This window comes from Cupressus sempervirens, chromosome 10 (genome assembly GCF_028749045.1).
Source record: "Cupressus sempervirens isolate cs-2001-9-10 chromosome 10, ASM2874904v1, whole genome shotgun sequence".
Taxonomy (NCBI): domain Eukaryota; kingdom Viridiplantae; phylum Streptophyta; class Pinopsida; order Cupressales; family Cupressaceae; genus Cupressus; species Cupressus sempervirens.
This window is the reverse complement of record NC_143127.1, coordinates 82,256,083-82,328,171: the sequence shown is the minus strand read 5'-3', so window position 1 is coordinate 82,328,171 and position 72,089 is coordinate 82,256,083. Positions and strand designations below refer to the sequence as shown.

Genomic DNA, 72,089 nt, shown 5'->3' with positions numbered 1-72,089 from the left:
CAAGCAAAAAAGTGATAACTACAAGATCAATGCTGAGACATTCTAATAGGTGAATTAGTTAAATCTCTTAATAGTGTAGTCCTAACAGGTTGTATTGAAATCCTCTAACAAGGTGCTTACTTTATTGTGAGTTAAAGTCCTTTAGAAAGGTACATTTTTAACAAGGTGTTGAAATCCTTTAATAGGTTAAGACCTAACTATCTTTGTAAGCCTTTAATAAGGCATACCTTTCACAGGTGAGATCATGTCTCATGATCAAACATTATAGCCTTAATTGGATGCACTTTATTACTATAGTAGTGAAGATTTGTGAGTGTCATCCCCACCCTAGTTTTACCTTCTCATTGGAGGTTTTCTCGGTAATCATATCTAGTGTCATATATGTGTGAATGCTTACTTATTTACATGATTTAAATGTACATGCTTTACATGGTATTTTAGTTTACTTATTGAATGTATGAGATGGATGTGTGGTGAATGTTTTATGGGTCAAAGTTTAAACTACTAATTCACATCCCCCCACCCTAGAAGTTTACCTTTCCTACTATAATTCTAATAGAAGTCTACATAGAGAAACCAAAAGGATTTATTGACCCCAACAAGAAGAATATGGTATGTAAGCTATACATGGATTTATATGGTTTGAAAAAAGCCCATAGAGCATGGTATGAAAGACTACATGATTATTTGGTGAAGATTGGTTTTGCTAGAACTAATTATAACAACAATCTATACTTGAAAACTGGTAATAACAATGAGGTATTGCTATCTAAAATATTTGTTGATGATATTATATTTGGAGGCAAGGAAGAATTATGCAAATCATTTGTAAATGAGATGGGGAAGGAATTTGAAATGTCTATGTTTGGTGAAATCAAATTCTTTTTTGATTTACAAGTTTATCAAATGAAGCAAAGCATCTTCATTACTCAATCTAAATACATCAAGAAGATACTGATTTTTTTTGGAATGGAATATTTAAAACCAATTAGTATACCTATGACCATAGGACATAAATTATCAAAGAATGATGATTCCACTGATGTGAACCAGACATTATATAGATCAATGATTGGAAAAGCATAGTATGTTGTTCACAATAGACTTGATATTGCATTAGTAGTTGGGATAGTCACAAGTTTTTTTGCAAGTCCTAAGGAAAATCATATGATGGTAGTAAAAAGGATACTGAGATATCTGAAAGGAATATAAGACTATGGACTATATTACAAAAAGAATGATAAGTTTGAACTAAAGGTGTTCACTAATTCAGATTGGGCAGGAAATGTTGATGAAAAAAAAAGTACAAGTAGAGGAGCATTCTTTCTAAGAAAGAGACTAGTTTCATGGATAAGGAAGAAGTAGAACTATATTTCTCAATCAAAAACTTAAGTTGAGTATGTGGCAACAAGAATGAATTGTTCAAATATCATATGGATCAAGTAATTAATGAAAGGTATGAAGGAGGAGATCACTAATCCAATTGTTATCTATTGTGATAACACTAGTGTTGAAGTTGATGAATGATCAACCCACAACTCCCAAGAATCACCTTCATGCAAATACCTCTCACAAAAAGAGAGAAGCAAAAGCTACAGAGGTTGGAATTCCTAGATCCATAGATGAGACATTCTTGATGAGAAAAAAAATATTTCTATAATCAAAACTGAATGAATAAATTACAATGAGATCAATTCATATAAAAGGAGATCAAAACCCTAACAGGTAAAACCTAGGTTGCAAGATAATAATTAATAATAGAATTAATTATTATATGCCTAAAGGTTAGCTTAAGTAAACTGGAGATAATAAATGACTAAATAATTAAATCAATTTGATTTAATTAATAAGAAAATACTTTATTACTCTAACACCCCCTCAAGATAAACTTAGGGAGTAGCTAAAAACCTAGAAACAACTACTAAAGGTAAATTTGGGTCTTGACAATAAAGCCTAATGAGGCACCCAAGCACAACCAAATCTCTAAAAAGAGGAGGAATGGAGAAAACCACATGGGAAAACCTCTTCTCCAAAAGAGATGGAAATAATGCTAAAAAGAACTAGTGGAGGACTGAAGAAGCCTCTAAACTAGGGAATGTCCCAAGAAGGTAGGAACAAAGATAATCATGAATAACACCACTGAAGCATGAAGCTACAAACACTGTCAAACAGTTGATCTGAAGAACCTCCACTATATAGAACATGACCAAGTAGAGAAGACTAAGTATGAAGATATGATCAATAGAAGATGAAAGGTATCTTCATGACCTCCAAAAATAGGAATGAAAGAATGTCTATATGGTAAATGATCCATCTCACCGAAATGAATAGGTATCTAGCCACTACAATTTCTTAGTACATATAGGATCAAATACTGAATATATAGCTCACTCCATCAAACCAAGAAAGAAATAGGACCAACATAACCCCCTTATAATGCTAAGAGGTAAGACATGAACACTAAAACTGAATGCAACATCTCCTACAAAAAGAAGAACTAGGAACATCGAGAGTGCAAAAGAAGTACAAACAACTATAATGGAACATGTCATCGTCACATCATGAGGCTAATGTTGTAGAAGGAACTCTCACTTGACAAAGGAAGATGGTGAATATGGCCAACATGAAACCTCCAAAGGACAACAAAACACAAAGATGTGCAAGATTCTGAAATGCAAGAGTGACACTTTATCTCAGTGCATTTGCAAAAATACTACAAAAGGATGTCAAAAAAGATGAAAAGAGACATAAGGATGATATAAGAGATAGTACAACCTATGAAAAATCATTTGAAGAAACAAAATTAATCCTTGGACCTAAAACAACCAAGATATCTAGTAGAATGCAAAAAAGAGAAAAACTGAATGAGATGTCCTTGGAACAAAATTTGGAAAATAGAATATCTCAAGATATGTCTCTTGGAGTGCAAAATAGAACCTATGAATTTTACTACATAAACTAGAAACCAAACATCATCAAAATTCCAAATAAATTAAACCATCACAATGGGCTTGGAATTAGCTTTTTGGTGATATCTTGTTTGCAAAAAATGGAGTCTGAATGAGCAAGTTACGCCCAAAAAAACCATAGGTAGGTCAAAAAAGAGCTAGAAGGGTAAAATAAAAAATCACTACCTTAGGATCCATGCCATGCCACATGGGCTTGTGTATCAAAGTGCCTAGATTTGATATCTAAATTTCTACACCAAAAATTATCAATTTGTGTATCGAAAATTCTTGATTTGTGAGAAAATGTGCCAAAAATCACAAAAGTGTTACCTCGAGAAATTTGCCCAATCTAGGAATAATATTTTTCTGCATGAAATTTCAACTGTCAAAATTGGACAAATTTTATATGAAAATAAGTTTTTTGGGTGCTCTAAGCTCAACAGTGATGTCTAAGTGTGCTCCAAGTGACCCAAAAATCAGTGACCCCTCAGATCCAAAAAAATGTTCTGAAAAACTAAAACCCTCTGAAAAAAAAAGCACAAATCTCAAAGCCAAGCCAACCCTCTCATAAAATAGAATAGGGTCATGAAGATCTAGAGCTCTAATACCATGTTGAATTTGATGAATTACCAACCCACAATTCTCAAGAATCACCTGCATGCAAACACCTGTCACAGAAAGAGAGAAGCAAAATCTATGGAGGCTGGAATTCCTAGATCCATAGATGAGACATTATTGATGAGCAAAAAAAAGATTGTTATAATCAAAAGTGAATGAATAAATTATAAAGAGATCAATTCTTATAAAAAGAGATCAAAACCCTAACAAGTAAAACCTAGGTTGCATGATAATAATTAATAAAAGAATTAATTATTATATGCCCAAAGTTTAGCTTAAGTAAACTAGAGATAATAAGTGACTTAATAATTAAAGAAAGATGATTTAATTAATAAGAAAATACTTTATTATTCTAACAAATAGTGTTATAAACATATCAAAGAATCATTTAATACACACAAAGAATAAGCATATTGTTATCAAGTATCATTACTTAAGGGAGCTAGTTCAAGATGAGAATGGAGTATGTGAACACAAAGGATAAAATATTTGATATATTTACTAAAGCTTTAGCTAAGGATTCTCATGAATACCTAAGAGCTTAATTAGGGGTGATTCCCCTGGACAAGGCTACTTAAGTTGAAATGGTGCTCTACATCAAATTGGTTGATTAGGATATCTTACAAATTTATGCAGATAGTCCTACTTTAGGAGCTATCTAAAGTAGTATTAAAGAAAGGAATCACATTTTATTAGTCATACACATATGAAAAAGGATTTTTAGAGTAAATAATTAATTTATTAATTATTTATTCTATTTTCTTAAGCTTACTTAGGTAAATGCATTTTATTTATTAGTTGTAGTCTAGGAGTTTTTTATAAGTTGTTGACAATACAAGAGTTTGTTCTCTCCTAAGTCATACTTATCCTCTTGCCGTGTTCAAGGAATTTCCACCTCATGTGGATGTATGCTTAGTTGTCACACTTATCTCCTAGCATCTTCTAGCTTGTTCTAGGAGATTCCTTAAGGCCTTTATAAGTGGTCTCTCCCTCATTGTAACAACAACACTCATTTATATTGTAAATACATATTTTCTTGTGTTTGCATATCTGGTTGTCTCTCATGTCCATTTAGGGTTTTTCCTTTGCTCCATGCTCTTCCTTCCTTGGCTTCCCTTTGACAATTTTTTGCATGCAGGTGATCTTGGGCATCTTCAAAGTTGGATTTCATCAACTCCAATATGGTATCAGAGCCTTCCTGCTGCTGCTTCGTTAAAGATTTTTGAAGCCATGATTTTAAGTCACAAACCCTAGTTTGTTTGTGCATTTTTTCTTTAGATCAGGGAAACAACAATTTTTTGGAGCACTTTGGGCCCAAATGGATGCTAGCATTGGATTCAAGAGGCATTTTTCAGCCAGGATCCATATAAAATTTGTCAATTTTGGAGACAGGGCTCTGAGAGGCAAAAAAAAATTTCATTAAAAGCCCCTACCATATGATCGTACAGATGATTTTAGCAAAAAAATTTTAAAAAATATAATTTTGGGTGCGCTGCCACCACCCCACCACTGCACCACCAGTGCTTAGCCCACAGGCCACTGTAGCCAGCTGCGCGGTTGTCGAACCACTACAGCAACACTGCAGCTAGTGTGCCCCTCCCTCAGGCGGTGCCTCCTCCTTTGTGCCACCCAACACCGGTGGTGCCACCTTCAATCTCTACTCTATTCCTATGCACCACCAGAGTCTGCTCTACCCACCACCTCAGTGCCACCCTCCACACCGTTTGTAGCACAGTCAACTTCACCTGTCAGCGAGGGACAAGTGGCAGGTCTGCCACATGGCACTTTTCCACATGGCTTCTTTTTTGCTGTGATGGGCCACAAGCCACCAAATTTAGGACAATGAATTGCTGATATTAGCATGACATCAGCATTGCATCTTCAAACCTCCTCCTTGCACCTCTCCAAGGTCAGTTTCATACCTACTTGCAGTTTTTTGGACATAACTTGAGCATATAGAGGTATTTTTCTAATCCAAAAGAAGCATCGAAAAGCTAGTTCTGAGACAGAGACATTGGTGTAGTTATTTTTAGGTTTTGATGCATTTTTATTACCCATTTTTGTAGTTAAAGTCCAAAGTTTTTTTTAAAACTCTGACATGCATATCTTTTGCATCCCATGTCAATTTTTTGAAAACATTATATCTTGGGTGTTTTAGGTCCGAGGATCATTTTTCTGGCATGGTTTCTTTTGTTTTGGGCTATACTATGTTTTATTGTAGCCTATTTTTAGTTTTGATTATTATAGCTATCATTTTGAAGCACTTTTATGTATTGCACTGAGATAAAGTGCCACTCTTGCATTCTGAGGGTCATGAACGTTGTTTCGAGTCAATTGTACATGCACTATTTTTATAAAGCACCATGGGGGGATAGTTGTTTTCTATTCTAGGAATTCTCCCTTTGTCAAGTGACTGTTCTTTCCATGACATTAGCCCCATGCAGTGTTAGTTTGACCGTGTCTTTATGGGTGTTTGTACCTCTTTCCCTCTCTCATCATTCTTAGTTCGTCTACAAGAGACTTTGGCCCACCTTCTCAGTTGCATATCATCCCACCCTATCTGCATTAAGGGGGGGTTATGTTGTTGTTCTAATGCATCCATGGTTCGATGGTTTGATGGTTCGATAGTGTGAACTATGTATTTAGTGGTTGATCCTATATACAAGGCAATTGTAGTGGTTGGCTACCTATGCATTTCAGTGAGATGGATCATCTACCATATAGACATGCTTAGTTTGTGCCTTCTTCTTCCATGGAGGTCCTTCAAATCAGTAGTTTTCTTCTTGATGATAGAGTTGTTGTATGCTTCAGTGATGCTCTTCATGATCACTCTTTGTTCCTATTTTAGGGGACATTCCCCTAGTTGGAGGCTTCTTCAGTTCTTCACTAGGTTCTTACCTCTTTTTTGGGGAGGGTTTTTCCCATGTGGTTTTCTCTCTTTCCCCATTTATAGAGGTTGCATCTTTTGCATTATTCATGGGTACCTAACATGGCCTCGTTGCTGGGACCCATTCTGCATTTCATCTTAGTTTTGTGAGCTTAATGCATTTCCCTAAGTTTCACTTAAGGGGGGTGTTAGAGTAAATAATTAATTTATTAATTATTTATTCTATTTACTTAAGGTTACTTAGGAAAATGCATTTTATTTATTAGTTGTAGTCTAGGAGTTTGTTATAAGTTGTTGACAATACAGAAGTTTGTTCTCTCCTAAGTCATACTTATCTTCTCACCTTGTTTGAGGAATTTCCACCTCATGTGGATGTATGCTTAGTTGTCACACTTATCTCCTAGCATCTTCTAGCTTGTTCTAGGATATTCCTTGAGGCCTTTATAAGTGGTCTCTCCCTCATTGTAACAACAACACTCATTCATATTGTAAATACATATTTTCTTGTGTTTGCATATCTGGTTGTCTCTCATGTCCATTTAGGGTTTTTCCCTTGCTCCATACTCTTCCTTCCTTGGTTTCCCTTTGATAGGTATTCACATGCAGGTGATCTTGGGCATCTTCGGAGTTGGATTTCATCAACTCCAGCAAGGATGAATTTAGTACTGACATAAGGATATCTACATGAAAAGTTGCATGAGATAGATAAAGTATCTTTGGAATTATTTTCAAAGAGGGAGAAGATGTAAGGAGAAGATGTAGTTTAGTTAGCTATGCAGTGTTCAGTAAGAGGGGAGAGATTGAATAAGCAAGGAGATCATACAACTAGATGTGTTGTCAGTAATAAAGAAGTATCTGACTGATTTCATGATCTAATATGATAGAGGTATCTTATGAGTTTTATATCAAAGCTACATGGATGAGAATCATAATTAAACTAAGGATATTAATGAAGATCTGATACTATACATAAAGGGAGTTTTCTTGATGCAACACATATTTCTGATTGCATGGTAACTAGAGGTGTTACCATCAATGCCAAAGAGGAAGATTATTGGAAACTACAATTAAAACAATTGTTATGTTGTCATTAATGTCAAACCTTATTAGCCAAATAGATTTCTATCTGATTTGAGTGTCATATCTAGATGATTAATGAAGAGGATTTGAGAAGTTGGTCATAACTAAAGCACCTAGAGGAAATGTTGAGTTATGAGAAGAAAATGCAAATGGGAACTTGATTAGTTATACTTTGACAAGAAAAAATATTTTTTCAATCATGACTACAAGTGAAGAAGAAAGTTGTGTTGAAGCCTTGAAGAAGTGATCAAATATTGACCAAAAGCATAGACTTGACCGAGAAATAGAGAAAAAGATTAAGGAACTTGAAATATATATCAAGTGATGCTAGTGTCAACTGAGCCACAATATATGCCGTATAGAAGTAGTTTTGGTTGAGCATTAGTAGTGATCGAGTGTCAATATATGTGTAGAAGAGAAAGTTAGTAGCAACTGACTAATCCGGTGATGACTGGGTGTCAAATCACAATTTTGGCCAAGGGACAACATTTTTACAATTTATGAAGAAATCATGATTTCCACCTGACAGAGTTGGTTTCTTGGAATATGTAGGCTTGTTGAAGATAAGGATTGATGACTTGGAACATTTAAATCAAGGGAAATCATATTTTCACATTTTTATGCAAGGATTCAAGGAGAAATTTGGAGAAATTTCTAGAAGAGAAAAGAAGATGAATAAGAAGGTGGACAGATTCATTGGATGTGTTGAATCTAATTGTAACCTAAGATCTGCAGTGATGTTTAAGTGAAAAAAGATTAGAATTGCCTATTTAAGGAGCTACAAGGGCTAACCTAGCAAGGTTTGAGTAGTTGTTAATGTTATTGATTAATGAACTTAAATATAAGGCTAAGAATAATTGAGAAGATGTGAAGAATGATTGCTCGAAGGGTTTCCAAGTGAATCTGAGATTGAGATCACAATGAAGGCCAATCAATGGATCAACATTTGAGTCAAAATGTGATATAAAATTGCAAAGTGAGTTGTATTTTTTAGATCAAAACTTGTTGTTACTTTCTAACCATTGTATTCATATTGGAATCCTTCAATCAAGCTTGACCTAATATCATTGTTGGAATTAACAATGGGAAAGTAAAATTTGAGGGGGCGAGGGGGGGGGTTGGGTGAATCAAAACTTCAAAATTTTAACCATAAAACATTCACCACATATCCATCTCATAATTCACCATGTAAATTTAAATAGCTAGCTACACATGTTCATCCATAGCATGAAATAAATAAAACATAACACAATAAATTTGTTACCCAAAAACCTTCCAATGAGAAGGTAAAATTGGAGTGGGCATGACACCCACAAATCTTCACTACCGCAGTTTTAAAGTGTTTCCAAGTGAATCAGAGATTGAGATGACAATGGAAGCTAGTCAGTGGATCAACATTTGAGTCAAACTGTGAATTGAAATTGCAAAGTGAGTTGTATTTTCTAGATCAAAACTTGATGTTACTTTCTAACCATTGTATCCATATTAGAATCCTTTAATTAAGTTTGACTTAATAGTCATTGTTGGAATTAACAATGAGAAAGTAAAATTTGAGAGGGGGGGGGAGTGTGAATCAACACTTAAAAAATTTAATCATAAAGCATTCACTACACATCCATCTCACAATTTACCATGTAAATTGAAATACCTAGCTACATAGGTTCATCCATAGCATGAAATAAATAACACAACACAATAAATTTGTGACCCAGAAACCCTCCAATGAGAAGTTAAAATTGGAGTGGGGATGACACCTGAAAATCTTCACTACTACATTTTTAAAGTGTATCCAATGAAGGTTATAATTATTTGATCATAAACTATGATCTACCCTATGAAAGGTCTTCCCTATTAAAGGCTTATAAAGATTGTTAAATATTACCCTATTAAAGGATTTCAACGCATTGCTAAAGTGTGCCTGGTTAGAGGGCTTCAACTTACAATAAAGTAAGCACCATGTTAAAGGATTTACAAAAGCTTGCTAGGACTACTCAGCTAAGGGATTTTGACTAATTCACCTATTGGAATTATTTAGCCTTGATCCTTTGATTAGGACATCTCTAATAGATATCAGATCTCCTCTTTCCTAATGTGTACTTGATCCTCTTGATCAGATGTATCTCTAATGTCCTTTAACTGCTCTACTCTATTCTTTCTAACTAATTCTGTAATTCATTCTTCTCTCACAACCTCCTTAGTCACCATGAATTCTCTCTCTTTGTACTTAGCATTCACCCTTCTCTTCTCATCTACACATACAAACTATTTTGGGCTTTCCCTCTTTAAGAAGACTTAGGTGAGCTAGGGTTAGGTAGGAATCAATGATTGTGATTCACCCATTTTATCACTTAGAACATCCCTTAATCTAAATGGTTGCATAGGGATTATCAATATACCTTCATATATATCTTCTAGAATTGTAAAACAATCCTTAAGTTGGCCCAAAAATGGTTTACATAGGATTTTGTGACATTACAAACAACTATACCCAAAATTGTTTACTCAGCACTTGAAAGCTTTATTGCTCAACATTCACTATATTCTTAATGTTGTAACTTAGTTCCTAAATGACTCAACATCCACTATTTTACTCGACATATATGTCTTGCTTAGCACTTAAGTGACTCAACACATACCATCTTCTCAACACATACTGGTGCTTGAGACTAATTATGTATATTTCTCAGCATACACTACTTATTCGACACATACAAAGTTCTATTAATTAACAATCTCCCCCTTTGACATGAGTGACAAAATCACTTTTTCATGCATATACAACCTAACTTATGTGCATAATTTAGATAATATGTATCTCATACAAATTTTTAAATTTTTAAAATTTTACATGTAACTGATGACTTAACCTATCATACCTCTCCAAAATTTTATAACTCCCCCTGAGTTGCGTGTTCCTTGTTGTTGCTGAATTTTGCATAACTCCTACTGAGTAAATATGATGTATTGTTGTTATCCCCTATTTCAATCTCAAAATTGTATTCTCCTTGTAAAAACCTTATAATCCCCCTTTTTTGACACTTATTTCATTTGGGTAGTACACTGATAGTGTGTTTATCCATAAATGTTTTGTGGACCTCCATAATTATTTTTAATGTTGCATCCCAGTTATTGCATGCTACCTCTAGAGATTTATATTCAACATCTAGCTAGGCAACAAGATTAACTAAGCCATCATGTGTAGAAAGTTGATTATCTTTCTTCAACAATGTTTTAGTGAAGGCTAGTTTCTTATGTAGTACTTCCATGTGTGGGGTCAACATGGACTAGATACTAATCAAGGTAGCCCTTATGTTTGCATCTTTTGAATGTAATATTAAAAGCTGACATTGAGTAGAAAGTAATCTCTGAAAATGAGTCTAGCTTTGGTCAGGAGATAGTTTCAATGTTGTACCTATGGATTTAAATCTCCTTTTAGCTAGTCAATAGCCCTCTATATTTCTTATATGAATAAATTCACATCACAAATCCTTGTGTATAGAGAAAAGATATTCTCCAAAACTTTTTTCACATCCTCCATCTTGGTTGCTAAGTCAACTTGTCTTAGTGCAATAGCACTAGAAATCTGTTCAACAACTTTAGAGTAAAACTTTCTCTTAGACCATTCCAATAGTTTGGTGTTTGCATCCAGGTCTTCATCACTAATCTTCTCAACAATATTTACCAGTTTCTCAAGAATAGTTTTCTCTTCATTAGGGGTTGGGAGGATAAAAGCATCAAGAAATATGACTTTTATTTCATGAAGAACTTGCCTTTTCTTGTGCTCCCTTCTTAGCAACTCTTGTTGTTTCTTCCTATGTAGAGCTTCCTGTAGAATGCTCATCTACTCAATGGTGATTGTGAATAGATCAAAATTGGGTAATTCAATCACCTCATCAAGACTTACAGCTCCATAAGATATCTCTTCTGAACTCCTTGATGTTTCTAGACTTGGCCTAGATATCTGCAATGGTGTGGTTTGAGTGCTCGGCCTCTGAAGAACTTGACTACAAGTAGGAGTCATAGAAACTAGTAAGGTAACAAAATTTTGGATAGAAATTTGTTCCGTTGGATCAATAGTCACCTTCAATTCTTTTGGCCTATCCATATAACTATCCTCTTTCTTCTCTTCACCTTGTGTCTATGGTGTAGGTGCAAGACATGCTTCCTGAACTAATCTAATTTTAGTTCCATCTTTCTCAATTGTAAGTAAGGCTTGCTTGTGAGAAATGAATGGCACTAGAGGTAATAAAACTGGTTTTTTAGTAACACATTATTTTTCAATACTTGCACTCTATATTTCTATAACGTTTTCCTCTGGGGGCACACTAGATGTGTTTATTTGTTTCTCCCCTCCTACTATCATATTTGCCTTTTCAATTTCGTCAGTTCTCACCAATATAGGATTTGTGCATAATTGTGCTACCATTGTGGAACTCTTCAATATCTTCTTTAAATCATTCTCAGTTAAAGGATTTCTATTATGAGTATAATTGTTATGAACATCCTTGATTTTTATTGAGTCTTGCTGACTCACTTGGTCTACATGTTGAGGCTTGTTGCTCAATAGTTGTACCTCATGTACACTTTGATCATATTTCTTCTCTTTTTTAGTTGTAACCTCTTCCTCTATTGCTTCTTTCTCAATGCATCCCACACTACCATCTTTAATTAACTCATCTACTTGTTTAGTTGTCTCTTTATCTACTTGTTTAGTTGTCTCTTTATCTACTTGTTTAGTTGTCTCTGCTACTTGTTTAGTTGTCTCTTTATCTACTTGTTTAATCTCTGCTACTTGTTTAGTTGTCTCTTTATCTACTTGCTTAGGGTCTTGCAATGCTTGTTCACCTTTCTCTATTATTGTAGGAGTGAATGATCCAAAGATTGTTTTCCATATTTGTGTACTCTTGGTCACCACATCCTCAATCTACTTACTTAGTATATGGAAATCTCTATATTTGTAGGGAAAATTTTGTTTTGTGCTTTTCCATAGCCTTGGTAATCTATCTTCTATCCAATTCTAGCATTACTTAGGCTAAAGTTGATTCCCTAATTTGTCTTTGTGTTTGTAGATTGTATTGTCATTTCTACTCAACTCAATCATATAGACTCTTAGGTAATGAGTTGGTGATCTCAATAGGAGTTGATATGAATGTAGCCATCATCACATATATGGCTTCCTCTATAGTATTTTGTTCAAATTTTCCTATCTTATCAAAATCTATGTGTGCAAAACCAGACAAATCTGTATTTGATTTTATATTTTTACACAAATTATCTAAATCAAAGTAGGGACTATGGATTACCACCTTGAATTGACTCATGTCATCAAATTCAATCTTCTCATATGACTCAGCTAGAGCTACATATTTTCTCCTTTCATATGCCTTCTTGAGTAGTTGGCTCAACTCTACTAAAGTAATAGTCCTCTTACCTTTAGGTTTCTCAGCAACCATGACTTTCTTAGCGGTTTCCCTTGTGCTAGCCTTGGTAACAGGAGCTGCTAGCTTTTATTGTGATAGTTTAACAATCTTCTTCATGGGTTTCTCCACTTCAGGCTCCTTAGCAGCTTAGGTTCTTCCTCAACTTCTTCTTCCTTGACACCTTCTTCATGAGCTCCATCATATTCTCCTCATCCTTGAGTAATTGCCAAGGGGGCTTGGACTTGTTCTTCCTCTTCTTCATCTTCATCTTGTTCTTTATTTCCCCCTTTGCCAAATCTCTCCTTTAGCTTCTTCACAATTTTATTCTTCTTTCTTACCACAAAAGATGTCTTCAACTCAATTATAATTTTGGACTTGGCTCCCTCATAATTTAAAGAGAACAAATTTCCACAATCCATTATATTGTACTAGTATGTTTCTGGATTCGATTGTGTTAAGATTTTTACCATAATTACCAAATGAGGTGGCACCTTTATATTTCCTTTGCTAGTAAATTTGTGATAGTTGCAAATGCCTCATCAATATTTATCTCATATGGAAAAGGCTTAACCCATCTAACCCTGGGTAGGACTACCTACACATATGTATAACCAACATCAACTAGAAAGTAAAAATCATCATAACGTTTCTCAACTAGTGAAACTGGAATCCTTAGTATTTTCTTTATAGACTTCTTAAAGTCTTAAATATAATTTGGCATTACTAACTTAAAGTTATTTCCAAGTTTCTCTATGAATTCTCCAATCTAAATTACAATAGACTTGTTGGTCTTCCAAGCAACTTTATCAAATGAGAGAAATGTGTTATACACATAAAATAATATACAAACTAATAAAGAGCCAAATTTGCAAGGTGCACTCTTGGTTTTCCTTATGGCCTATAAGTTTTTAGATAGTTGTTGAAGTTATAACTTGACAAGGTCATAGGTGTGGTCTCTCTCTACTATTTTGTATCCCAAACCTATAGCCATGTAAGACACATTGTTCAATCTGCTAGATTGAAAGAACTTGTGAGCTATCACTCTCACAGCAAAAGCAATTAGGAGGTCTGAGATAGAATCTATAGGCATTCCCTTGTTATTCCATACTGTTGGAAATACAATAGGGAAGTAAACTTTGTGGGGGGGGGGGAGGGGGGGGGGGGGGGGGGGGTGAATCAACACTTAAATCTTTCAACTTCTAAAACTATTCACCACACATCCATCTCACAATCTATGCATATAAACTGAAATACCAAATTAAGCATATACATCCATAGCATGAAAGCAAAATATTCAACACATGTATGACATCTTGGTGTTTTGAAACACTACAAGTTTCAAATTACCCCAATGAGAACAAGATACATCTAGGGGTAGCTAACTCCCATCTTCAACATACCATTTCAGACACCAAGCCAACTATAAGGCTAGACCCTTCTTCTACTTCAAGCTCTGCTAAACCTAGGTGGGTGAACCTTAGATTCAATTTATATGGTACCAGTGCTAAACATATTCTTGAATCTATTAATAGCAGATGAAACCCTTATTTCTCCTATTGACTCATGCAATGACATAGATCTCTAATAGCTAAATGCAAGACAATGCTATTTATAAGCTTTGTGAGGGTAACACTTTTTAGCTCTTCAACATGAAAGGGAAAAATATTCGATTAATGATGTTGATTTTCAGCAAAACATGATACAAAAAACATAACACTCTAATCCTTCAAAATAATCAATGCCTTATCTATTGGGAAATCTTACAAAACCATTAGTACACATCCCTGAAAGTCATTGATATATCCCATATATCAGGACTTCCTGATCTATCTATTAACCTTGTGAACTAGACATCTGCATCTTTCTAAACCTCATACTCAGCCTATCCCTTCATGAGATCTGCAATCCTATGATGATAAATGAAGCATTTACATAACTCCTTGAGTCATAAGCAAAATAGATTAGCATGTACAACCAACAAATTACAACTGAGTTTCATATTCTTTGTTTACAAAATACTAAAGACCACAAACAACATGAATGGGAGACAAGATATCAAAATGAAGACTAACTTGCTGCTGTATTTTCATTCATTTCTTTGAAACAAATACAATAAGATGCATGAAATTGAAATGTAAAACCACCTAATAGATTAGAACTATCTGTATTCTCATTCTTTGTTGTTCATTACAGGAGAAATTGCTGAAGGAAATGGTATCATAGTCATGAAAACATATCAAGAACTGGAACCAACTAGTTTCATAGTGAAAAACTAGAACCCTTATGAAGAATGAGAAAAAGAAAGATATAGATGAGAATCAATTCCCAAATCTATTGTACATCTGACATGTGTCCACTTGGAAAACATCTCCTAGAAGTGATAAAACATCTCTCTAATCTTTGTCTGCAATTGGTAACTCAAATCCTCTATCATTTTGCCTCCCAAAAGCATAAAGTAACTCAGATATTTGATGGAAAAGATAACTGATTTTGAAGCCAGATTTGAAACCAAGGTAAAAGAAAAAAATCAGTTAAATGATCTCTAGAAGCAAAATAAACTTATCAAAATCATTTTTCTCCACATTCAAGCTTCTACAAGCTTTAATATCTGCCCCCTAACCAATTTTGATGCTCAATGGTGAATTTTGCCTGTTCTACTGAGAATGCCCCAAAAACTACAAATTTTCTTATAGAGTGGATCACTAAACATCTATGCAAAATCTGACTTCATATTTGGAAAATTCATCTCGTCCCAATTTCAATGGTATATTGGAGTGCATATTTCAAACGAAAATTTCCCCTCTGGTAGCCATTCAAAGTCTTAGGCTCCAACTATGGCCTTGCACATTAAAATGCAAAAAAAAGAAAATTTAAAAACCCACTATAGTATAAACTATAATTTTTTTTAAAATTATAACTTTAAAATTCTTTTATGAACAACCATTTCATTTTTCTACTTTTCTGAACAAAATATTAAAATTTTATATTTTGTTGAGCTCTTATCCATCTAGGTGATAGACCTGTGCCATGTGACATGCTTTTATTGGCTAAACATGACACCTCTTCACCACATCATCATCTGCCAGGTCCCACAACCTTCACCGAATTTCAAGTTTTCCAGGAAGTCATCATGTCGCTTGTCGAAAAACCTCTCATTTTCCAGTAGTGACATGGTGACCACTAGATTTCAGCAAGTTTTTTGACATCTCCTTCCTTAACCATTCATACAATGCCACTTGTCATTCTATTACTTTTCAATTCTTCACCAAATTTTTCTTAGCTTTCTAAGAGGTCACCATGTCGCTACTGGCAAGATCCTCTTGTTTTTTGGTGGCAACACGGTGACCACTATAAAATTAGCCTTTTCTAGCGAGTCAAAATCTTATTGACCTTGCAATCAACCACAGTGGGCTCCACCTCACAGGCTGCATCTTACAAAAGCACGTGCCTCAAAGACATCTTCTTAAGAATGTGTTTCTTTATTTAAACACATTAAGCATCTGACCTACAATGAATGTGGGATAAATATTTTTATAAGAAAATCCACGTCCACTCATCATCGTGAAAGATTTGGGCTCAATTCTACCTCAGCTGTCTCTGATTTCCTTTCTTTGGCGAAGAAGGGCTCACTAATACATTAGACCTCAATTTGCGATGGCAAGAAAAGGTAATGTGTTTTTGGCTTTTTTTTTTTCAATTTTAGCCCGATTCCGTCGCAATTGCAATGCCAGCGGGATATAAGAGAAAAAAAAAGCGAAAAACCCTCATTTGCATGAAATTGCACGACACAGGGTTCTTGTGAAAGGAAAGGCGTGCGCGTGGGAGATCACTTCGGCATCATTAAGAGGGTCAGGGCATTGAAAATTCATGCATATACATGGAAAATGTAAGTAGCATTGAAAATGGAAACCTCACAAGTATACTGCAGTTGTACAGAGTATTCTCATTTGTAGAGAATCTAATTGCATAGTGATTAATAGCTTCTTCTTGCCATGAGAAAACATATTTAAACTAATTCATTATGCACTGGAATGGCTCACATTTACTACAAAATTTTGGGTATAGAGGATTTTGTTTTTAACATTTGGCAACATCTGTAAATTATAGACAAATAAGGTTATTTTTGGGAAAAATAAGGATGTATGTAGTAATAAATGTGCAATCTGATGTTATAAATGTATCAAATAATTTTTTAGTTTTTTCCTACAGTCATGTTTACAATATACGGTGAATCTTGGATTATTGCTTCTACAATTTCATGTAAGCATGACACGAGGCAGAATTAATATACGACTATTGGAGACAACATAATCTTCCACTCATGCAATTTTGTAGCTAACAATATTGCTAAGAAAAGAACTCAATAGATTACAAGATCAATTAGCTCACAAAGAGAAAAGATCTGAAGCATGTTGCACTTTCTTCTTATATTTCAACAAATATAAACACATAAAACTTATATGTCCTTGGAAAAATCTCATGTGTTCCTTTAAGTCAAAAGGCCAAAGTGTTTTGTCTAAACCTATTGTCCATAGCTACTAATTATGAAAGTAACGAAAATAGGAATAAGTTAAGTCACAATTAAATACTTATCCAAACCTATTGGGAGAGTTTGGGAGCCTCAAAAAGCAGACGAGAAAAAAGGCTTGGTTACAAAGACTGTTGGTTTTAATGTCCCAAAATATTCGAAACCCATCAAATTTGTATCAAGGGGAGATATAAGTGTATCTCATGTTGAGATTACAAATGTTGATAATAGAAAGTTCAAACATCTAACCAACCCAAAAGCAACATGTACTAAATCTAATAATATTCAAATTTGCTCCTACTATGTACATCAAAGTCATCTTCAAGCTCTATAAGGCATATGAAGTTTGGTTGGATAAACCATTCGTAGTGGAGATCCAAGGTTGATTTACCACCCAGATCTTGCAAGAGTTAAATCTACTTTGGATGGTGAAAAATGTGCCTACTACAATGGTGATGATGTTACTCAATATTCTTCTAATGCCGGTAGATCTCATTTAGCCTAGATTAACTAGGGTTAATATTGATACTTATAAGATGTCACTGACAACATTTGATACACATTCAATTGTTACAATATGATGATGTTGGTTCTTGTTAATTTACTCCAATTATTTAAGGCTATTTAGATAACTTGTGTGGCAAATTTAACTGGAGACATGTCCCTCCATAACATACTGATTGTACCCAATTTGTGATTTTTGATATTTTCTTCACTGATAATACAAAGTTACTCTAGAATCATGTTGGCTACTCATACTGGATAATGATGTTTGATCATTTTTTCAAATTGCAGCAATGGGTAAAACTAGTCCCTGATTGAGATTTATCAAAATAACAAGCTCATTATGAAAAGTTGAGATCTGTCAGAACTAGTCTCATATCAAGTTTGAGACTTTTCAATGTCACGAGCTTATTATCAAAATTTGGATCAAGTTTGAGACTTTTTAATGTCACGAGCTTATTATCAAAATTTGCAATATGCGAAAACAATAAGATCAATATCTAAGTTTGAACCCTATCAAGACAACTGAATTAGTTCATGCAAGTTTAAGCTGCCATACTAATAGACCTATTAGCCTTCAAATCAGTAAGTAAATGTTTGCACCAAAATACCAGGCCACCAAAATACTAGGCCAAGAGAAGTTTAAGTAATTCAAAAATATTGCTTAATGTCATTATAGCTGATGTTAATGTGTCAATAACCAAGGTTAGCTCATATACAAGCCTTGTAAACAATTTTTCAGTTATTAATGAATATAGTAGTTAAACCATCCTGTTGCCTAAAAATGTAATCACTTTTTCTATTAGGAATGATTTTGACATTTGATCAAATCTATTTTTACTATTCCCCTATTGGTCCTAGCATAAAGTGTGATATAGCTTCACTGATGGTATTTCTTATATGAAATGAGGATCATGTCTGGAAAAATAGAAGTCCTTACAAAACAAGAAAGAGAAAATTTAATGACATACGAAAAACTAAAACTCACTCCTCGTATCTTTTCTTGAAATGAGTAATTGACATCGTTTCCAGGTATGTATCAGCCACCAAACCTGCTCGCATGGCTTGAAAGCCTATGTAAGGCATAGGAAGAAATATTCCAAAGATCTCCACAAGATCACCTGGCCCAACCTGGTCAAAATAAAATCTAGATATGGCAAAATTATATATATGTTATCAACTTGACTTTTCTATTAAAGGCTCTCATGCTGAATTGAAAGCCAGGTAAAGAAAAAGATATTATACACTATTTTTTTGGTACCCTGTGTAGCACAACAAACTTGTTCTTACTATAAGAAAATTTTCTTTTCTTTTGTTTCATTGCAGATCTTCTGCTTGCACGGAGGTCTCTCCCCATCATTGGACACACTTGATAACATTCAAGCTTTGGATCGCATACAGGAAGTGCGTCTGTACACATAAGTATAAAATTCTTCTTTTCCCGCAACACATATAACAACAATTTTAAGTGCTTGCAAGGTATATACTTATGAATAAATATTACATCCTGATTTAAATGTATGAAAACAATTTTCATTCCTTTTAAGCTTCATTCATCTCGAGGTGCAATTCACAAACTCAAGAATAGTGGCTTTTGTTCTTCAGGATACCTTTAGGGGAAGAGTATGTGAATGCCCCCTTGTGTTTGGAGTCCAGTTTAGAGGAGATGGCTATTTACACTGCTAAGGTTTGTTGAATCTAATTCTGAATAACATTGCTTGCTATTGTTGAATCTAATCTAATGTATATTTTAACTAGACTTGTAGCTTATATGTTTTGAAATTTTTGTTAGGCCTTGTAGTTTGTATAATTTGATTGCTGGAGAGATTCTACAGCTAAGCAAGAAGGCCATTGCACGAGTTATAGCCACGCGCTCGAGTATGAAAATTGTTTTTTTTTTATTCTAATGTATATTTTAACTAGACTTTTAGCTTATATGTTTTGAAATTGCTTTTAGTGGCTTAATGTTGTAAGGTCTCTTGAAATAAGACCTTCAGGTGGTTGGTCAAAGTTTTACAAATAATCTTAGGAATAAAGTCAAAGAAAGTATTTTTAAAATATTAAAGTATTTAGCTAGGTCTAAGAAGATTTGTGTACTTTCGACAGTTTTGCTTAGTTTTTGAAAGTTGCAGTAGACCGAAGTTTTCATAGCTCGATTTTTGCTTCCTGCAAAGAACGATCATGTCAGATAATATAAGTGAAGAACAAAATAGGGAGACAATCGCTAGATTGTGGTCTAACTTGAAAAGAAAAGGTGATGGAAAATGTTATTGTCCTTGCAATATTTGTAAGGGCTTAAACCATAGAAGACTGCTAATCAAAACAGTTAAGAGACATTGTAGGGAGAATGGTCACATTGAAGGGGGGCATGACTATCATCCACTGGTAAGTCATTCATTATATCATTTTTAACAATTTATATACATATGAAATCACTTGATGATGAGTTGATGATCATGGTTTATTTATGTTAATCAATTTTATATAGGTTGATCTTCCCAGGGAAGTACATGATATGAACCACAACAATTCGAAGAATATGGTTTTCGAAGTGGAGGAACATGGAGGTGCAAATATCCAAGGTGAAGATAATGATCCCATGGAAGATGACGATCATGTGCCAGAAAACACAGTTGAAGAGGATGGTATAAATACATTGATCCACGACACATCTAGTCCCAGCGTATCTGATCATGATGATTATGATAGCCTCGATGTACCTCTACTTCAGAAGGCATACGAGCCCCTATACAAAGACTCCCAAACAACTCTTCTCTCTGCTGTATTGTTGTTGTTGAACTTGAAGGTTATGAATGGTTTATCAAACATAACAATGTCACGTATGTTAAGGTATGTCATATATGTCTTTATAGTTAACAAAGGGTGAATATTGTACCACTAATATTGTTTATATTAACAACTTATATTTTTTGTTGTAGATTGATAGGCAATTTTTTGTTACCATCATCAAATATTCTACCTCGCTCATATCGAGAATTAACTGTTGTTATGAAAGATATTGGAATGGAGTATGAAGCAATACATGCTTGTCCCAATGATCATATTATATATTATAAAGAACATGAATTTGTAACACAATGCCCTGTATGTCATACGAGTAGATATTGAACAGATCGACTAACAAAAAAGGTGCCTCAAAAGGTTCTTTGTTACATCCCCATTATTCCACGGATGCGACAATTATTCAGGTGTAGTAGCTTGGCTCAATTTATGGATTATCATGCATGCAATAGAAGTCGAGATGACATTATTCGAATCCCTGCGGATGGTTCGACATTTATGCACATAGAGGAAAAGTGGCAACACTTCAAAGAAGAACCTCATAATCTCAGGCTTTCATTGGCAGCGGACAGTGTCAATCCATTTGGAGAGATGAGATCTATTTACTCGGTGTGGCCTGTTTTTGTTATCAACAATAACATTCCTCCGTGGATGTCAATAAAGAGGGAGCACATTATGTTGGCAATGATTGTTCCAGGTATCTTATCATTTGATAGTTATTAATTTACACGTACTTACAAATCTTGCAGTAAAACGATCACAATAACTATGTAATGTTACTATTCATTCAAGTAGGTAAATATCAAGTAAAAGATATGAATGTATATATTGAGCCTCTTATCGACGAGTTGGTGGAGTTATGGAACGGTGTCACTATGTATGACATGTCTAGACCAATACGACAAAGGCAATTTCAATTCCATGCAATACTTGCATGGACAATACATGATGCCCCAGGGCTAACACATTTTTGTGGTATGTTATAGTGAATTCAAGTTGCGCACAATAATTCTAATTATAAAAATCAACATATTTAATAATCCAATTACATCATTATCTTGTAGGTCTTCAAACAAAGGGAAAATTTGCATGTCCAGTTTGTGGTCCAAAGATGAAATCTCGTCATTCAAAAAGTTTAGGAAAGCAGGTGTTTGATGAGTGTAGACACTTCCTCCACAGGAATCATAAGTATCAAAGTATGGAAAAACATCTTTTCAATGGGAAAGAAGAGACTACATCAAAGCCACGAAGAATGACACCTCGCCTATGGAAGTTAGAATATAATAGAATTAATCGTCGAGGTAATGTCGTTCCACCTAATGGTTTGTGTTTGTAATTTATATATTTCTATTGTGATTTTTGTTGACTAATTGTGTAATTGATGATCGTGAAGGTCATCAAGGCAATACTGACAACCTTCCAAAGGGACTAAAAATCTATCCCATACAATTTAGTAGGTTGCCCTACTATGAGCACTTACAAATTGTGCATTTGTTTGATACTATGCATATTGGAAAGAATATAATAGAGACATTGTGGAAAATATTGGATGGAAGGCGTGACAAAGAAAAAATTGTCAAAATTTGTAATGACATATATGAATCCAATCATGCATTGAAAAATTTCATTCACTCAAATAGCAACAGAGATCAGATTAATATAAGTGCCCTTCCATGGTTTTTAACAGAGCAGCAAAGTGATGCCATAAAAGAAGTCATACGAAAAATTCAATTTCCCACAGGATTTGCTGCGAACATAAACAATCTCATATAAAAAAAAAGTGAATTTGGGCCAGGGCTCAAAACACATGATTGGCATACTTTCATCAAGGTAAGTTATGTTCTTCTGTATTTACAATATATTCAAAAACTACGTGAATTGTTCGTTATGTTATGTTAGAAAACAATGAAATGATTGGTTTATAATTACTGCAGAACGTGCTTCCTCTATCTCTCCCAGAGCACTTCAACAATAACATCAAACAAGTGATATACGATCTTGGAAAATATATGAGGTAAGCAGTAATATCTGTTCAATTTGTTGTATATATTTATTATATTCATGATTTGTTTTTCTTGCTATGTAATCTATTGTATATTATTTTGTAAAGTCTCATATCTATATTTTTTTGTGACTTGAATCTCTTAATGTAGGTGGTTGTCATCTAAAGAAATCCATAAAGAAGATATAAAATATTGGAAGAGAAGAATTCCTCATTTACTATGTGAAATGCAAAAGTGTCTACCTCCAACTTTTTTCAATGCACAGGAACACTACCTCATACACCTAGTTGAGGAGATTGAATTGTGTGGACCTATACACACTAGGTCAATGTGGATGGTTGAGAGGCATTTGAAATCTTTGAAGGCTTTGGTTTGACAAAGAGCACATCCTGAGGGTTCTATGGTAGAGGGATATATGGTATACTAGACTATGGTGTACATTACTGAATATCTTCCTAAGTTTGCATCAAATATCCATGTAGATCGCATTTGGGATCTCGAGCTTTTTAAAAAAATTAGAAGGGGAGTACTTGATGGGGAAAGGTACATTGAGGAAAGTGAGAGGTAATAAATTATAAGATGTTATTGTAATAAATTATTTCTTAATCTTCAAAATAAATCGGTTGTAAGTTGTCTATTTTTTTTTTTGTACAGGTGCTCGAGAGTGGGATGCACTACATTTGTATATTGCAAACAATCTTGATTGGATGACGGTATGGATTGAACGATGTCAACATTCTAGTCGCACATTAACATGGGAAGGTGTATCTTCATTGGTTAAAGAAGCTCATCGTAATGGAGATTCCAATGTTACGCAAAGGGAAATAGATTTAGCACGTGGTTCAAGAGATTTCTAGGTACGTACAAATTTATTAATCACCCGTATGTTTATCAACTCATGATACAATAATTTTGATATGTTTCACATATTATTGCAGGTTAAACAACACAAGGCTATGTTCTATAATGGTCAGAAATTTCGCGTCAAAGTGTTGGATGACACGAAGAAAACTTGTGATTCAGGAATAACTACAGTTTTTCAAGTGACTAATATTTCATCTAGAAAGGACTTACATCCTCAAGAGTCTGAAAATCGATACTATGGCATTTTGGATGAGATAATTGAGTGTGACTTTAGTTCCTTCAAATTAGTACTCTTCGTTGTCAAATGGTACAGGCTACAACTTAATCCAAATGATCCTGATAGAACTGTTATTGAACATGATAATGGATTTACAATGGTTAATACAAGGTTGTTTGAGCCAGTTGGGGATGAGCCTTATGTTCTTCCAAGCCAATGTGAGCAGGTATTTTACTCATAGGTTCCACATAAACCGGGTTGGTCATTTGTTGTTAGACATGAACCGAGAGGAAGGCCAATAAAGTATAATGCGATGGAAGAAGAAGATACCGAAGAAGTAGAAGATGATGTAGATGGTGATCACGATCGATAATTATTGGATGATGTTCCTGACACAAATTTTCATGAAGAAGAAGAAGAAGATGATGAAGATGATGCTGCTACTGATGATGAAGATGAAGATGATGTTGATGTTGATGATGATGTTGATGATGATGACAACGACGACGACGATGATGGCGAGGAGGATGATGATGACGACGATGACGATGATGACGAGGATGATGATGATGATGATGATGATGATGATGATGACAATGAGGATGATGATGATGGAATTTAGAGGTATGCCATCAATCCTTAATCTATTTAATATTCATTTCTTGATAGAAATATATTTGTCTTATATATATGGTTACATAGTTTATTCATTATCTATTTAAAAGCTACAAGTTTCAATTACAAATAGAATATTGCTAATCTAAATTAATTATTAATCTAAATTAATTAAATAAATCTATTTAAAACACATATTGATGTGTGAATGTATTGAGCCTTATTTTCTTTCAGGTCAAAAGCATTTGTAAGTGTTTAGTTTAGAAAAGGAAATTCATTAAATATCTATAAAAGGTAGTTGTACCTAGAATAAAATTCATAGGGAAAACATAATATAAGTGCTTACCCAATTTTTTGGTTAATAATTCAAGTATCTCTAACATTTCATTTTAGAATAGGAATAACATTGTATCAGTATGTTGATTTACAGACTAAAACTAGAAAACTTATTTCAGTACATGTATTTGGATCTATGGGATTTACACAGTAAGTAAAAAGAAACCAGTAATCCATTTTAAAATTATTATAATGGGTTTTGGAAGAAATTACAGTTATCTTAATTAATATAAAATATCTAACTAAATTTCAAAATGTTATGCAAGTGGCTTTAGTCTAGGTGTTTCCTCCACCTCCACACATATCAAACAACTTCAAATAGCATGTCCCCAAGGTGACTAAGCCCTCAACTCATCAGCTGATACAAAAACCCAGTTTTAGCCCTTCACTAGGCCTACTTCCCTAGTAGGCTTATAATGTGAGCCTAATTTAAGTGTTTTATTGTGTACCTTTAAATGTTTTTAATTTTTATGTGATGCTAATGATGGATGTGATTATGATTATGATGTGATTATGCTCACGATAATTGAATTACATTTGCAGGAAATTGAACCCCTTTCAGGAGCATCCTGCACAGTCTCATGGATCAACAGGTATAAGTCAATACTCCTTATAGATAGTCTATTTAATACACTTATCAATAGTAAGATTGATGTCTTCTAAGATCTCTCCCATTTGCAGGTACCAGCGAATAGGTATTTGTTAGAAGTGTCTTCCTCGAGTGAGGGAAATATAGGAATAGAAGAGGAAAGTGAGACATGCAGTTTATCTAGAACAGGGAGATTAACTAGAGGTCAAAGGACTAGAAGGAAATTCAATAAACACATGAAATTTTTCCTTGCTCAAGGGGGGTCATTTTCTTATGATGATGAGACGGAAGGCGACATTGAGGTGCCCTTGAGGTACCAACATCTACAGAAACATTGGGTACCCAAGGAACTTCCTCCAATAAACACTGATTTTTGTGTTAACGAGAGGATATATCGCATAGCACCATCATCACTACATGGTTTGGGCCTATTTTCTATGGATGGCATAAAGATGTCTTACAACAAAGTTTCTGAATTGATGGAGTATGTTGGACCATGTTACGATTACAAAAGTTGGATGCATATTGTTAAATATAAAAAAACTATGCGTAGGTATGCCCTCTCCGCAAATTATATCCAACAGCAAGACAATAATCAAAGTAAAAGTGTGGCTATATACATTGATGGAAGGCCAAAAGCAACAGGGAATATTGTGGGTTTTATAAATAGTACACGACCTGGGTCAACTATAAAGCAACCCAATTGCATATTTGAGGCACGCGAGGGAAATCATGTATTCATCTGTGCGATAAAATCAATACGTGCAGGGGAAGAGCTTCTTATTGATTACAATTTGAACTACATAGATACAAATGAGGCTACTATCATGGGGGTGGTACATACTATTAAACCAACTTCTAATCAATGACTCCAACATACCATTTAGTCAATAAATTTTTGGCTAACATTTTTATACTTCATCTTTGACATAGGGGCACAATATGGAGCAACCGCCCAGAGGGGATGCTGACGATGCTCCCGGCTCATCTACACATGAGCAGGTAAAACTCATTTGTAATTGCGCAAACTAGATAGAAGCAAAATGTTATTTTTTTAATGTTGTTTTCTTTATTATTTTGGAGTAATTTTGATAATACTAATACTATTGTTGTCACAGAGGGCTAGTGGTCAGAGGGAGGGAAAGGAACCTGTAGTCCCTCAGTAGGCCCCCCCTAAGGAGGACCCTTTCTATATTGATTTAGCAAAGACCAATGACCTGATCGGTTCGATTAAAATTAATTTAAAGAAAATTAGCAAAGAAATTCTACATTTGGCAACCATAAAGCCTATGACTCAACAAATAAAAGATAGGGCATCTGAATTGTTGCACACCTTTGAGTCCTTAAAAGTAAGTATTAATGAAATTTTTAATTATAAAAAGAGTTCAATAATGGTTTTTATGTTATGCTCTTTTATGGCATTAATTAAAATATGGATGTGTTGTCTTTACAGAGTTTTTTGCTTGATTTCGAGCCCCGTTCTCATGATGAGGGTTCTGCAGGTGGTTCAGGTAGATCGCATGTTCCATTCCCCACTTCTATTTTCCACTGAATATATATAGGAATGATCATAATCATTGAAAATACATGCTCGAACAATCCTTTTTTTTAATGCTCTAACAATCTTGTCCATTCTAGTCCACGCGTTCTATATTTATGCATGCTCTAACAATTTTATTCTTCAGCTTCACATCAATTGAATCCTACGATGACGCCGCCTCCATCCAGGACAACCAAAAATCTCTTTCTGACTGCTGAGTCAGCAACATGCAGCTTACATGCATCGATTGTTGCACCATCTGCTGGTACACAAATCCCTCTTTTTCTCTCTTATGACAGCAACAAACAGTTTCTTTTTTACAACTTTATAACATCAATTATCATTTGTTCTTTTATACTTCGATCGTGACAAAGACTTATGAAACTTATGAAACTTTTTGCAATAGGACCTGCAACATAATTTCCTGGATGTTCCTATGTTCCTAGTACGAGAACAGTGAAGGATGTCACATTGATCGTCAGCGACGATGAAGGCATTCCATTAAAAGTAGCCAAAGTGCCAGGTACTTTAAAGTTATTATTATTCTATAATGATATAATAGTAATTTAGTTTTTGATCACTCTTCATCGACTAATGATCCCATGATTTTTTTGTAGGGAATGATCTTTTTTGGAGAAAACTTGGTGATGAGTGTTTGCGAATATTTGGGCCCACCATGTGTACCTGTTGGAACATCATATCCTAACTAAAACCCCAAACCACTATTTTGATTTCATATCATTGCTATAATAGTTTTCCTTTTCATCCATTTCTTGAACTATATTAAAGGTAGCTTCACTTCATTTATGAGTCTAACATGTTTTTTTTTACTTAAAAGGTGGAATCACCAATGCAAACCGTTGAAGGATGATCTTATAGAGAGCATGACCCAACTCTTTGGACCTCGTGCATTCGAGAGAAACAAGCTCCTTGAAAAAGCTGGTTTATGTTTGAAGTATATTAGGGACCAGTACAAAAAAATTTTACGGGATATCCCCAGGTACGAGCGTCCGCCCTATGTTCCTGAGGCTGAGTGGCAGGCTCTGATTTTGGATGGAAAGTATAAAGCTGACAAGAAAAATAATATTACACCAGTGGAGAGTACAACAAGGTATGTGATACTGTTGAGAATCTAATTATGTACTAATTAACCTCCATATTTATACTATCTAACATATTTCAAACTTTTCATAGATTGCCTAACACATCAAAGGCAACAAAGGCAAGACTAGAAAAGCACGGGACACACAAGCTCGGCTCTAGTGGTTTTTTGAAACTTCAAGCAAGAGTTGTAAGTATTAGTAAATGAAAAATTGTATCAAATTTTTCATATAATGTGAAGGGAAATGCTAGGACTCCCTTATTTAGCTCATCAACTATAAATAGGTCAATAGAATATAATAACAGTAGTGGATTTTCATATTCAATATAAACAATTCAATAATTGAAGTCAAGACTCTGCAATCTAGATTAGTGAAGAAAACTTGTGATTCACTAATATGACATTATTTAAAATCTCACCCTTGACTGAATTTTCCTCCAATAATTGAGAATAAAGGCAGTGATTGAAAGAATGAGGGAATGCAGCAGCACTTGCAACCATTTTTATTTCCAAAGAGCTGAACTAACTCTTACCCAACTTAAGAATTTGGAGAAAATATGTTGGTACAAGCAAAGCATACAAACACGCAACATTTATATAGTAGATTGCTCCATCAAAATTGCTCAATTTTTCTCCTATTATATTTTGATGGATATAGATGATTTGTTGTTGATATTTTAACTACCCTCCATTGGTTGATGAAACAATGCAAGTAAAATTCACCATACCACGCAAAAATGCAGGGCTCAGAGTTCAAGAGATGCCTCACAGAAGACGATAAGATAATTGGCTTCCAACAAGGCTATAGAGTTGTGGCTGAATGGCTACGAGCTGAAATTAGTGTGGAAGGTTCTAATACTGATGCATCTCAGCCACAGGTAAATAAGCTAAATGAAATTTATTTCAAATTGAATACTTTACCAATTAGTCTATTTGATGTTAAGTTCCAATATAAAGTGAGTATATTTTTTTTAAGCAAGCAATGATAACAATGTGTAGGATGTTGGAATGCAGCCTAACAATCCTTCTACACAATCTGTGGATGTCGAAGGTTCGCATGATGTGCATCCCAGTGGTGGAGGTATACATTTGCTATTAAATTTTTTATATGTAATTGCAATGGGTGTTTGGATTAACGTAACATTTTGTATAGCAACTGTAGAGGATCGAGGGGTCGATGTTCATGACCGTGTTGATGTTGAGTCCAGACAAAATGATGTGGTCAGATCAAGTAAAGAGACACAGTTATGTTATTTAAAATAATTAAATACTTGTAACAATTATAATAAATTATTTTTAATTTAACTCTTTTATTTGTTATTGCAGAGGACCCCCCTTTGCAACAGCATAGGAATTTGAGATCATCAAGAATAGAGAATAGAACAACTGACGAGGGGGGAATTGATGATGACACTGATTCTCCTCTTAGAGCTTACATAGAAAAAAGAAATAGAAAGAAAAAAAAGAAATGATTGTCACTACATACCTTAATTGATAATGATTGTATTTTATGTCTCAATGAATTTAATTATGTGCTAATGAATGTTCATGAATTATGTGTTAATGCAGAATATTGATGAATGTTGCATGTTAACGAATCTAATGTGTTAATGAATGTTATCATGTGATATTGATTGAATGTTACATTTTATTAATGGTTGAAAGAATTAATGAATGTTAGATGTTAACGAGGAATGTAGAGTGATGTTAGGGGGAGGGGGGTGGGGCCAAATGAGCTTCCACCTTCACGTGGTTGGCCCTGTTTAGTAGAGAATATTAAACTATTCTCGAAACAAAGTGAAGCTCAATAAGATACTCAAATAACCACCCTACCCCAAAACACACGAATGTGTGTTAATTCTCCATATAGGTTGTGATACACTCATAAACTCCAACGCTTCATAAGAGATCACCACTCTTATATCAATTCATAGTACAACGTTTGAACTCCAATGGCTATGCAAGGACTTCATAAGTACAAGGGTTACACATATCAAGAAGGGTTAATGTCGTAGTATGTAGAATGAGAGACTAGCCATATTGATAGTTTGATAAGATGGTTTAGCTCTTCCTAATGGGTTTTACAAATACCACATAATCAAATCATCTTGGATTAGCCATATTATCCGTTATTGTTGTAGTATTCTATTTTATATCACATACACTCTCTTTCACGAAAATATTTATGCATGCCCTTAATCTCCAATCGATGCATCCCATCTCTTGGTAACATTCCCTTAAGCCAATTTGTCCAACAATTTGGATATACTGTCTATACTCCCATATTATGTTGCGATTCTAGCGTGTGTTGTGCTCCATTGGTCTTCTTTTTTATTTCACACACACTACGCACTCTTTCTCATTCACCCATATCCACAACTTATATTTTTCAAAGATAGAGCCTTTAAAATTTATATTTGAAATCTAAAAGTATTTCCATCCCATTGATATTGATATGGGAACCCTAGAGTACTTGTATGAATGGATGTGTATTTTCATTCCCAACTCCTTGTAAATGCAAAGATGTCAGCAGTTCAGTCAACAATATAATATTGCTTTATCAATCTTATGCAATCCCTTGCAAGCAGATTAGAAGCTCCCCAAAGGACAGTAATTGCTCCCCCTGCATATTCACTACTGCTATGTCAAGGTAACTTTAAGGATTTTATAAATGAGAATTTGTGTCAATGATTAGCAATTTTATCCATTGTGTTGGCACATCATAGCCACGGTCCTCTTAATTGAATGAGGTCTTATTTGTGGCATTTGTCCCACCACACAGCTCCTTTATTTGGTTCACCTAGTAGATGGGTCACCCAAAATAATTAACTTTTCAGTCTCAGTGCCTTATTAGTATCACACTTCATTATACTTCTACCTTTGTGAGATATATAATTATTGTTTTATTCATATAAGTCATTGGATATATAAAATTCGATATGTCCTCCAAAAATTACGACTTGAGATGAGGAGCTAAGAACAAAATATATCCAGAATATTTCATTATGTGCCATCCCAATATACAATTTTGTGGCTGTTATTGTTTTAAGTATGAGTTCGATCATCTGGTACCAGCAATGCTTGAATATTGTCTTTGTCTTCACCAAAATAAAATTCTCCATCAACATAGACAAATTGCAATTATGATCTGTAATCGTAGAGTGCTCTAAGAGGCCCTATGTAGATCATTTCCACTGCATACTCCCACCGCATACTTTAGATCTTAATCTTTTCATTGCCTTTGCAGGTGACATGGTAAGTATTTTTGGTAACAATACTTGCTTTGCATAGAAGACAACCACTCACTGAAACTACTATGACATCTTCCTTCATCCTCATAGTTGTATAACACGTTATGTATATCATGATTCACTACGTACACAATGTTCTTCATTCCTTTCTATTGATACATATCAAGTTCTAACCCAGTAATCTTCCATCGTTGGTTCCTATTACAAAGTTGATGCCGCACAAGGTTAGTCAGAGATATAGTTATTCCAGTGGTTCAGAAGTTCTCCATCATTATTTCAGGCATGTGATTCTATTATTCCTAGGAAATGATCTGTTGTGATACTAGATCTCTGATTTGCTGTCTCTAATTTGCTATCTTGATCAAGATATTTTCCCAAAAAAAGGTTGATCAGGATTTTCCCAAATTTTTCCAAAATTTTGGCCCACATTTTGTCAATAATTTTTTTCCCCTTAGCATTAGCTAGTAAGGAAGAAAATCAAACTTGTTGACTTCTTGCCTCCAAATCTGACAAGAACTCCACAAGCTCTTCATCTAAAAACACAGTGATTCTTTTCAAATGCAAATACATCACTAGTAATTCATTTTGTTTGGCCTGTCACAATAAGCACAACATTTCTCCTTTCCATGTCACTATTTGTGATTGCTATTACATCACCATTGCTTATATAAGCTGAGTAGAAATGGATCAATTGAGAGCACTTTATTATGAATTTAGCTTTCAAATTGCACAACACTGGTTCTTCTGAATCATAAAAGATGGTAAACAAAACTTGTGAAGCCTAATATGCCACATCTAAATTTATTTCACAACATCCAATCACCATACAATTGGAATCAGGGAGCTTGTGGCGGCGACGGCAGTTGGCGTCACCGCCACAGCGGCCCCGTCGTATTGCTAACCACGAACGTTGCAATTATGACGTACGTACGCGCATTGCGAAGAAATAAGGCGAACACCGTCACAATTGATGATTTTGCATCGCAATTACGACACATTCGCAAACATTGCGATGGCCAGCGACGTCGATAGCACCGTCGCAAGTTTCCATGGACATCGCAATTGCAATGCCCACGGATGAACTGTAAAGGCTCCTGCCTCAGCGAACCCATGGGCAGATGCCGACGCCACCTTGTCGCAATGCGTGGTGAAGATGTCAAAATTGTGACAGAAACCACATCCATTGCGATAGGAGCAATGATGGGATAGAATGTTGAGCTTGCGACGGATAGGCATCGAAATTGCGACGTCCAAGAATAGACGTCGTATTTGCGACTAAAAAACAACGACGTCTGCTGCCATCGCAGTGGCGACACATTTGCGTCGTAATTCTGACACTTGGCCATCGCAAATCGATGCCAAATGTATTAGTGGCTAAAGAAGAATGACTCCTCTCATCTGAAACAACCTCATGTTTACGCATTCACATCACAATGCAAGGTGATGGGCAATGTTTCCCTAGCCAAAAAGCAATGAGAGAAGTCAACGTAGAATGATAGCCACAAACATTACCATTGATTTTTTATGTGCCACCAATCTACACATGAACATGTGGTAAAGAGACCATGCAAGAGAGCTCAGCATGAATTTTCTATCATGGAAGTGGTCATATAGATTTATTAAAGATTCTCAATGAGGTTATAGCAAGGGCAATGCTTATATAGACCCACATCCCTGTTTACTTGCACAGCCTCTTCATCCCTACCCTCTCACTACCCATGTTAAATAGAAGACAATGCCTTGAATAGAGCTTCTACGTGCTCTTTCTCCTCTTCATCGGGGCCTTCAATCTCTTGTGTGGGCTAGGATCGCTGTTCATCCACTTTTAATGCAAAGCACTTGGCAATTGGTTATAAAATTTGTTTGTTGCTGTGTGTAAAGAGTTGTATTTTGATCAAAGGACTCTACCTCCATTATGTTGCAACTGCCTCTATACTCTACCAACAAGTCTTATACAAGACCTCAACCTACCAAACATCAAGCCCCTCCTGTGGCTTATTAGGAGTTTTCAAGAGGGCAATCTTGGAGCCCCTTAGGGATGGTAAAATTTTGCATGATTTTACATCCATCAGACACCAAGAATTTGCTATCTCTGTCTCATATGTTTTACTTTTGACCTCCATCTTTAACTTCATTTCAACACTCTCTTCATCAAGATTCCCTAATCCAAACTAGTAATCATTATCACTATCAGATTGAAAATGAATCTTCTCCTAACCACTTACAATTCTCCATAGACTACAAGAGTTTGGACTGGATGGATCTATATCAAACCACTAAACCGAGCTACTCCTTTAGCAATAATTATGAACAAGCTGGGGGTGGAAGGTTACTCATATACCATAGTTACTTCAAATCCTTGGTTTAGCCAAAATCCCATTCCTTATGATGATTTCTTGAAATGAAAACATTATGTTCCACAGTCCATTCTTTTGTTTTATTCAGTAAAGGTTGATTTTCAAAAAGATATAGGCAGACTCCTGGAACTTGATCAATATTTCTCACCGATATGCTCTCAACAAACAGTTTGTTTTCTTTTAATAAATAGGAAGAATTGAATTCAATTTCCATTTTCTCAGAGCCATATATGTTAGACATCAAACCAAATGATCTTGTTCAAATTATTTATGGATGCTCTCAATTTGCCCCTATAAGTGCAAAAATTGATAGATCCTCCTTTGTAGAAATGCATGAGCCCGATTCTTATATGTCTTAAATTCTATTTCCACATGGTAGAACTCTTCTTTAGTAGAAGTAAGAGCCTCTTCATATTTTCAACCTTTTTTTGCAGCCCTTCAAGCTCTAACTTCTAATTGGCTTCTTGTCTTCTTGGCATCAATCTCATAGTGCAGGAATGATTTTTCTGACTCTTCCAGCTTAGCTTTCATTTTTTGAATTTCAGCTTCCTAGCTCTCCTTAGAAAATTTTGGTTGTTTCTCCCTTTTAAAACATTTTAAAATCCTAATGCCTTATTAATCTGATAGAATTAGTCGAGGCCCAAAGTGGGTTCAGCTAAAAAAAAATTGTTTCCAAACAACTAAAATCGTCAAATTGATCCATAGAACATCTAATACCAATTTGATGAAGAATCAATCACTCTGCATCATTTTTTCAACTTTTTAAAACTCATTTCACCTCTTTCTGCAACTTGTCAATTTTATGCCAAGGGGTTCTTTGACTGGCCTTAAAAACTGACAAAAACATCTAACCAGGCTCTGAAAAAAAAATACTGATTATCTATTCCACATTCTTGCACCCTGTTGAATCTCATCTCATGAAAAATTCTTAGTCAAAAGATATTGATTATTAAAGTTTCCCTTCTAAAATTACCTGCAATCAAACATGTCAAAAAACCATCAATCATATTCAATTTGGCTTTGAAAACTGGGTAAATTAACATTTGGGAAAATGCAAACTAGGGCATTGGTTCACTGTCACGAAGAGAGTATAAATTTGAGATTAGGGCTCATGAAAAATAACGAGGTAAAAATGGGGAGTGGTCAAAGTAGGCTACTCAAAATTTGTAGACTGGAAATAGAGGTGAAAAAGCATTTTTTGCAAATGGAGTGAACCTGGGAAAGTGTGCAGACAGATTCGTCGAGATTTGAAAATTAGCACACTTAAAATATTTTCAAAGTACAACACAGTGGTACAATCCATTCAATCTCACCTATCACAGATTTAGAGTTATGACATCATGAACAGGGGTATTAACCAATCTGCAATTATTAACACCAGTAAAACTTTACAAATTGCATTTGGAATCGCGTTAAAAAATTGATCAAACGGATTTGTCATAAGCTCAAAATTGAAACATGGAAAGTCTTTGACCTTTAAAATCCAACAAAAAAGGAATTTTCTCATGTTGATCAATTGGGTCAAATTTATAATGAGTCAAACAGGGCCTCCTAGAATTCTAAATAATTTACATCAGCATGACAACAATAAATGACCAACTTTAAGGGATTCAAAATAACTTGAAATCTGAAACATAGGCTCTTTGGTATGGACACTAAACTCTCCCAAAGTGTTGAGTCATGAAACATTACTAGGTGTGAGATATCCAATTGCAAACACAGGCTCCTCTCATTGTTTGACACTAAGCAAAAATGCAGAATTGGACATTACTCAAAACAGGACTTCACAGAATGACAATTTATCTTCATAGAACACATAGATGCACTGAATGCAAGGTATTAGAAACATTAAACACCTCTTAGGCTTCAAATGGACAGTCAGGTACACGTGCATCAAAAAGTGCTCATAGGGCTTATTTTTCAATGGTACTCAAAATCAAGGCTTCAATTTTGAGTCCCAATATGACACAAGATATTTGGTTACCTAGAAACCCTCCAAGGAGAAGGTAAAACTGGGGTTGGGATGACACCCACAAATCTTCACTACTACAGTAATAAAGTGTATCCAATGAAGGTTACAATGTTTGATCATGAAACATCAGCTATCCTATGAAAGGTCTACCCTGTTAAAGGCTTACAAGATTGTTAAATCTTACCTTGTTAAAGGATTTAAACACCCTATTAAAAGTGTGCCCGGTAAAAGGACTTTAACTTACAATAAAGTAAGCACCATGTTAAAGGATTTACAATAGCCTGTCAAGACTACTCTATTAAGAGATTTAATTGATTCACCTATTAGAATGTATCAGCAATGATCCTTTGATTAGCACTCAATTGTTTGATGTCAGATCAACTCTATCTTGATGTATACTTGATCCTTCATGATCAGATGTATCTTTGTTGTCCTCTAATTCCTTTCCTTTGTTCTCCTTTAACTGATTCTACAATGTAACTCAATCATAACACCTTAGTCACCATGAATGCTTTGTGTGTGCATGCAAAATCTCTCCAATTCTGCTTAAGAATTCCTAGAAAGTATAGGGATTGTCTTCCTTAAAAAGACCTAGGTGACTTAGGGTTAGGTATGAATCAATAGTAGTGATTCACCCATATTGCCGTGTAAACCTTCCCTTTTTCTAATTGGATGCATGTAATGCATAGGGATTCACAATTAAGATTCTTCCTCATCATCAAAGATCATAAAATAATCCTTAAGTTTGCCCAAAATGGTTTACATACAAGTTTGTGCCATTACAAACATTTATGTCAAAACTATGTAACTTGGCACTTGAAGTCCCTGATGCTCGACATCAATTGCAACTTCAATGTTGTAACTCAGCCTCTTAATGACTCGACATCCACTAATCACTTGACATCTAAATAGCTTGAAACATAACATCTATTTGGCACTTGAGTGACTCAGTACTTACTAGTTATTCAACTCACACTAAATATTTGTCACTCAACATATACTATCTGACAACTTATGCTTGACATGTATTAGTCGTTTGGCATGAACTAAGTAAATGACTTAAGTATATTGTCACTCATATGTCAAAACCAATATGAGATTAACAGTCTCCCCCTTTGACATGAGTGGCAAAATACTTGATCAAGTATAAATAACCTTTAGCCTTTCAAGCATAACTTAGATAATATCCATATACATACAAAATTTCAAAACTTTAAAATTTTGCAAAAGCTTATGACTCATCAGTCATACCTCAAAATTTAATAACTCCCCTTGAGTTGATTGTTTTATTCTAATCTAAACTCAAAATTATTCCTCATGTTGAGTAGATTTTGTATTGGTTGATTTGTGTATCTCCTTCAAAAATATTATCTCCTCCATACCTCTTATTTCTCCATACCTTATGCCTCCCCCATACTATTCTCCCTCATTTTTACACTAATGTCAAAGGTTTATACACTTAAAGTGTGTTTGTCCAAAAATGATTTTTGGACCTTAAGCATGATTTTCAATGCATCATCCCAGTTATCACAAGCTACCTCCAATGATTTGATTTGGATGGCCAGTTGGGCAACAAGGTGAACTAAGCCTTCATGAGTAGAAAGATGTGGATCTTTCTTCATGAGAGTCTTAGAAAAGGCTAGTTCCTTGTGCAATATCTCCATATGTGGAGTCATAATGGACTAGAAGCTGATCAATTTAGCCTTGATGTTTGCTTCATCTATGTGTAACACTTCTAACTAACTTTGGAAGTTGAGGAGAGTCCTGAAATGTTTCTCACTCTGAGCTAGAGACTTTGGCAAAGTTATACCAGATGGTTGTATATGACTTTCCAAACTCAGAATATGACTCCTTATTTCTTGTGTGAAGATTGTGTACCTTCTTGACACTGTCAATTTTGGTTTCTAACTCAACCTATGATAGTGCAATAGCACTTGATATCTTTTCATCAATTGTTCAAAGTACTGATGGCTTCACTAGGTTTGTTGAAACTATCAACAAACTCCTTTTTCTCTTTTCAGATATTTTTTTAGTTGTTCATTCTACAACTTCAATGTTGTGATAAAAATTTCCTTTACATTCAGTTCATGATTTGCAATCATCATTTGACCCAAAGTTTCCAATTACATGTTAGCAATTATAGTTACCTCTGATGTTTTCTCTTCCAATCTATTGGTCAAAATCCTTTTGTCATCTTCAATCATGACTTTGTCCTCTTCAAATTTCTTTTTCTACTTAGTCACCTCACATAGTAATATTAATTGGACTTCTTGTTCTCTTTTGAGATTTTTGACCTCTTTAGTTAGGGTTCCATTCTTTTCTATTAGATCTGCAACTACTGCATTAAATTAATTTATGTTTCCATCTACAAAAAAATTAGTAGTTTCAATCTCTTGGTATTGTGTGTCATTCTCTTCAAGAGAAATTTCCTTCCTTCTCTTCAGCAATATCTTCAGATCATTTCTTGCTTCATTCAGTTGATGTAGGGCAAGTTGTATTTCAATCTTTTGGTTCTCAATAGTCTTTCCCAACTTGTAGACTTCCATCTCCAAGATCTTTCCTCAAAGTCGCAAAGCTTTAATTTCCAAAGAACTCAACTCTGATACCAATTGTTGAAAATACAATAGGGAAGTAAACTCTAAGAGGCAGGGTAAATCAACACTTAAAACTTTCAACCTCTAAAACTATTCACCACACATCCATCTCACAATCTATGCATATAATTTAAAATACCAAATTAAGCATATACATACATAACATGAAAGTAAAATATTCAACACATGTATGACACAAGATATTGGGTTACCCAAAAACCCTCCAAGGAGAAGGTAAAATTGGGGTGGGGATGACACCCACAAATCTATGATCTACTCTATGAAAGGTTTGTCTTGTTAAAGGCTTACAATATTGTTAGATATTACCCTATAAAAGGATTTAAACACCCTGCTAAAAGTATTCTTGTTAAAAGGACTTTAACTTACAATGAAGTAAGCACCATGTTAAAGGATTTACAACAACCTATCAAGGCTACTTTGTTAAGAGATCTAACTGATTCACCTATTATAATGTCTCAAAAATGATCCTTTGATTAGCATTATGTTGCTTGATGTTAGATCACCTATATCCTGATGTATACTTGATCCTTTCTAATTAGATGTATCTCTGATGTCCTCTAATTCCTTTCCTATGTTCTCCTTTAACTAATTCTGCAATGTAACTCAATCTTAACACCTTAGTCACTATGAATGCTCTATTTTCACATGCAAACTCTCTGCAATTCCCCTTAAGCATTCCTATAAAGTTTAGGGATTGTCTTCCTTAAGAAGACCTAGGTGACTTAGGGTTAGGTATGAATCAACAGTAGTGATTCACCCATATTGCCGCTTAAACCTTCCCTTTTTCTGATTGGATGCATGTAATGCATAGGGATTCACAATTAAGATTAATCCTTATCATCAAAGATCATAAAACAATCCTTAAGTCAGCCCAAAAATGGCTTACATACAAGTTTGTTCCATTACAAACATCTATGTCAAAACTATGTAACTTGGCAATTGAAGTCCCTAATTCTTAGCATCAACTACAACTTCAATGTTGTAACTCAGCCTCTAAATGACTCAACATCCTCTAATTACTCAACATCTAAATAGCTTGGAACATACCATCTACTTAGCACGAGTGACTCAACACTTACTAGTTACTCGACTCACACTAAATATTTATCACTCAGCATATACTATCTGACAACTTATGCTCGGCATGTATTACTTGTTAGACATGAGCTAAGTAAATGACTTAAATATATTGTCACTCATATGTCAAAACCAATCTGAGATTAACACATATTGCACCTGTGTTCTTCTCAATTATCTCTTTTGAATCACTTTGCATGCTCTTGCGTCGATCTAGGGTAGTATACCCTAACACTCGGCTAATGATCCTTTTAGTGATCTTAATGGGTCCATTTTCTAGCCAAATGAAGTTGTCATGTATTCTACTGAGCATAATCTTGATTCATTCAGTCTTGAATACATTAGAGAAATCTAGGGTAGCGGTCAACCCTTTCCTTTCTTCAATTTTATTCTCTTCCCTTAAAACTCCATCATCAAAAAGTTGATTGCACAATTCCCTTATCTCTATGTCACCTATACTTCCAACTTTGCATGTATAACAACACCTGACATCTTGAATCATTAAGAGTTTTGGTGGTATCATTAATAACACACCAAATGGGTCTCTTTTATATGCAATTTTAGGTATTTCCCAGAAAGGTGGTTGTCTAACCTCATTACTAATTAATTTCATATTCAACACTTCCTTTCCTTCTTTCCTAACACTTGCAAAAGAGCTTGTTGCCATATTTGATACCTAGGGTTTATGAAAACTCAAACAATGAAACTCGGCACTAATAAAATACTTTTCAAAACTGATGAATATGTAAAGTTACAGTTAAATTCAGTTTGCAAATGCAAGGATCTCTTATTGCAATTCACTTTCATGCTCTCTTAGATCTCAAATGAATGCAAATGAGTCAAGAAATGACTATATAACCCTTAGAATTTTGCAATAAATGCTTAATGCTTACTCACTTGTAAGCTCAGTCAATATAGGATTTCTAACTCACTTGGCTTACACATGACTTCCACTTTGGTTATTCACATAGCATGCTCATCCAATACTACCATAACTTCATAGCTCGAGATCAAGTGAAAGTCCATTCGTGCTCGACAGTAACTGTGAAATCTTTCATGCTCGATAACAACATGAAAACTAAAAAAACTAAAGATTTCTTCTAGGTTCTAACTATTCAGTTGTTAGTCTAAGAATGGTTTTGACACTTGAGTGCCAACACACTTAACCACTTTCTACATTAAAGTTGAGTACACTATGTATGTCGAGCCACAGCTTGTGCTGAGTCAGGAAAGCCATCAGGTGCTGAGCAGCCTTCTGGTGTCGAGTAAAGATCAAATGCCGAGTGACTACAGGTGTCGAGCATGATCCAAGTGCTAAGCAATATTCAGGTGTCGAGTCATAATCAATGCCGAGCTAGATAGGAACAATAGAGGAGCCAAGTTACAAAAGGTGTCGAGCATTAGGAATTTGTAAGTGCCGAGTAACTCAGAATCAGCATATGAGTTTGTAACTTCACAAACTTAGATGTAAACCATTTTCATGGCCAACATATGATGAATCTCGAAGGATTTAAGTGATAAGATCAAATCATTTATATTTCCTATGCAATCTACATGCAACCAATAAGAAAAAATGGAGAAGGCATGCAACTAATGATAAAAGTGCAAGGAATGAGCGAAAATCAAAGATTCAATATGGATCGTAGATCCATGTCTATCCCTAAGTCTTCGAATGTCTTTATAAGGAAGATTGAATCTCATTGTATGTGTGAATGGATGAAGGTGTGGAAGGGAAACTATTTCAGAGTGAAGAGTATAAGATATCAGAGGAAGCAGATCAAGTGCCTGTATTCAGCAATCAAAGGATTGTAAGCTATCAGGTTTATTATACCTAATACTCTTTAGCCATTGTATTAGAAAGTAAATCCTATGATGATAGGTTAGCTTAACAGTTATTTTGTAGATCCTTTAAATAGGTGATTAAATCCTTTGACCAGGTAACACTTCATGTAAAGTGTTTGTAAATCCTTTAACCAGGTCACTATTGATACAGTGTAAAGCCTTTAACAGGCAGGTCATCAAAAGTGGTCAAACATTATTACTGTAGTGATTGTGTAGGTATCATCCCCACCCCAGTTTTACATTCTTATTCCTAGAGGGTTTCTAAGTTACCAAAATCTCAAGTGTTATGTGGTGATGCATATTTGTTTTTCATAATTGCTTAATTTTTATATGCATGCATGTTCATTTTAAAGATATGTTATTAAGGATTTAAAAATAGGTCAGAAGCCTAGTACTTCTAATTTAACCCCCCCCCGCCCCCCCCCCCCACCCCACTCTCAGAAGCATTCTTTCCATTAAGATATTCCAACAATTGGTATCAGCGCAGCAAGGTTCTCATAACAAGAAGTCTAACAGCTTGGAGAAAAAGGTCTGAATATGGAAATCTTCAAACTTGGAAAGACTATTGATAATCAAGTGATTGATGTGCAACTGGCTCTACACAAAGTAGAGGAAGCAAGGGAGGAACTAAGAAAACCCTTCAAAAGAAGAAAGGATATAGCCATAGCTGAAAATGATACAAACTACAAGGAGATAGATACCACAAAACTATTTGCCAATAGAAACACTAAAGAGTTTGATGTAGTAATAGCATAATTGATGGAGAAAAACAAAGTTCAACTAGAAGAGATAAGATCTCTCAAGATGGAACATGAATCACAGGCCATAATGTTATGTGAAATCACTGAACAAAAGAAAAGAGCAGTCGAGGATAAAGTCATGATGGAAGATGACAAAAGAAATCTTGCAAACAGACTAGAAGAAAAATGTACTAAATTAACAAGGATCTCAAACATGTAGATGGATACACTTGCCCAAATGATGAACCTTCATCATGAACTTAATATGAAAGATATTGAGATCTCTACTTTGAGGATGCAGAATGAACAACTACAAAATGAATTGAATAGAGAGAAAGAAATGGAAGAGAATCTCAACAAGTCAAGCGAAGCCATAAATTACTTTGAACAGTTGCTGAAATCCCCAAGATCCACCCATGATACATCAAGACTTGGTTACAACAGCACTGAATTTGGTGAATCATCAAAGAGTGTTGAGCAAAGAAGTGAAAAAGGTAAGGATTCTAAACCCATTTGTCATTACTGTAATAAAAAGGGACATACTGCTAATGTTTGTAGGAGTAGAAGGATCAATCAGCCAAACACATCCAAAAGCAAGAGTTACTATCACAAATGCAACATGCAAGGACATATGACACAAGATTGTAGATCCAAAGTCCCAAGGACACAAAGATTTAATGGACATTGTCATAATTGCAAGAAATATGGACATAGGGTATTTGAATGCAGATCAAAGCCTATGTGGACATCAAATCAACCAGCAAAAGAGAATGAAGGTCACTACCATTAGGATTATAACACCAGGTACAGTTGTCACTATTGTCAAGAGTATGGACATATGCCCCAGAATTGCATAAGAACACATTTCAAGGGGAACTATAAAAGATGGTTGAACCAGACTACTTGCTTCAGTTGCTTGAAAACTGGACATGTCAATAGAAATTGTCCAACAAAGGCCAAGGTACCCAAGACTGAAGTAAATAAGGGCAAAGAAAAAATTGATGTGAAACACATAAGAACAAACATAAAGAAGACATGGCAGAAAAAGGATGGATCAAGTACATCCTATGAAAGGGTCACTTCACCCATGAGGTCAAGTGATCATTTCTCATCTAACTAATCACAAGATAAGCCTATAGGGTTGATACATAAGGAAGTATCACACATCAGCCCTAAACCATGAAGAAGCACTGCAAAGTATAAATTTTCATGAGACAAGATGCTAAGACTAAACTTGAAAGATGATGTCGAGTTGTCTTTGGATGCTGAGTGAAACTACCTTGGATGCCGAGTTATTAACAAAATAAGTATATGCTGAGTAAGTTGGAAGCCAAGTGACAGGTGCAGGCACTAAAATGCATTAAATGCAAAGTTTCTTTTGTCGCTTAAATGTAAAAATTGATTCATTCTTGAGACATTCAAACAAAGAGTGATTACCTTGAGCACAACTGAGCAATTTTCAAGCTTTCAACCAGCGATTCAGCATCTACCCAAGCGATCTAAGCATTTATCCAAGTATTTCTTTCAAGTGCCAAGTTTTACAGTTTGAGAAGTTTGCTTTAATCGTTAAACCCTAGTTCAAATATAAATGGCATCTAGTTCAAAGACAACCCAAGGGATAGTGAGCCATGAGATTTAACTTGTCAGCAATGAGGTTAAGCAACCTGAGTTTAGACCTATACTAGAAGTTGCATACAAAAGCGATCTCATTGGTGCCCTATCCGCAATCCCTAAAAAATTTGTTATGGTTAAGGATGTGCGAAAATGCTATAATTGTAAAATAGGAGCCATAGGGGATTTGGAAATCTTTAATGCCCATGACAAACTCTGTGAAAATGGTATCCTGAAAGATGAGTTTTTCGTCATAGAAAAGAAGGGTTTAACCAAAGCCCTAGTTTTTCCAATCGTATTAAAAAATGAGTGGATACACATAATACTCAGCAGAATCCATGATGGATCATTTTGGTTAGAACAAGGACCAGTCAAGATTACCAAGAAGATGGTTCATAGGGTTACAGGTTTTCCAACCCTAGATCGGCCAAAGACATTGAGAAGTGAAAAGAAGGAAACAATTGAGAAGAACATAGATGCAAAATGGAACAATAGAGGCATGACCGTAGATACCATTACTGATCCCCTTCTAGACTTTTTTTTAAGGATCATATCACATAAGTTTTATCAATCCAACAGGTTAAATAGTGTACCCTGCATAGCAGTGGATGTGGGACATAAGCTTGTAAAGAAAGACCACACCTATGACCTTACAAAGCTCTTGTTGCAACAGATCAATGAAAATCTTGGAGCTATTAGAAAGTCCAAGGGAGCATAGTGTAAATTTGGTTCAGTGTTGGTTTGTATGTTCTTCTATGTAGTGAAGGAATTCCCTTCATTTGACAAAATTAACTAGAGTAAGAATAGAACCATTGTTGATCAAATCATTGGTTTCATTGCAGAAATGGGAGATAACTTTGATGATCATATGTCTATCTATTTCGATGATTTCAAAAATGCAATAAGAAAAGAATGAGGATACCAGTTTCACTGATAAAAAAGCATGTAAATGACATATGTTGTCTTGTTGATATTGATTATACTTACATTCAAGCAGTCCTTCCAAGAATAAGATGGCTTAGACCATTGGGATATGAGCTTGATGTTGACCAAGCTTCTGCAGCCATCACAGCATTACTTGCAGAGGAAATGGACAAATCTGCCAAGGCATTTGGAACATTTGACACTGTCAAATCAAGAGTTGTTACAGAACTCAAGACAACCACAACAGTAAAGAAAAAGGACAAGTTGGTAAAGAAGATAAAGAAGAAATTTGGTGTTGAAAAATCAAGTGCAGTAGGCGAAGCAGAAGAGATTAGTAAAGGAGAAGAAGAAGGTAAGCCAGAACAAGAGCCACTTGAATTGTCACAAAGTCAAGGTGAAGAGAAAGATGAGAGTGCCAAGGAAGCACCCATCAAAGGCAGAGTCATCAAAAGTAAGACAAAGACACCTCCTGCTTCTCAGCCTTCACCAAAGAAAGTTGTCGTACAAATGCCCAAGAAGCCAACAACCAGAGCTACAACAAGGGCCTCTACCCAAAAGGCCAAAGAGGAAGCCACAAAGAAGAAGAACATAGTCAAAAAGGCACAGGAAGAGCCAAGGAAAAGGAAAAGATATGTGGCCCAACCTAATAGTGATGAAGAAGTTTAGACTGAAAGGGTAAATCATCCTCCTAAATCTTCAGTTGATATATTATGTGAGAAGATAAGGAATGGAGACTTAAGTGAAATAAAAAAGATTGATTTCAATAAGTTCAATAGAGAGGAACAAAATAGCATAGAAGAATCAGTCTATGCATTAATGGCATAGTTCAAGTATACACCTCTTGAACTAGATGGACAATTGCCAAAGGAATTGTCTAAAACTATAGAAGACAGATGGCATTTCTGTCTAATGATGGAGAAAGAGATGAGGGAATCAACCCTAGCAAACCTATTACCTAATTTAACAAAGGAATAGGTAACTCAAGCAGTCAATAGTAAAAGGTTTACACCTAAATATAGGGCATTCTCCATCCTACAAAACAAAATTGAAGAACTTGTACAAAGAACTACAAGAGTTTGGAAAAACTTGTACAAGACAACTGAAGATGTCCTTGAAGAGGAATACAAAGAAGAAGCTGCTGCTAAACTTGAGGAAAGAAGGAAGAGAAGAGAAGAGAAGACAGAAGAAGAGGAAAAGGTTGAAGAAGAGGAAAACAAGAAAGAAAGAGAGGAGGAAGGAAAAGATGAAGACGAAGGTACTAGTGAACAGCAAAGTGTGCAAGACACACAACTTTCACCTACTAGCCCACCTCACTCTACTACCACACCTGCAGAGATCATAAAGATTAAGGATTTTGTTGACACCACATGTCAAAACATCAATCCATTAACTGCAGAGGATCTTACTAAGATCCTTGACCAAACAACTCTACAAGCACAATTGTGTACGAGTCCTATATTGGTCAGTGTGGATAATCTCTGAAAGTCAGTAGACAAACTCAAAGAAGCCAAGGTGTCACCATAAGAACCACCTCAAATCATTCAAAATATTGGGCTTACATTTCTACCACCTCCATCACCACCAAGAATAGCCATTCAAGCTCATCAAGAGCCGAATGTAACAACAGAGGTAGTCACAGGGATAACAGTTCAGACAGCGAGTATACCTCCTGTATATGAACAATGTTAGTATGCTAATAGAAACCAAATTTAAATAAAGCTTCTACAAACTAAACAAAATTCATAAACTTCAAGATAGACTAAGATGAGCTCTCAATTAAGAATATGAGCCATTAATGGGCTCTCTTAATGAGAAGCTCTCTTGTTGAGTAGCTTTTTTCTAAATAGATAGGATGTATGCTCAAGCTTTATGCTTCAAAAAGGGCTTCAAATGGAGTTGGAATTTGGGTGTGAGTGTATGGTTTTGATGTAAAATGGCTTCTCAAAATGGCATTATGACTTTACTTCATGGATTTTGTTGTTTTGCAAAGGGGAAGGATCCAATTTATAGGCAAGAGGCTTGAGGGATTGAGGGCTAAGATGCAAGGATGGGAAAAATCTCATGGAGGGCTCATATTGCATGAGAAGAGAGCACATGGATTGTGCTTCCTTACAGCCAATCAGGGAGTGACACATGTCGCAGGGTGAGAGGATGGAGGAAAGGGGAAGGATGAGTCAACAAAGGAGGCTCAAGGGATAAAATCTTCATAAAGACCCTCATAATGGCCTGTAAGAGCAATAAAATGGCTTGGAAGAGTCATTTATGACCTTGTGGGCTTCATAAAGTTTTATGGTTGAGATATTTTGAGGGAGATGAGAGCAATTTTGACTTGGGCTTGATTAGGAGGGTTTTAAGCTTGCTTAGGCTTGTGCAAATGATTAGAGGATGGATTAGGATGGTTTAGGATTAGCTTAGGGATAGGCAAGTGGATGGCATTTAATGAGGGTGGGTGAAGAAGGAGATATTTGTTAACTTTGGCTTGGGTTAGTAAGTCTTAACCCATGTTTAGAGAATGTGACAAGGTTAGGAGGGGATTAGGATTAGGTTTAAAAACATCTTCTAGAAGAATCTAGATTTTGGATGAGGATAAAGACTTTCTAGATTAGTCTAGAATTTCCTAGGATGAGGATGAAGACTTTCTAGAAGAGTCTAGAACTTCTTAGGATGAGGATAAATTAGATTTTTAGGAAATAAATAAAGTTTTATTTATTTCAAGGGTTTGGGTTGAGGAGATATTTATTAAAACTTTTTTAATAAACATGAGGATTAATATTTAATCTTAATTAAATATTTTGAGTTGGGATTAGGGGTAGGAAATGATGGGATTAGCCTTTAATCGAAATTAAAGAAGGATTAGAAGATTTTGGAAGAGGTTAGTGGTCTTAAGGAAATTGGCCAAGCTTTGGGCAAAAAATAAATTTTTTATTTATTTTGAGTTTTTTGGTCAATTTATTAATTAAATAATTAATAAATAAGGAAATAATGTTTAAATAAGATTTAAACATTTTTGGGAGGGATTCCTTAATTAAATATTTTTAATTAAGATAAAGGGATTTAATGGCATAAAAATTAATTAATTAATTAATTAATAAATGATGATGTTATCAGGACTTTTTCAAAAAATAAAAATACTTTATTTTCTAAAGGTTTTTAGGTGTCTACACCTCCAACAGCAGTGACAGAAGAAGAAGCCAAGCAAGAAGAAGAGGACAAAGAAGAAACATAAGATAAAGAGGAGTCTGCAATACAAACTTTGGTTGAATTACCAAAAATAGGAACTCCCACCAAACCCAGTCATAAGATGAGTACTGAAATGATGACCTTACATGTCAGTACACCAAGCTCAAGCTCTACTAAGGTAGCCATGACCATTCATTATGGTATTCCTGAGCTTGATGAAGAAATTAAAATACCCTATTATGATTCAAGCACTCTAAATGAGAAAAAGATGAATGAAATACAGAGTGCATTGGATAAGAGAAGGAGGCAAGAGGCAACGAGGAAAAACTACAAATACAAGCAGGCAATGAATGAGATAAAAGATATATTCATGGATGCTTTCAGCCTTCAACCTCCAGATGCAAACAAGCCAATACTTGAGCAACTATCTGATATAGTTGACCAAGTGAATAATGAAGACCATGATACTAATGTTAAACTAATGGAATGGTCAGAAAAGAAGTTTGTAGGCAAAGTCAACTAGAAAATAGCTAATAACATAATTTTGGGATAGGTTGACCTAGCTAAGAAATTAGAAAATGTAAAGAGTGTATTAGGGAACATATTTTCCCTTTACAACAAATTGTGTGATTTTTCCACGTTCACACAAGAAATAAATCCAAAATTTTTGAACCTTGATAGTAAATTAAAGCTCTCCAGCATGCAACTACCCTCAGATCCTACACAAAGTGAAAAGCAATTTTCTCAAACACTTCACACTCAGAGGGAATTAGCTGCATTATCAGTAGAAGAGGCCACTATCAAAGAAAAGTTGATGCAAATCTAAGCCTCCATCACTCCTCACTTGGAAATATTACACAAGGAGCAAATGTATGCAGAAACAGTTCTGAAGAAGGATCCAAATATTTTTACACATGAAGGACTTGTTGATATAGCAGCAGAGCTTGCAATCCAACAAAAATCATTGGATATTGCCTTAAATAACTAGGATGCAGCTCTCCAAATACTCCTTGAGGTAAATAAGACATTTTTGGCCAAGCATGGCATTACTATTTAGGACCCTTTGACATCAGTATCAAAAAGGGGGAGATAATATTGTGAATATTGTGAAGATATAATAAAGAGAACATTAGGCATAATGGCACAAGACATCAGAATTCATGACATGACAAGGCATGATCAACTCAGGGGGAGTTATAATAATTTTGAGATTAGTGAACGTACTCATAAGATCAGATAAATAATGCTTAGTTAAGTGTTTTTGACACTCATGTCAAAGGGGGAGATTGTTAGTCTAAGAATGGTTTTGACACTTGAGTGTCAATACACTTAAGCACTTTCTACATTAAAGCCGAGTACACTATGTATGTCGAGCCACAGCTTGTGCCAAGTTAGGAAAGCCATCAGGTGCCAAGTGATCTTCAGGTGCCGAGCAGCCTTCTGGTGCCGAGTGAAGATCAAATGCTGAGTGACTACAGGTGCCAAGCATGATCCAAGTGTCAAGCAATATTCAGGTGCCGAGTCATAATCAATGCCGAGCTAGATAGGAATGATACAGGAGCCAAGTTACAGAAGGTGTCAAGCATCAGGAATTTGTAAGTGACGAGTAACTCAGAATTAGCATATGAGTTTGTAACTTCACAAACTTAGATGTAAACCATTTTTATGGCCGACATATGATGAATCTCGAAGGATTTAAGTGATAAGATCAAATCATTTATATTTCCTATGCAATTTACATGCAGCCAATAAGAAAAAATGGAGAAGGCATGCAACCAATGATAAAAGTGCAAGGAATGAGCGAAAATCAAAGATTCAATATGGATCGTAGATCCATGTCTAACCCTAAGTCTTCAAATGTCTTTATAAGGAAGATTGAATCTCATTGTATGTGTGAATGGATGAAGGTGTGGAAGGGAAACTATTTCAGAGTGAAGAGTATTAGATCCCAGAGGATCAAGATCAAAGGAAGCAGATCAAGTGCCTGTTTTTAGTAATCAAAGGATTGTAAGCTATCGGGTTTATTATACCTAATACTCTTTAGCCATTGTATTAGAAAGTAAATCCTATGATGATAGGTTAGCTTAACAGTTATATTCTAGATCCTTTAAACAAGTGATTAAATCCTTTGACAGGGTAACACTTCATGTAAAGTGTTCGTAAATCCTTTAACCAAGTCACTATTGATACAGTGTAAAGCCTTTAACAGGGCAGATCATCAGAAGTGGTCAAACATTATTACTGCAGTGATTTTGTGGGTATCATACCCACCCCAGTTTTACCTTCTTATTCCTGGAGGGTTTCTGGGTTACAAAAATCTCAAGTGTTATGTGGTGATGCATATTTGTTTTTCATAATTGCTTAATGTTTATATACATGCATGTTCATTTTAAAGATATGTTATTAAGGATTTAAAAATAGGTCAGAAGCCTAGTACTTCTGATTCACCAGCCCCCACCCCCCCAACTCTCAGAAGCATTCTTTCCATTAAGATATTCCAACATCAATTGCATATTAAATCATGCATATATAATCTTTTCAAAACTTAGATTTTGGGAACTAGTGTAAAATATATCATTGAGATATCAGTCCCACACATACCTTTTGATTGCCTAGTTGGGGTGATGTAATCACCTGATCCATTGGATAAAGTGACCTCATCTGAACTTGATGTGGTGCAATATTCCTTTTTCTTCCATGTCTTGTTCATCTTCACTTTTACTTTCTCAACATCAACCTTCTCTTTGTCTTTATTGTTTCCATTACTTGGCATTAGTGATCTGGTTGGACAATTTTTGTTGATATGACCAATCTTCAAACAACTAAAGCATGTAGTCTCACTCAACCATCTACTATAATCACTTCTAAAATGTCTTCTAATGTAATTCTCATGAAAATGTCCATACTCTTGACAATAGTGACAATTTTACCTTGTAATGTAATCCCAATTGTAGGATTTTCAATTGTGTCGTACCTTTGTCTTCTTTTTTGATGTCCACTTGGTATTATATTTGCATTCATATGCTTTATGTCCATACTTGTGACAATTGTAGCAATATCCTCCAAATCTTTGTGTGCTTAAGGCCTTGGTCTTGCATTCATGTGCCTGATGTCCTTTCTTGTTGCACTTATGATAGTAACCCTTGAATTTATGCTTAGGGTTTTGATTTGTATTGTTGCTCCTACAAACATTAGTTGGATGACCTGACTTTCCACAATTATGACAATTGGGTTTGTAGTTCTTACCTTTTTTGTTTCTTTGTTCACCACTTTTAGATTATTCTCCTTCCTTAGTACTGGTGTATCCTAATCCAATAGTATCATTATTAGATCTAAGAGATCTCATTAGTTTCCTAATGTATTTGATGACTTCACTAGGTTTGTTGAAACTTTCAAAAAAATTATTTTCTCTTCTCAGTTGTTCATTCGGTAACTTCAGTGTTGTGATCTCAATATCCTTTCCATTCAATTCATGATTGGAAATCATCACTTGATTCATTATAGTAATCCTTTGTACCTCTGATATCTTCTCTTCTAGTGTATTGGTTAGTACTCTTTTGTCATCTTCAATCATGATTTTTTCTTCCTCAACTTTCCTTTTCTACTCGGTCACCTCACATAGAAATATTGATTGGACTTCTTGTTCTATCTTAATATTTCTAACCTCTTTAGTTAGGGCACCATTCTTTTCCATCAAATCTGCAACTGCTACATCAAACTCACTTGAGTTTCCATGTGAAAATAATTTAGTAGTGTCTTCCTCTTGGTAATGTGCATCATTTTCCTCAATATCTATCCCTTTCCTTCTCTTGAATGAGCGCTTCAACTCATCTCTTGCTTCATTGAGTTGGTGTAGGGAAAGTTGGATTTCAATCTTCTAGTTCTCAATAGTCATTCCCAACTTGTAGACTTCCATCTTCAAGATACTTCCTCAAAGTTGCAAAGCTTTCCTTTCCAGAGAACAAGGCACTGATGCCAATTGTTGAAATTAACAATGGGAAAGTAAACTCTGAGAGTTGGGGTGAATCAAAATTTTAAAACTTTAACCATAAAACATTCACTACACATCCATCTCACAATTTACCATGTAATTAAAATAGCTACCTACACATGTTTATCCATAGTATGAAATAAATAACACAACATAATAAATTTGTTACCTAGAAACTCTCCAATGAGAAGGTAAAATTGGAGTTGGGATGACACCCACAAATCTTCACTACTGCAGTTGTAAAAAGTATATGATGAAGGTTTAAATTGTTTGATCATAAACTATGATCTACCCTATAAAAGGTCTACTCTATTAAAGACTTACAAATACTATTAAATCTTACCCTATTAAAGGATTTCAACACCCTACTAAAAGTGTGTTTGGTTAGAGGACTTCAACTTACAATAAGGTAAGCACCATGTTAAAAGATTTACAAAATCCTATTAGGACTACTTGGTTAAGAGATTCTCACTAATTCACCTATTATAATGACTCATCCTTGATCCTTTGGTTAGCATCTCTCTACTAGATATCATAGCTCCTATTTTCTTATGTGTACTTGATCCTCCTAATCCAATGTATACTTCTCTGCTCTATTCTCTATAACTAGTTCTTCAATTCATTTTTCTCTCACAACCTCCTTAGTCACCATGAATGCTCTCTCTCTCTCTCTCTCTCTCTCTCTCTCTCTACTTAGCATTCATCCTTCTCTTCTCATCCACACATACAAACTCTTTTGGTCTCTCTCTTCTTAAGAAGAATTCGGTGAACTAAGGTTACATAGGAATCAATGATTGTGATTCACCCATTTTGTCGCTTAGAACAACCTTAATCTAATTGGTTGTATGTGTTGCATAGGGTTTCTCAATATACATTCATATGTATCTTCTAGAATCATTAAAAAAATCCTTAAGTCATCCCAAAAATGTTTTACATAGGATTTTGTGCCATTACAAATAACTATGCCCAAAATAGTTTATATAAAAGTTTGAGGCATTACAAACAACTATGCCCAAAATAGTTTACTTGGCACTTGAAATCTTTGATGCTTGGCATTCACTATATCCTTAATGTTTTAACTCAATTCCTAAATGACTTAGCATCCACTATTTTATTTGGCATATGAATCACTTGACATATATGTCTTTCTCGGCACTTGAATGACTCGTCACATACCATCTGTTTGGCACTAACTATGTATATTGCTCGACATATACTACTTACTTGGCACATAGAGAGTTTTGTTAAGTAATGACTTAAGTGTTTTGTCAGTGCCTTGTCATAACCAAAATGAGATCAACAGTCATATGTAAATCCTTTAATCAAGTTGGTATTGTTATGGAATATTTTTAAGTCCTCTAACAAGGCCATTCCTAATAGGGTGATTAAATCCTTTAACAAGGTCACATTTAACCATGTGTTTTGTAACCTCTAACAAAGATCATTTCAGTAGAGTGAAAATACTGGTGACATATTACTGGTGGTTTTTCCCAAATTGGGTTTTCACATGAAACCCTAGTGTCAAAATTGTGTGGATGTTATTTGTGATGATTTATTATTAATGTTTACATTATGTGGGTTTTTTATATTTAGGATAGTAGACTACTAGTTGATGTTATTGAAAGTTTTCTATAAAGGTCGAGCTAATGGATGTTAAGATCTAAAGTAGTTTGAGTGTTTTTTGTTCAATTGGTACATTTGGACCTTGGATAATCGATTCACCTCCCCCCTAGTTATTGTAAACATTCTAACAATACATAACTTTTATCAATTTTCTTCTTCTTTCATGTACAATGTAAGATTTCATTAAAATTTAAGCAAAATAAATTCTCATTAACAACTCTATGTCTATTAGAAAATACACCAGTATGTCCTCTATGACATTCTCCCTTGTACATACTATCAATGGTGCAAATTAAGCATGATAGAGTCACAAACATGATAGGGTCACCTACACAAAACTAGCCAACAATAGAGAATATACAGAATAGTCACCATGAAACAAAAGGAAAAATTCCAAATGGGAAAAGTATCACTTCCAATTAATTAATCACAAAAATGCAAATATTTCAACAATAAATCAAGGCAAGAGTTGTCACTAAGAGAAAGATAGCAAAAAATTGATGACTAGACGAACCAAGGAGGTTACTAAAACAATACATGGAAAGATTCACGAAGGAAATAAAATAATGCATCAATCAAATTACATTTACATTCAACAATTGATAATATCCGCTCAAAAGGGAGTAATTTCTACATAGTGCTAAGGATACATCATTCTAGCAATGTTAGAGAACACGCTCATGCACATCAAATAGTGATCTCATCATATGCATAACTATATTATCTTATGAATGCAAAAGTACTATACTTTTAATGTAATTTGTTTTATTTGTTTCCCTATAATGCAACAATTTATAACATACAAGGTCGTGAGGTACAATTTCTAGGTCCACTTGATGCTATTGAATATACACTTTTTGAGTGCATCATAACTACATAACGTTTCATAAGATTAAGAAACATGCAATTTGGGGACATGATTCATTAACCCAAATGATCTATTACTACAATTAATTTCATTATTTATTTCAAAATTTACCATTTCTTTTCTACAATTGCTATAATACATAGTCATTCTCAATGAAAGGAAATACTTTAGTACTACAACATGGTGTCAATAAATAACAAATACGATTCATTTCTTGACTTTCAATCTAGAGAACACATAGAATGCAATGCATCATACTCCATAAGGAGCAACACAATAGGAACTCAAGGCTAAACATGGAAACCAATCAACCACTTCAAATAAGAGGCCACACAAGCAAATAAGCCATATTAAGGCACATCAATTCCAACCAAACTTCAAATGTTGTCATTAACAAATTGAACAACCTACTATACCAAGGAACATCATGACCAAATTTTCCAAGGAATCCACATACATGGACCACACAAGGTTCACTAAATACTCAAAATCCAAGAGCAACATACCAACCAAATGGTCTAAAGTCTTTGATGAGGTTCTCAACCAAGGGTATCATCCATCTTTGAGAAGTGCACAAACCTATAAGATTCACTTCCCTCTCCTCACATTACTTGAGTCACATCTACTAGATAAGAAAGTTCATCACATGTAGGTATCCAAGTAATAAGATGTCATGAGAACATGGAGTTAAACACATGTGATCACTCATCCAAAAGATATATTATACGAACAACATATATAGAGAGATCCTAATGTGTTAACATGGGCTCTTATATCATATGTAATTCCTCATTCGAAGATCCTTGGAAACAAGGGTAAACATTGACTAATTTTTTTTTTAATAGAAATACATAATTACATGCATACAACAATGAAAAGATTGCAACAGAAGACATAACCAACCAACCAAGATCCCTAAGTGTTCACTACTTACAAATGTGTACATTTTATCTAGATAAATTAACCAAATAATGGTCATTCTATTAATCATAAATTAACAATAGAAGTGTTGTTCATTTTAAACCCCAAATACAAGTTCCTCAATGATTAAGTCATACAAGTTCATTTGCTAGGCTAAAACACAACAACAATGAGATAGCAAAGAATCAAACCCAAAATATCTAATAGGTGTTTCATTTTTAATTTGGAAGAAGCAACTCCCAAAAGGGTATCTAATACACCAAGTTGCATCCTCCAAAAAAGTCTTTATTAGCATCGTAGGATAAAACTCTAGAAGGAACATGATAATATGGTTAAACTACACACAATACAACTAGTATTTTCATATGACACAATCTCTAACTATAAGCAATGAACTCTAGTATCACATGATATAACTCCAAAAGGTGTGTGGTACAACTCCTAATTGTGTACAATGAAACATAAACTATTATTTTATTGTACAAATTATTGCTCTTAAGGGGTACAACCAAGTAACCAAGTTAAAGACAAGAGGTTAGTCTAAACCATAACATAAATTAAACCTCCACACCGAGGAGTACCAAAACATATAATAAATACTTCAAAAATATATAATAACACCATATAACATACTATCCTCTCAAGCACAATTCTAATCCATCATAAGATAATACAACATCAATTATACTAGATACAACTTGCATCAAGTAACTACATAATCAATAAGTAAAACATACATCAAGAATACTTGAATAATAGCAAGAGGACAAGAGGAGAGAGAAGGTCAAGACAAGATCCTATAACTCGAAGAAGATCACCCCTATTCTTTGATCCTCAGTAGTGGTATAGGTAGTAATCCTTTCCAATAACATGTAATCCTTAGGCACACCTTGTCATTCTCATGGAGATAGAAACCTGACGATAGCCACATAAGACAAATGCATACAAGGATAAAAAATACACAATAAATTTCATGACATAATAACTCAATAATCATGAAGGCAATTCAATACACATGTCTCTAGCTAGACACATTATAGGATAACTATGTAGGTACTCTAGTGGAGTATAATTAATTTGCTTGTACTAGGCCAAACCACCTTGGTATGGTAACTCAACTCCCTTGAGAGGCCTCATTCCTAGTATGGTAACTCAACTCCAACAAGAGGCCTCGTACTCAGTGTGGTAACTCAACTCCAACAAGAGGCCTCACACTATACCCTCACACCAAATTTCGTAGAAGGGTGCAAACACCACACCCTTACACTAGATCTTAGGGTGCTCAATGACCATACAAGTGTTCTCTTATCTTGCATTAATTTTTATTATACCATTTGTTTAATTTGGTTATCACTTATTAAAACCTCTTCATGTTACCTTATCGACCACTTTTAGGCGAGTGTACATGAGAGAAGCCACTCCATGCGTATGTCGTACATACCCATTCTCGTGACACGATGAGTGCTCATAAGCAATGCAAGTTCCCAACCCAACCCCCAAATGAGCAATCACTCAACCATTCTAAATCCTAGAGTTCAAGTCTCACAAGATCTCACCATATACACACACATGTGATCGTGGGTGGACACAACCAAATCTACAAAATAATCATGATAATACCAATGCAAGGGTTGGATTTAGGAAATGCAACAAATGATACAAGTACAATACTCACTCAACCAAACATCTTGGTAGGAGTACATATTCAACAACAAATCCCAAATTCCACAAAGAAAATCCACAAAATGAAAGAAAACATGGAATACAGTTTGTTTCCATTATCTAAACATACATTACTAAAATTTTAACAAAAATATGGGTGGCACACAAAATGAGGCAAGATAAAAATGCCTAAAATTTTAACTTCTCATATTTTAACATAAATGAAAAACCCACTTCCAAAATGTGGTCAAACTACCAAGGGTCTAATAAAATTCCCAAATCGAGTTCATAGTCAAAATCTCACAAGAACAAAAACTTCACAACACTTTCAGATTGAGATATAAAATACCCCAGAATGGCCTCTAATCATTATGACATCTGCAATCCTACTCTTTGTCGCAAAGACTACTAACACAAGATTCAAGTAAAGCCAAACAAGGTGACATACAAAAATTGGATGACACACAAAATAAGGTGACACCAAAACCACCCAAAATTAAACATCTTGGAATTTGATAAAATCAAAAACCCACTTCAAAAACATGTCCAAATTCCCAAAAAAAAAAATTCAAGTTTTCGGCATATGTGCAAAATCCAGTAGCATAAGATTACCAAAAATTTCAAAACTCGCATGGGGAAACATAAAATGCTCACACCTGCCCAACTAGATGTAGAAATTAAACACAAATGTGAAGAAATGCTAATTCTCAACCCACAATCATATTGCAATTTATTTCATTTGAAATAATGAATACATTTTAAAATGGTGGGATGCTCTACCTCACACATTTGGTAAAAACCAAGAAGGGAAAATGAAATTAAAAACTTCACAAAATTGACTCAAAACTTTGGCAAAATGGAGAAAACCCGATGATTTGCAATAAGACTAATGTCGCAAATATATTACAAGCCAAACTTTGACAATGAGAAAAATAGCAAATCCTCACAATAGTGTTTTGGAGCAAAATCCTCCAAACATGAAATTTTAAAGTGAGAAGTGAGTAATCAAACTCATTTATGCCTAATATAAGCACTTTTATTAAAATGACTTACAAATCAGTCTATTAAATCATTTAATAGGTTAATTGGGCCCTTCCCAACTTTAAATAAACATATTCAAGATATTTGGAATTCAACTACAAAAAGTTATTCAATAATTAAAATAAATGAATAGAATCTCTCAAATCAATTAAATCAATATTTTAACTAACATTTTTTGTGATAATTGCAAAACCCAAAATGCACAAACATGCTTATATTTCTAGTCACATAATGCATTACAAATATGGATTTACTAATTGTTGGAGGGTTCATAATAATAAATCTACAAATACATTGGCCATACAAGGATGACATTTGCTCAACATGAAAGGTCAAAGTCACTATCTCATGATGCCCATTTTCGAGGATATAGGTAGCCAATTAGATCATGAATTTAGGGTGAATGCATCTAGCACCTATTTAGTAAACAAAAAACATCAAGTTCATATGCTAAATATATAAATAGTTGAAGCTCATAAAGACACATAGTCACATGAAGAAGAATAGGACATCGCTTGTAGATCTCATAAGCAACTACAACTCCCTTCCCACTTCGTACTAGCACCAATAGGAAATCCATACATAGAAGTGGTATAATATAATATAAAAACATATAATTACATGATAATTAATTTAAATTAAGTCATTTATAGTCTGTCGTGCATATATGTCAACTGAAATTAGAGAACAAATATCCACAACATAGAGGCACGATAATCTATAATCCAAATGAGCATCCCCATATGCAAATAAAATCCATAATCTCATACCCAAATATAGATGAAACATTTTCTAATTATTCTAAGCATATAGTAATGGAAATAATAATTAAATTTCTCAACATCATATATGGCCTAATAATTTACCAATCCTAGAAAATCATCCTAAATAACATCAACTGCAAAATACACCAAATAACATCATAAAGCATCATTATATAAATATGGTCAAAATGCCACTAACAACATGATCAAACACATGAGTCAACACTACCATCGCAACCAAATCAGGTGTAGTAGTCCAAATTGTCACATAGTGCAACCATTATTTATATCTCAAGGATACTAATAACAACATTGTGATACCATACCAATCCAGGTGACCATTGGCACATACCTCGATGAAACCATCTAATACATCATAATTCTCATAAATCATGCATAAATTATAATTAGTCTACCAATACAAAAACATAAATCAAATCACCCCAAGGGTGTAGACCACTCATTGGTCCTAACATGATCACTCAGAAAGCAAGAGCATCAAGGTCACATCCATCAGGATAACACAAAAATTAAATGGGAGAGGTACTACATGAGGGTGAAATGAACTAATTATTCCTTTAATATAGTGGGTCTATAATAAATTTCCATTACTTGGTTCATGTCATTTTGTGTATCCTTGAAATAGGGGCAAATTACATTGCATCGATAAACTCCAACTTTTGTGTCAAGATTTTTTGGATATCTATCCATAATTTATGAAGCTAAAGTCTGGTAACCATTTAGCATTATAACCATATCTATGCCTATAATATTTATATCTAATGATAATAATTCTAGAAGATTGAAAGCTTTAGATTTACAAGAACATTATATGGAGGAGGCCCCTTATCAATGATAAAATTGTTAACACAATTAGTGTTATACATAAAAATTATTTGGGTTATATGCCTTCATAGACTTTTCTAAAAGGTATGTGTCAACATAAAAACTTGGTAAAACGTGAACTTCCTTTTGTCAAATATCTAGTATAGATGAGAATAAAGTATAAAAAAATTCCCACACCTTCTAGTGCATGTGATAAGGTCTCTAATCTCTTTTCTACCAGTTTCTAATAGACTAGTAATGACATAATGACTAGTAACTCATTTGAAATATTTAATATACAACAAGAAATATTAGTTAGGTTTGTAACTAGTTTTCTCTGTGTGAGAATGGATATAATATTAGGGGATCAATTTCAATTAGGACTTCTGACTTTGAGCTATTATTCACCACCAAAAATTCACATAAATGAGAGAAAGAATGTAATGTATAAAACTAAACTATTGTTATGGACAAATTATAATATTTTATCAAACATAAAAATTAGGAAAGACAGAACTTAGGACTTCTAACTTTGAGTTATTAAGAATATATTGGTTAGGTTGCAACTATTTTTATAGATAGCAAAATTATTTAGCTGACATAAGAAATGAATATTTAATGAACAAAATATTTAGATGACAACAAGGACGGTAATTGTTATTTGGTAGAAATGCTTAATTTTTGTGGTGCCTTTGTGTTGATTTAGATAGATAAAGATGATTGGAAATTTACATGTTATATCTACAATAGAACAAGTGCCATTGATCATGCATCTCTCTCAAAAAGATTGATTGAAGGTTCAGACGAAATTATGATAGGCGAAGATATCAAGGATTTAAAATTGGACTGCAGACCAAATTACAAAAGTTTCATTTGAGTAGAAAAGATGTGACATGGGTAGAAAACTCAATGTCCTCAACAACTAGTTTTAGAAGTTAGAACTATTTTGACCCAAGAAAATTGCAGTATCTTTAATGTAACTCTAGATGAGTTATTTAATAAGAAGAATATAAAAATTCAAGGTCTAGAAAATCATAAGATAATATAAGTAATTTAAGAAGCACTCAAAAGATACCAAAAAAAAAGTTATAAAATAAAAAATAAATTACATTTCAATTAATATTTGTTTGAAGAAAAATATTTTTTTAATACAAAATAATTCATACTAGTCTTTTTAATAAATATCTTATAATTCTTTTCTTACAAACTTCAAAATTATTATATTCATTTAACATATCACCATATTTAAACAAATTCAAATATAAACTATCTTTACCTCCACTATAACTCCTCTGATCATATATATATATATATATTCAAAATTTTCATTTATGTTAATAGTAATCAAAATCCCTCCCAAAGTAAAGATGTGCAATACATCAAATAGAAGTTTTATTTGTTAATAGAAATCAAAATCTCTCTCAAAACTAAAATGTGAAATACACTAAATAGAAGTTTCTTAATATAGATCTCAAAAAGATCTCTCTTAATTCCAAAAATAAATACCACCGTGTATGAAAAGTCATAATAGACAAAAACATCATAACTAAATAGAGTTTAATGAACAATATTAACACATGAAACAAAAATATCATAATTAACACATGTCTGGATTCTTCATTGGAAGCCTCTAAATGTGATTAAATTATCAAATTCTTAAACCTCTTTTCTTTACACCACGTCTAAAGATGGCTAGATTTTCCACATTTTAAGAATATTTTTGGATTTCTTATTCTTGTCTTTTTCCTTTGTACAACTGTGACAACCAAAGTAGTATTATAAAACTATGTAAAAAGACTCCAAAATGAAGGAGTACAAATCATGCCTTGATTTTGTCGCTTTCTCGCTTGTCCTATAATCAATTAAAAAAATTGGTTTCTATAAATTGGTAAGCAAGCATTAATACACTTTTCTTTTCTATAATCACGATCGCTGGCCATTAGAAACAATCCATTGTAATAAGGTACTATAATTTCCTCTCTTCAACGACTTTAAAAATAGGTTCCATTGTTAGACGATGACATATTTTGCACTTAATCATTTCACGTTATTTTGAATGCTTGAATTTATCAACTTTGTCCAATATTAATGGCGGCAATGCTTTGCTTTTCTCCATATCACCAAATCACACCCCATTCATAAATTGTATTCTACCAAATCTTGGTTCAGCCACAAATAAAAATAGTGAGAATAGAATAATATATCATGGATATTACAAGAAAAATGATGTTTAAAATGTACTTAGTTGTTCTTGGTGATAAGCTTGTTGATGCACTTACAATTGACTATTTGTAAAGTAGGGTGAAATCTACATATTTATGACTTATTTTCTATTTGAATGACTTTATGGTGATGAGAAGCATATAACTAGCACTTTGCACCCTGAAGCAGGTGCAAGGGGTACATTGATAGGAGAAAAAGTGCAAGTTTTTGTCCCTGCGTGATTTTAAGATTGTTCCTAACATCATGAAGACTTGGTTTACTACAAACATTCTAAGACATTGAAAGGATTGAAATCAAACAATCCATTGATACTCCTATTCAAAAACTAATCACAAATAGATACAAATGAAGGTTGAAGGCTAATTATGTTAACTATTCAAATGCAAGTGGAAATAGAGCGTCATTTTGATTGCATTCTAGAGTTGGCCTCTTTCTTTTAGGTTGTCAATAATTTTGTGGTTGTATCCTTAGCTACCCTTGGTATGTCCTTGATAAAATTCATCCATTTTCCATTTTCCAAATGTTAGAATCTGAAAAGATTAATAACCTAGAAAACTAGTGCAAAGAATAAATATCTAAACTATGAATGCAAATGATACAAAATCAAAATAGCAACATAGAGTTAGTTTCCAAGAGAGTAATGCAAATGCTAGAAGCAAAATAGCATTAAGAGGATGCAAAAGCAAGAGATTACAAATGCAAGTCAAGTAGCATGCTTATATAGACTAGGAAGAGGGAGGAGGTGGCAACACCGACCAATGAGGGGCAACCATCTATCGGACTAAAGATAGCAAAGTATCTTCCCAAGATAGCTGATGGATACTCACATGTAGGAAGGTGACACCTCAAAACCACTCACCTAATAAGACATGCTTTATTAACCTAAGTGCGATTATTAAAAGTGTAGAAAAAACCTAGCAATTTATGAAAAAATAAATAGCCCATTAGGAAATTTTAAAAACTACACTAACACCCCCCATAAGAGAAGCTTAGGTGGATGTAGAAATGGGTCTCGACAAGTTAGGCTTGATGAGGTACCCATGTACACAAAATTCCCCCAAAAGAGAGAAAAGAGACCCCAAAAAAAATCAGGACTTCGAGTGAGAGGAAGAGGCCTCCCCAAAAGATGAAGCATCCCGCACCCCCAACAAAGCTCGCAAATGAAGGAACTTGCTCTCTATAAAGGGTTTGGTGAAGATATTAGCAACCTGCTCAAAAGTTGGACAATAGCGAAGGTAGATGGTGTGACCACGGATGAGCTCTTGGATGTAGTGCATGTGGATCTCTATATGTTTGGTCCGTTGATGATGGACTGAATTCCGTGAGATTTCAATGGTAATTTGGTTGTCACAAAATATGATTGATAGTCATTTGATCTGGATACCAAACTCAATAAGAAGATGTTGAAGCCAAATAGCCTCAGTGGCGACATTCACAGCCCCCCGAGACTCAACCTCAGTAGAAGATAGAGCAATAGCAGACTGCTTTTTTCTTGACCAACAAATAGGACATGAACCAAGTGAGAAGTTGTAACCTAAAGTAGACTTGTGATCCTGAGAATCACCGCCCAATCTGAATCTATGTAGCCCACCAAATCAAGCTCAATACCTGCTGCATAGTAAATCCCACAACTATGAGAACCCTGAATGTAGTGAAGGATCTACTTGGCTGCTTTCCAGTGCAGCTCATGAGGCTCCTACATGAATCAAGAGACCATGCCTATAGCATATGAGATGTTGGGTCTTGTATGAGTGAGATAAATGAGACTCCCAACAAGTTGGCAATACAAAGTGCCATCAACAAGTGGAGAAGTACACTAAGCCTCAAGTTTGACTCCAGAAAGGAAGGGAGTCGGAGCAGGCTTACAATCTGCCATATGAAACCTCGAGAGTAAATCTAGAGCATACTTGGACTGTATGATGGTGATCCCAAAAGGAAACTAAAAGATCTCAATCCTGAGAAAGTAATGCAACAAGCCCAAGTCAATCATCAAAAAACTATCTCGAAGGGCAACTTTGACAGCCTTAATGGTGGGTGAAGAACTTCATGTGATCAGCAATTCATCAACATACAAAGCCAAAAATAGAAGCAAACCACCCTATTGCAGAATGTAGACATTAGGATCAGAATGGCACCAAGTGAGCCCAACTGATAAAAGGAAGGAGTTCATCTTGGCATACCAAGTTTGAGGAGCCTGTTTGAGGTCATAGAGAGACTTCTGAAGACAACACACAAGTGAAGAATCCTGAAGGAAGTCATGTGGTTGCTCCATGTAAATCCCCTCATGAAGGTCACTATGAAGATAAGCACTCTTCACATCCATTCGATGTACTTCCCAATGATTAGCTACAAAAATGGCAAGAACAATTCGAATGGAATTCATTTGGGCAATTGGTACAAAAGTCTCAGAGTAGTCAATCCCAGGAACCTGGGAGAATCCTTTGGTGACCAAGCGAGCCTTATGCTTGTCAACTGACCCATCTGTTGCAAATTTTGTCTAATAGATCCACTTACATTGAACAAGTTTTCTTCCCTTAGGAAGAGAGACAAGATCTCAAGTGGTTCTTCATCAAGGAACTATACTCTTCCTACATAGCTATATCCCACTCAAGAATACCAGAAGCATCATGAAAGGACTATGGATCTAAGGCAGTAGCAATGAAGACATGTAGAGTATCATGGAATTGTGAATGAGTATGCTTGGTGTCTGATGGATCCCCAACCCAATCACCTATAGACTGCAAGGTTTGTCTAGCCCAAAGTGGACCGGAAGATGGAGAATCCAGAGGGGAATCATCAACCTTTGAATGATGACTAGGAGAGGAAGGAGGTGAGTCCTCTGAATCACTCTTTGCATTGGAAGTAGAGGTGGAAAATTGCTTAAGTGAATCTAACTCATCAGAAGATCTATCATGTATTCCAAGTGACTCCAATGTCAAAGTAGGAGTTGGAGAAGTGATAGAAATTGAGCTTGAAGATCCCTCCTCAAACTGAACACTCATCTCAATGAACAACTCATGTATAGTAGGATGGAGCAACCAATAAGCCTTCACACCATCAGGATAACCTACAAATATGCAAGGTCTGCTCTGCAAATCCAAGGCCTTACGTTTCTCTGCAGGAATGTGGGCCCATGTAGGAGAACCAAAAACTCAAAAGTGCTTAGTTGATGGTTTTCGACTACTCCAAGCTCTAAAAGAAGTAACTCCCTTCAAGGCTCAATGAGGAACATAGTTCTGGATATAACAAGCATGGTTAATGGCCTCTACTCAATATTGCGGTGCAAGAGATCTAGAGTGAATCATACAGTTTGCCATTTCCTTCAAGGATCTATTCTTCTATTTTGCAACAATTTTCTGCTAAGGATTGTATGGAACTGAATGTTGCAAATCAATCCCCTCTGAAGTGAAAAATATTTCAAACTAATGGTTGACATACTCACTACCATTCTTTGTGCACAAAACTTTGATGGCTTTCCCAAATTGCTTCTCTACAAAAATTTTGAAGTCCTAAAAATGATCAAACACCTCTGACTTCTTTTTGAGAAAGTATATCCAAGTATATCGAGAAAATTCATCAATGAATGTGAGGATATATCGGGCCCTACTGAAAGAAAGATGTTGAAATGGACCAGCCAAATCATTGTGAACTAACTCTAGTATCTGTGAAGCTCTCCATGCCTTACCTTTTTCAAACTTTTTCTTAGGATGTTTACCAAGAATGTAATCTTGGAAAACACTGCCTGAGAACTGAACTAAAGGCAACCCTGTGACCATGCTCTACTAGTTGAGCTGATGCAAGTAGTGGAAGTTAAGATGGTCAAACTGCTCATGCCATAATTTACTCACATCTTTAGAGTGAGTGAGCCAAATAGTCGAAGGAGGATCAGGAACAAAGTGTGAAAACAAATAGAGTTGTGACTGGTGATCTACTCTCCCAACTACAACTGTAGAATCACTATGCAACTCACATATCTCCACTAAATCAAGTGTGAACTCAACCTACTTGCCTAAACTTGTGTGATTTATTTTGTATACTGATAGGAGATTAGTTGATAATGAAGGCACGCAAAGAACATCATGGAATGTACCATCCCCCACATCAACAGACCCTCTCCCACACACCTCAACAGGAGTGTCATCACCCATCAAAATAGAAGGCATAGTACACGGCTCCAAGGATGCAAGTTCTTCCTTAGATGAAGCTACGTAATGCAAAGCACCTGAATCAAGAACCTAAGTGGATGGTGAGGAAGCAACTACAACAATGGCCTTGCCCTTTCCTTTCCCCTTGATGTTTTCTTTTGCCTTGTAAGACCCTTTATTTGAACTTTGTTTGATACACTTAGGAACACTAATATTATTCTTCTCAAGAATATGTGTCAAGTGATCAATTTGTTTCTTCAAAAATCTATGTTCATTATGACCGAGTCTTTTACAATATGCACATTGGACCTTTCTTTCTTAGGCTTATTGTTGGTGTCAATAAGTATTTACTATTTACACTTTACTTAAGTTTACTTAGGTTAATGCATTATTTTACTATATTGCATTATCTTATTATTTATTTAGGTGAGACACTTACGAGTTTGCATACTCTCATGAGTTGTCATGTTGACAATACTAGAGTAAGAAACTCTAATTCAGCACATAATGTCTACAATACTAGAGTTTGCATCATTCACTGAGTTGTCATGTAGACAACATCATTATTTTCACTCCCATTTTAGCACATGTTGTCTACAACATTAATTTGTGTGCTACACCTTTGTAGGGTTATCCTCACATCATCGCACTTACTCCTGTGCTTAATGGAGGATAACCCATATCTGGTGGACATGTGCCTGGTTGTATGACTTATTATGTTGCTGACTTCTATGCATTCTAGAAACATTCCATAGGCCTTTATAAATAGGTACTCCTAGTGTACTTTTGATCAATATTTAATGAATATGTCATCATTTTGATCATACTCTCTTTGGTCTGCTATTGTGCTTGTGTTTGAGTTCCTTGGTCTTGGGTGAATTTTTCCCTAAGGCAAATTCTTACATGGTATCAGAGCTCAGAGAGATTCTCTTCACATAACCATTTGAGACCATTATTGCTTCAACACCGTGACCCAGATCTGGAGAATCCGTAGAAATTGGGAGCATCTCAAGCCAAAACGGACATCGCCATTGCATTTGAAACGTCGATTCTGTGAAAATTAGCTATAAATTTTGATATCACCATATTCCACCAATTCCAGCAAATATTCCCTAGATTTCAGTATCACCCTGCACCAATTCACAACTTGGGTATGGTCATTTAATAGATCTATTTATTTATTTCTCAAATCTATAATTTTATTCTCTATAAATGCTCGAAAAAAATGTGCCTGATCGGTCTAGCAGAGATTTTTTTTTGCAAAACTAGGCAGTGACACCCTGGCCCTATAATTTGGGAGGAATATTATGTGGCATCTATTTATTCGGTAGGCATCATATCCATTTTCGGCAACCCTACTATCCAATTCAAGTGGCATCACCGACCGTCTCCACATATATTCGAGCAACAACCAACCGGCAGTGACCCTCAATCCAACAGCCTCACAATATGATTTAACAATTGCAACTCATCTTTTTTAAACCCGTCAAGGGTTTACCACCACAAAAATGTGGGATTTTTAATCCCAAAATTTAGCACCACCCAGTCATGTTTGGTGCCCGCGAAAATACTTTTCGATGCCCACAGAGAGACAGTTCCCAACCTGTGGTGTTACACTCTTCGGCAATAGTGCAATTTTTATAGTGGTTGTGACTTTCCTTTCTGATGTCCACGTCTTCTTGCCCACCTGTGCCACAGTGGCAGCCCCAATACACGTGGCAACATCTATAGATCGCCACATGCTACAATGCCATTTGACCATGCGACACTCTCGAAAGCTACCAGATCAAACTCGATAAACTATCCTCCATGTAGGACCCACATCAGCAAACAGTCTGCAAAATCCTAGGCACACAATAATCCGTACTCCAGTCAGTATACAGGTCATTTCTGTAGAGTCACATCTACAAAATTTGTACAGTTCTATACAAGGTGACATCATCATGATGTCATGCTAACATCATCATAGTGCTAGGGTACGCTGACATCATCAATTCCTGAGCCTAAATTTGATAGTCATATGACCATCATTTAGGGGAAATTTTGAACTGCTACAATAACGGTACGACCATCAAATTTAACCTTGTCTTTTGTTGATCCAACCCCTCTCTAGATTGATTTTTGATTTTGCAGTCCAATTTTGGGAGGCCATATCTCAATTAGCCAGACTCCAAATCAGGTGCAATGTTTTTTGAAATTGAGTAGAATTTCTTAAACTTTTCAATGGTGTAGCTCTTTTCTAGTTTTGGTGCATGAATTTGTCAGAAATTGCATCTTTTGATGACTATACCTATCTAATCCTGCATTTTACAACTTCAAATACTTTGTACGGGCTCATCTAGACACGAAAATAGGTTCCATTTTTTTGAAAGTGCATTATTTTTAATATAATTTCCAGATCTGCAATAAGATTATAGGGTTGTGTGGACAAAAGTGTCACTTTCAAAATTAGGTCCTTTTCTGCATTGTAATACTTTGATATATCTTCAAAATTGTTGTATATCTAAGATACATTGTAATGTTCCAGTTTTGAACTCCATAAGGAGGTTGTAAAAAGGCAAAATCAGAAGTCTACTAAGGCCAAAATTAGCAAGTGGCCATTGTAATTGCACTACATATAAAGTGCCAAAAGCATTTTTTTTTTGGGGGGAGGGGGGGGTGTTCTTGGTGTTGTGTTCCTCTTTTTCTACAATTTTCTTTCATTTTTTGCATCATAAAAAATTTTAAGTTTCCAAAATTAACTCCACATAACTATGCTACATGGTCTATTAAAATATGGTGTCATTTACTGCATAAAGGAGTTTCTCAATATGTAGATGGTACCCTTCCTAAACCAACAAGTGATCAAGTATCTACTAGTGAAATCACTGATTGGCAAACTATGGATAGGAAAGCCCTAGGTGATATTTGTTTGGGGGTTGATGACAAGATCATGTATCAGATTTGTTGGTCTCACTTTTTGTCCAATAGAGGTTTTTGTTAAATTATAGAAAAGTCAGATTTTTTATTTCTAAGTGAAACATAGGGTTTCTGGATAATCCATCCATAAGAAAAAACTCATGAAAATCCTATGTTCTATCTGTTCATAAACTGTCGGGCGCGAAACTTTTGAATTTTCAAGTGAGACGAATATTCTGTCCCTTTTATTTTCTGTTTCCCCGAGATTCCCCTTTTTCTCAATCTTTCCAACCATTAGATCCAAGTAGATCTACCGCTATCGTTACCTCGCTATGAAGAATTGCATGCTTTTTAAGCCATGCGAGGTAGCGAGTGCTGAGTGTTTTACGAGGCAGGACCGCAAAGTGAAGATACAGTGGTCGGACATTGGTTTTCTGAATGATTTATTGTGCAGGCATACATTGCAACTACCGTCCAAACAGGGAAGGGGACCCAGTAGAATATCTGAAAATAGAGCCGGAATGATGATTTTTACGACGCTTCGCCACCTCGCTATCGAAAAAATAAGACACTTCGTCGATAGCGAAGTAGCAAGGCCCCGTAAAGTCTGAAGGGGCGGTGACGTTGCATTTTTCCGGTGCCTCGACTTCACCAGGTGGCGTGACAAGTCATAAATGCCATTGTCAGAAGCAGTTTAAGTAAAAAAAATTAGTATCTTCTGTCCCTTGCATTTTTCGATACGGAATTCATTAAAACGCCGGAGCTCACTACCTCGCTATCAGAAAAATTAGATACTTCACCGTTAGCGAAGTAGTGAGGCCCCGTAAAAAAGAAAGATCGGCGGTGACCTTTAGTGACGTGGAATGATAATTAGGACTACAGCAAATTTTTGTTAGGCACCAACTATGCAGAGATCTTTGTTTTCATTAATGCTTTTCTGATCGAATGTGCAAAGAGATCCTGAACGTCAGCTTGGAATGCAATCAACGGCCCTCGCTACCTCGCTATGCAAAATTGCATGTTTTTTAAGCCATGCGACATAGCGAGTATGAATCAGAAGACCCCGTGCAGTCTCCTCACCCTTGATTGAGTATGTGATCAACGGCTGTCGCTTTCTCGCTATGAAGAGTTGCAAGGGAGATAATTATAGCGACATAGCGAATAGGGCCCACCGTTTTCTTTCTAAGCAAACCTAGTAGCATATCATTTGATTGATTCCGAATCAGATCGACGATTGTCGCTGCTTCGCTATGGCAAGATGCTTGTTTTTTATGCATAACGAAGTAGCGACATGTTGACACGTGTCCTCAGATGTCAGTAGTTCCAGATACAAGCGCCATCAAGGAAAGAATGATATGCGTGGTAAGTTCTCATTGGGTAAAGTGACTGACATGTCAAATGCAACTCCTAGTTGTTCTCTCCGTATCACATGATCGTAGGATTTTTAAAGATCAACGACGTAGTTTTAAACACAAAATGTAGTGCCACTCCTTGTATTAATTAGACATGAAAGCATCGTCTGTGAGAAAAAATAGAGTATAATACAGAGAGATTTCATCAGTTTCATCTTACGCGAGCAAAGATTTGAAGCCATTCTTGTGCAGAAGCAATTACTGAAGGAAAGTGTGCCAAAGCCTGGTAGAAATTGTGAAGTTGTCTGTTCGCGGAAAGTTTGCAGAAATATAGAGGAAAACAAAGACAAAATTCAAGTAAGTAATACTACCATAATCCTCATAGGCTTTCGAGTTCTGTGAAAAATAAGTCCAAGATGCCTCCAAAGAAGGGATTTTCAGGTGCAATAAATTATTTGGATAGGAATGTGCATGATGATTTGCTTGAGTTGCTTCCTGAGTCTACTGTAGAGACAGCACAAGTTAAGAGGTTAACCTCATTGAACCCTAGGCTAAGGGTAGCTGATGGACTATATGATAAGGGTAATTGGGTTCAGGATGCTCAGACTTCTCAAACTGGTTTGAGTCTGTTCAAAAAATGGTTCGCAGAGAGGAAATTATATGCCCCTCATGCCAATATATGGAATTTTGACCTTGGAAAGCTTGTTGTTCCCAGTGTGTTTATGGATTATGACCTGCTTGAAATTGTAGCGAAAAGCTATGATCCAGCCACTAAGGTAGTGAGAAGAATGGATGGTGAGGTTTTAATCACCATCAGTCCAGAAGAAATTAGGAAGGTTTTCAGTCTGGGACCTCTCACCATGTATCATGTGCCCATTAATTTGATAGAGTTAGAAAAAGAATATATGTCCAAAAGGGATATAGTTAGACAAGGTGCATTGAAAGCCCACATAGGCAAGATTGGAAATCTACCAACAATAACATCATCTTCTAAAGAACCTTTCAAGAAATCATGTTTTAATGCCAGGGCAGTAGAAATATACAGGACCCTGTGCAGAGTCTTCGGAGAGGGTGAAGAAGACTTTATTCCAGTGAGCTTCATGTATATGATCACCCAAATCTCTTCTTTCAGTGTAGAAATAATTTTTGATTTTGCATCTTACCTAGCTAATGAGATTCACAATGGATTGGTGGGGATTGCAAAGGGCAAGGTGGAAAAGGTCCGGGGTCAGTACTCCCTATTGATGCTTATGTTCCTTTTTAAGGGGGCTACATATTTCGCTAAATAAATGGTTTTAAATAGGGAACAAGAGGGGGAGGCACTACCAGTTCAATTGTGGAGTGCAGACATGACTTGGGAGGCAGAAAATGCTAGTTTTGTCAGATTTGATAGGCATTTTGCTTCTAAACTAAGATGCCTCATATTAAGTGACAATCCTAGAATTCCTAAGGCACTAATGCATCTTGTTAGGCCTATGGACAGACCCCATAGTTTAAAAGTGTCACATAATTGGGGAGATATCATCCCATATCCAATCCCAACTGTTATTAGGGTCTATGGTTTCAAAGGGACACCCCATGTACTACCCTATCAAGTACCTTTAAAGGTAGGGGTAGCTGAATTTTTATGGCAATTGGGAGGAGTGGAGGAAACCTTTTTGCATAAAAGAGGAACAGGATCAATTTTTCCTACTTGCACTATAGCTCACCAGTTTGTAATCACTAAAGAAGGGTGGATCTTCCTCTACAAATTTTTGGATCGGTATAAGATGGCAGTATCTCATGCTCGTTTTTGTGACACAGAAGACTTCTTTAATTCTGCTCTTAGACATAGAATCAAGCTTCGTCCAAGTCAGCATGAATTTTATTTCCCTGAAGATATAATAAGGAATGAATATTCTCTCCAGGAACAAGAAACAAAGAAAGAAAAATGGAGAGTCTATTCAAAAATTTTGGAATTCATTAATTGTTTTGACAAAGATTACAGTCCTCTTAATAATGCTGCAAATAATGCAGATAGGATAAATAAACTCATGAGTACATTTTCAAAAATAATGGAGGTAATGAATGAAAAGAAACAACATTTTATTGATTCTTTTCCAGATAAAGCCAGAGAAGTTATGAGGAAATTGGGTTTCACCCCTAACATAGGAG

At 35.1% G+C, this 72,089-nt stretch overlaps 1 pseudogene; it reads right to left on the bottom strand.

The window, feature by feature from the left end:
* Positions 1–33,241: 33,241 nt before the first annotated feature.
* On the bottom strand, positions 33,242–67,426 carry LOC149532680 (E3 ubiquitin-protein ligase APD2-like; annotated as a pseudogene).
* Between the last annotated feature and the right edge of the window lie 4,663 nt (positions 67,427–72,089).